General features: G+C 41.9%; 6 non-coding genes across 6 annotated transcripts; all 6 read left to right on the top strand.

Moving 5' to 3' along the window:
* Window positions 1–37244: 37244 nt before the first annotated feature.
* On the top strand, window positions 37245–37326 carry Trnal-aag. Its single transcript has one exon. It is a non-coding gene; the product is annotated as a tRNA-Leu (tRNA).
* A 4184-nt stretch (window positions 37327–41510) lies between these two features.
* Trnaw-cca lies at window positions 41511–41582 on the top strand. Its single transcript has one exon. It is a non-coding gene; the product is annotated as a tRNA-Trp (tRNA).
* A 1308-nt stretch (window positions 41583–42890) lies between these two features.
* Window positions 42891–42962, top strand: Trnaw-cca. The gene has a single exon. It is a non-coding gene; the product is annotated as a tRNA-Trp (tRNA).
* Window positions 42963–44241: 1279 nt separating this feature from the next.
* Trnaw-cca lies at window positions 44242–44313 on the top strand. Its single transcript has one exon. It is a non-coding gene; the product is annotated as a tRNA-Trp (tRNA).
* A 2385-nt stretch (window positions 44314–46698) lies between these two features.
* Trnar-ccu lies at window positions 46699–46770 on the top strand. The gene has a single exon. It is a non-coding gene; the product is annotated as a tRNA-Arg (tRNA).
* Window positions 46771–49728: 2958 nt separating this feature from the next.
* On the top strand, window positions 49729–49800 carry Trnaw-cca. Its single transcript has one exon. It is a non-coding gene; the product is annotated as a tRNA-Trp (tRNA).
* The last annotated feature ends 22289 nt before the right edge of the window (window positions 49801–72089 follow it).

The following is a 72089-nucleotide window of genomic DNA, read 5'->3' as shown; positions in this document are numbered from 1 at the left end:
AACACAACACCCCGCCCCCCCTATATAATAAGTTACAACACACCACCTCGCTGTTACAACACCAAAACTTGCCACCTACAGACCTACTGGGATACGGACGGTTGTTTCGTCATCAATATCAGTCCCATTGAATATTCATAGCATATAGCGACAGACTGAAGGAATAACTAACATATTTTTGAGTAAGGATTACTGAAATATTTCTTGGCCTAATTTACTGTGGATACCAAGCGAAAGGTCATTGTGTTTTGATGTAAGGTTAATAGTGTTAGGAGGAATGTGTGTGTGTGTGTGTGTGTGTGTGTGTGTGTGTGTGTGTGTGTGTGTGTGTGTGTGTGCTGCTGCTTCCTCTCGCTTTCACCTACTGCCCTGGCTAACCCTCGTGGCAGGGAAGCATATGGCCCCCACTGGATGCAGAGAATGACATTAAGGAGTATTAACCTTACAGAGGAAACAGTAAAAAATTATGGAGACTTCAGTGTGTGTCGAGGACCGTATAGTAAGATTGCTCGTGCTGATGTTCTCCAGTATATGGCCTTAACCCTCTCACGCCACATCACTACCTCAAGACACGCTGTCACTTTTTACGTTTGAGTTAATTTGCTGTCTTAATAACCTCTGGTAGTAACAAGGAAAAAAAAATAAGGGTGTAGTAATTTTTCTTGTGTCACCGTTGGCGTTGAGTGAGGTTGATTAAGGAAAGGATTCTCAGGTGACGGCTGCTGGAGACTTTCAGGTAAAAAATTCCGCTGACGTGGGCAGTCGGAAGGAAAAGTCACGAGGATATTGCTATGAGTCTTGATAATACCCTCAGGTTGTTGGTTTTGGTGTGCATGTGAAGAACGTGTGTGTGGAGGAGGGTTTGGCTGAATTTTTAACCATCATGTTTACAGTTTGTTATTACAAAAGATTAAAATACAACAAAAGAATATTAATGTATAGTTTCGTTCAGGCAATCATCAGCTCAAGGTCACCAGAAGCATTTAATCCCACCCTCCCATGCTCTTTTGTGCTCGTCAGATAAACAAGAACTCCACCACACACACACACACACACAAGATGCGAGGGTAGTTCGTCTTATAGGCTGTTTCCTTCAATGTGCCTTAACGGAATGTATAGGGTAACGCTAGGCTCTGTTGACTGCTGGAACTGGAATGTAGTGTGTTTAGTTATCAGACTATGACGGTGGTAATATTTTGACAAAGGGAGGTGTGTGTGTGTGTGTGTGTGTGTGTGTGTGTTTATCCTTGTGCGTGTACGTGGCTGTCTGGAATGTGGTTTACAGTTTTGATGACAAAGAAACTGTACAACAATTGTCATATAATAAAACCACTATTTAACGGACTCATGGAGGTGAAAGTCCGTTATATCAAGGGTGCATTATTTGTTAAAACACCCCATCTAATGTATTTTTATGATGAGAAGTCCGTTATATGGAGGTTTCACTGTCGTGGCTAAAATAAATAAAAAATTGTAAAGTGAAGTCAGGAAAAACCGAATGACCCAATGATCGATCCAAATCTACATTGTAAAAATAAAATAAAAGATTTATTCATTCCATGTTTTTTATTCGACTTTGTACCGCATGATCTACACTGAAAGAAAAAAATATAATTTGACTTGAATCTCTAATTTATTTCCTTTCTGCATTAAAAGATGAACTGGCACGTAATGTAATCGTGAATATATGAATGTTTGTGTGTCAGTTCGTGATGCCTGATGGTGAGGTTTTGTAAATAGTGCCTCCAGTCACACCACACACATGATACACTAACACCATCGATCCCAAGACAATCACACTCACTGACAATCACACACACACACACACACACACACACACACACACACACACACACACACACACACCGTTCCCCCCTGTACCACTGCAACCATCCCTGTGTTTTTGAGGTAGAAAATTTCTAATATTTATTCGGGAGCCACAAAGCATCCAGGGTAAAAAAAAAGAATTAACCGAGGGTTTGAATAAGACTTAAAGGGCAGAGAACAGCAAAATCATGAATGTGATTGTGTTCGGGAGAGAGAGAGGAGAGGAGGAGAAAGTGGGGAGAGAGAGGAGGGAGAAAGTGGGGAGAGGAGAGGAGGGAGAAAGTGGGGGAGAGAGGGAGAGAGAAAGAAGAAGGAGGGAGGGAGAGAAGGAGAGAGGAAGAGAGAAAGGAGAGGGAGGGAGAGAGAGAGGGAGGCTGGTGGGTAATGTATGCGTTTTCAACAACAGATTGTGCTCTGCATTTTAAACACGACTCCACCTTACTGAGGAAAGTGAAAGTATAACAAGAGGAGAGAGAGAAAAAAAAAGAGATGTAGAAGAAATAAGATCACAGGAGAAGAACAAAGAACAAAGGAGAAGAACAAAGAAAACAGGAGAAGAAAGAACAATAAAAATAAGAAGAAAGAATAAAGAAACACACACACACACACACACACACAAAAGCTGCTCCAGTGAAAAATACTTTTACTCCGTCAATGAACAAGTCAAGTAGACACACACTAGCACAGTCCATGTAAATTATCTTAGCTCAGTAATTCTTAGTTGAAATAAATCTATAGAGAAAATGTAATTTTTTTTCCTTCAGCGCGTAGTTAAGATGTTTGTCAGTTAGTGTTTCAGTAGTGTCAGTCACTCAATCAGTTACAGTGTGTCGTACAGTGCTGCTAGAGCAAAACAAATATAATTAACCTAGACGACAAATTTAAAGCTAAAAAAGTCAATAAATTACTCTCACACACACACACACACACACACACACACACACACACACGTACGTTCCATCGTATTTAACATTTCATAATGATGGTAATCCTGCTTGGTGGAAAGTAACAGGTGGCGCAGACAATCCCATTAAAATCATCGGTGTTTTATTTGGAACCTGTGTCATAAGGCGAGGACCACACGTAATACAGTACTTCACTATTCCATAAAACTGCTTTTAATAGCGCGGAAAACACAATGCTGATGCGTCAATTATGGTCGAGAGAATTATCTGTACCTTAACCCTGGCAACATTTAACCCTTTGGCGACGATGGCTTAAACCTTTGAGGAAAGTGGTTTATTTGTGGGAGGACGATGGTTTAACCCTCCAGAAATAAAAGGGTTAAACATCGACCTATTGGTAATTAGTCTTCCAAACTCAGTGTGTTCTCTGGTCAGGACTCACCTCCCGAACCTTGTTTTACCCAGATCATATCCCCCTTGTTTAACACACACACACACACACACACACACACACACACACACGAATATGATCTTAAATTATTGTAAGAAATATAACAGTTTTGCAGTTTCTTTTCATATTTCTCATCAAGAGAAAATTAAGAAGTTCTACAAACTGGAGTAGAAAAAATATTTCAAGGAATAACTTCTTCTTATATATAGAGAGAGAATCTATGTTTTTTTTCACACCCAAGAACCACGTTTTTTCCTCCTGGAAATACACTGTCACTATTTCTGTAAAATATAACACACAACAACACTACTCACACAGCGATACATATTCCAACTGCTAACACATACACCACACACACACACTTACCTGTCAGGCCGCTAGCGTATCTTCATGTATGAATATTTGCAAGTAGACACTTTCATACACACGTATGTTTTTATGTACAACTTTTTTGTTAGTATACTTTTTTATTCTTATATTATTGCTATATAGTTTTACTGTGCCAATAAGTTATTTAATGTCTACAAGATGACCCAAGCTACAACACGTGATTTTATTTTTCAATTACGCGCTCAAGAAGGAAGACCTTTGTTGAAGTGACAGCTGGGTTCAGCACGATGAACAAGATTTTGGAATTCCCCATACACACACACACACACACACACACACACACACAAAGCAGGTGGCTACTAAGCTTGAGGTTATTTAATAAAGCTGTAACGACCGGGTTAATTTTCTTAAGTTTAGGTTAACTCTCTTAAGAACATAAGAAACATAAGAAAATAAGGATTCTGCAATAGGCCGGTTGGCCTGTGCATGGCAGCTCCTGTCGAGAGTTACTACTACTCTCTATCATCCATGAATCTATCCAGCATCCTTTTGAAACTTTCCAGAGTTCCCGCACATACTACAAAGTTGCTAAGCTTGTTCCACTCGTCCACCACCCTATTTGTGAACCAGTTTCTTCCTATCTCCCTCCTAAACCTAAACTTATCCAACTTGAACCGTTGCTCCGAGTCCTATCCTGCTCAGATATTATAAGAACTTTATCTATATCCCCTTTATTGATTCCTTTCACCCACTTAAATACTTCTATCATATCTCCCCGCACTCTTCGTCTTTCTAGGGAATGCAAGTTAAGTTTCTTAACCTATCCTGACATGGAAGGTTTCTAAGTCCCGGAATCATTTTTGTCATTCTTCGCTGCAACGACTCCAGTGAATTGATATCCATTCTGTAATAAGGGCACCAGAACTGAACCGCATAATCGAGGTGCGGCCTGACTTACGCAAGATATAGTTGCCATTAAGCAGAACACTCTCTTACTTACGGTACCTACTGCTGGTAGATATACACATAGTAATTATATTTGGATAAAATATACATACATAGTACCCGTATGTGGATAACGTATACATAATATTCATACTTGGATAATACATACATAATATCCGTACGTGGATAATGCTCCGATAATACTAAAACAGGAATATTATTTTCATAAGCGCTTCACTGATGGACTTAAGTGCAGAAACTAAGACCCCCTTTCACACCAGACTCCCTCTACCTCCATAACACAGGAAAGTTATATACGCAAAAGTTAATCCACATTCAGTTCTTCTCCTGCTTATCATAACACTCCTTTCAACGATAACGCCACACAAGATTAGGTTACATACATAGATGACACACCCTCATAACGCTAATTGAGGAGGTGATTAACGCAACACACCTCAGCTCTGTAAACTGTTCCATTGTTGACCACCGTGATCTACAAGTGTGTGTATTCCTTTCACCTGAGCCACACCCAGCCAGCTTCTCTTTATTCATGATCCAAACAAATCCGAGGTAATACTGAAACATGGTAACTGATTTGGTGTATGACCTACGTGTAATAAATAATAATAATAATAATTAATAATAATAATAATAATTAACGGTTTATTGAAAGAGCTTGGCAGCCAGAAGGCTGAAAATATACAGTTACATATTTGGGGAATGGGTTACGAATTACAAATAATATACAAGTAACATAAGTGACACAAATAAGACATATAATAACTTAGATGGGGATCAGCTCAAACTACAGTTCATTTCAACATAGTGACAGTGTAGGGAGCAGTGTTTACTGGGAGTGAATACACTGATTTATTACATGTTATTGATAATTTTTACAATGGTTGGGACTGGGCTGTTCTTATAGCGATCAGTTCGTGCACGTATGGGCTGGATGCGGTTGTGTGTGTGCGTGTGTGTGTGTGTGTGTGTGTATAACTTAACAGTTCTCATGGCAATACATGTATCTATAATTCACAATGGACTGGTTTTAAGATGAAGAATTTCCGATATTTTTTAGCCTTCGAAATAAAACATTCTTCGCCGAGTTGATCAGCTGACTCTTATTTGAAAGGAAAACAAGAACATCAAAAACTACAAAAGTTGTTGATGTTTCAAACTGATCACACCTTTCCTTCATTACGAGCTCCAAGAAAATAAATCTTTTGTCAAACTTTCCATACAGCCCGTTCAAAAGTTTGCTTATAAAATAGAAAAGGGAGTTTATTTGTTTTCATTTGTTAAAAGCATCGACAAAAGTTTCATTATTATTCTTATATTTTTTTGGTAAAGGCAGGAGTTATTATCTCTCTTCACTAATACAGGAGGGGTTTGTGTTTTCGTTATCTAATGAAAAATATCGTTTTCTCTTTTTATTTCAGTATAAACAAGGTTCTCTGTCAAGTGTTATTCCTGTATGAAAAATGGTGGAGTATAACTCACATTCTTTATGAAAAACGGGATGTTTCCCTTATATTTATTTTACTAATTAAAGAGAGTATATTTTTTTTTCATTAATATAATATAAACAAGAATTACAGCAGGGATTTTTTCGTCAAAAATAAATATTTTTTTTTTGATAAGGTAAATGTGTCTGTTTTAATAATAATAAAAATAATAATAATAGTAAAAATAATAATAATAATAATAATAATAATAATAATAATAAATAACAATAACAATAACAACTTTACATCATGAAAGCTCACATGTTAACCTCCCGTTGACTTACGTTCACTAAAATCTGTGCTGGCTTGTAATTAGCTTCTGCATTTTACTCGTATTTTAAATTACCTCATTAATCTCATATTCACAGCATTTTACTACACGAAATTTAATGGATTTATATTCTGCCCTTTAATTATATATTATCTAGAAGGTTTCTAATGAGAGTCAATACCTGAAAATGAAAACACACACACACACACACACACACACACACACACACACACACACACACACACACACACACACGTACGTTGAGAAATATACTTTGTTAACTAGGAAAAGAAGAGAGGAGGGTTACTGTGTCAGGAGAGTAAGAGGAGAAATGGTAAGGGAGGGAGAGAAGAGGAGGAGGAAGGAGGAGGAGGAGGAGGAGGAGGAGGAGGAGGAGGAAGAAGGAGGAGGAGGAAGGTGGAAGGAGGAAGAGTAGAACGAAGAGGAGGAGGAAGAGAGATAAAAGAAAGAGATGGAGGGGTATGAGAAGAAGGACGTGAAGACTTAAAGGATAAAGGGAAAGAGATAGAAAATAGTGGAGAGTACAAACAGGGCGACACAAAGAGAGAGACATAAAAAGAAATTGAAGAAAAGGGATAAGAGTAATGAGAAGGATAACGGACAAGGTATAATTGAAGGAGAAAATGACCGGCTATTGGCGTCGGCGTTGACAGGTGAGGTCAACTAATTAACTCTTAGAAAACAGGTAAACATGAATGATGGTCACGGTAATGCATCACTCTATCCTATAGCTCTACAAACACCCGGAGTCTTGTTTCAGAGGTAATTTTGTTTTTCACACAGATTTAAGCATTCAACACAGGTAAAATGCACCGTCAACCTTTCTACACCTGGTCATTAATTAAGACACTATAATGGAATCAACATGTGCCATAATCATCTCCACAACAAAGGTAATAAAGTGTAGCCCTGATCCAGTTAATAAACCCTGACACGAATATGGAACCAACATTTTGGAGTTATATTGGACAGGTTAAGTGTTAGGTAAGCAAATCACCAGAACGGGGACGGCCCAGGTGTGACATTACAGCATTACAGTATTACAGCATTACAGGGTATTATTCTCACAATTACAAAACTAAGGCAAACAAGAAGGGAATGAATTTGGTAGTTACGAAGCCAAACAACAGGGTAGGATTTTTTTTATACACGGAGTCAACACGTATCGTGGATGGGAGGAAGAGAGGGCATGGCAGGGATAAAGTGGATGGCGGAGGTGTAGGATAGAAGGAGAGAGAGAGGCCAAGACAGGGAGGATACATACATACATACATACATACATACATACATACATACATACATATGTGTCACTTATGTTACTTGTATATTATTTGTAATTCGAAACCCATTCCCCAAATATGTAACTGTATATTTTCAGCCTTCTGGCTGCTCTTCAATAAACCGTTAATTATTATTATTATTATTATTATTATTGCATTGAAAAGATACCTGTAAAGGGAGGAGGAGGATAATGGAAAATGAATAACACAAAATGAAACAAATGTAATGGAAATTGAAAAACAGCTCTCCCTCTTCTCTCCTCTCTCTCTCCCCTCTCTCTCTCTCACCCTACAGTAACAAGGTCTGACTATTGACTATATTTCTACTGTCCACAGGATGAAAATATCAATACCTTATTTATCTGTACAACACACACAGGATTTAGCATTGTAAACTTCGGCTGACCTTTGTTAGTGAAGAGGCTCAGCAAGTTTTAAATATATGTTTCTACCTATGGATATAACCTCACCTGTGCTTCAGAACATGGACAAATACCTGTGTTAATGGACCCCTTGTGTACGGTTCTCTGAGCTGAATAAAATCACCTGGTGTTAGCTAAATAGTACATTAAAAGTAGCGTGAAGGGATTAATACTTTTCAAATAAACCAAAGAGCTTAAAAGGAAAGTAACTAAATCTAATCTCTATCACCAGTTCGGGGAAAAGTAACAAAACAAACGGGCAGCTTTTAGCGAGCCAAGTTAAATACAGTTCTCGAGTCACCAGAGTTAGGGAGGAGGGAAAAAAATATATAAGGAAGGAATCTTTTGAGAATCGTGGCCAGACTGTGAGGCAGGAGGTATAGCTAACACCTCTTTCATGTTTCTACAGGGAGGTTGGGGAGGTTTGGTGGGGTGGGGAGGGGGGTGTGGTGTGAGGGTGTGGTGGGGTGTTGGGAGGGTGTGGGAGTGGTGGGTGGGAGGTGTGGTGGGGTGTTGGGTTGAGGTCAGGAGGGATACACACACACACACACACACACACACACCAGACCGATTTACTCTCTTATGGTCTTTAAACCTTTACAGCTCTCTCTCTCTCTCTCTCTCTCTCTCTCTCTCTCTCTCTCTCTCTCTCTCTCTCTCTCTCTCTCTCTCTCACACACACACACACAATAACCCCGAACTCTTTAAAATCATCAGATGGATTAAGAAAATATAACATTACAACAATTTCCCACACTCTCCTTCACCCACCCTTCAACACCTAAGGCTTTATTTTTCACTATTATAATTCACGAACATGGTCAATGTGTATCAACCAGTTTACATACCGCCTTCTAAGCACTACTCTGTAACGCGGTAATCTGTGAACTTACATCAACATCAAATTTGAATGTGACACTCCAAATAACTAACACACACTATTATGGTCTAATAAGTAACTGTATGTGTATCCTTTCGTTCCCTATAATGTAGTAACGTGGTGTAATATAGACACAAGATTAGGAGAGACGTGTGTGTGTGTGTGTGTGTGTGTGTGTGTGTGTGTGTGTGTGTGTGTGTGTGTGTGTCTCTGACCTCCTTAAACATGTCCTCTGTCCTCATCGATGAAATATATTTGAGTGTTTGTTAAAAGTGAAAGAATAATAATTCCCATCTCAAGTTCACAGGTGTTTGAAAAATAGCTTCCATCCAGATTGGTGTAGATGTCGAATTACTGATTGATAAAATAATCAAACAAAAGAACGAACATAAAACATTCTCTTTACATGTGAGTCACCCGAACTGTCTTGTTTGGGAAAATGATGATGATGATAATCTTGATGTGAATAATAGGATCGTCTGTAATTAAACAAACCTATAATTACCTCTTGCAGTAAACAACAACATCTATCACCTGACCACTGACAGGTAATTAACATAACCTATAATTATATGTATTTATCCTCTAAACGAACCTGTCAACAAACTCGGCTTAGACTTATATATATATATATATATATATATATATATATATATATATATATATATATATATATATATATATATATATATATATATATATATATATATCTATAAGGAAAGAAGAAAAAACACGAACTTCGTGTTTTTTTCTTTCCTGTTATAGTATATACCTAGATCACGCGCACCTACAGTGATTTACTTGCATATATATATATATATATATATATATATATATATTATATATATATATATATATATATATTATATATATATCACCGTCATCTACGGCTCACCCAAGGAGAATATTCCCGACACCGTTTTAGCGAGATTGATTCAAAATAAACACGACTGGAAAGGGCTAACATCTTTATCTAAAAAAATGGGAGCAATTATAACCTTACTTGTTGACGAAGCTGCCTCCAAACGGCAACAGAATGTGTGTAAAAATATATCTTTAAAAAATCCAATTAAATGAAGTGTTATTAAGCCATAAATAAAAAAATAAACCTTATTTACAACAGTTTGGATAATTTAACACCACTTTACTTAATGAAATCTTAAAAGTTCAGGATATAAGAGCAAGGATTTGGGGATATGTTTACACTTGTCTTAGCTGTTACCCTACATCCTCCCTCTTCCACTCAGGTCTCTGTTCCCTTTGATCCATCTCACATAAAAGTGGAAGAGGAGTAAAACAGCTGCACACATTTATAACAGAAAGACGTCAAACCTTTGTTCGGACAATTTAAAAGGTGACATCTGAGCAAGATAAAGGCTTATTTGTGTTAAAAGCTCAGTGTCATATATAGTTTTCCAGAAATATACTGTATAATTCTTTTCCATGCCAGGAATAAGAGCTTTCCTGAAGAATAGAATCATCTTCAATCAAAATCCCTTTGTAAACGTAAATATTGTACCGTTTCCCAGTACTGTACACTCGGGGTCAAATGTTCACCTCCTTAAGTGAAGCAGTATCGACCCCAAATGAGATAAAACAACACACCCACACCAGATGGCAGTCAGGGTATAAATCAGTTCGGTGACTCATTCCTGTGACTCATTTTGACCCTGAGTGTAGCACTTACAATTAGGCGCCACATTTATGGTGTTAAGTTGCCATAGTTCACTCCTTCGGCAGTTAATTATTGTCAAGCTTCACCTGCAACAATCACAACTTTGGTGAAAATTAGCATATCTCATCAACGGACTAATGAGTTCTGTCAGCAATGACTTCACAGTCTAATTACTCACCCTATTGTCGGGGCAAATTAGGTGCCTAGATATTAGGTGTAATTAATGTACAGCTGTTGATCCCAGTTGATAAATAACTTTATTGTCAATTCATCAGTAGAACAGTCACGCCTAGTAAGTACTGGTGAAGGATAAAGTGTTTTTCATAAATTTATTATAATTCTTCTGGCGGTTCTGAAAACTCTGTATGAAGTTGTTATTTTGTGTATTACGTTACGGTGAAGAAAGACTTTAACTTTAGTAATATTTGGCTGAGTTAAGTCACTCCCGAGACGTGGCTGTCCTGACTTGTCATGGGAGCGAGAAGTAGTAGTATTTGCTTCGAACGTGTGGCTTAACGTAACAACAACAACAATGACAATAACAACAAAAACAATAGTAACCATAACAATAAAAAACAACCACAATAATAACAATCGTAATAAAAATAATATCAAAAATAATAACATTAACAATAACGATGATAATACTGAAAAAATGTGTTTGTATGTTGAGAACTCTTTGATATGATAAAAATAACTGGTCACTAAACAAGATCAACACACAGACACCAGGCACCACACTAAACCACACCCAGGCACCACACTAAACCACACCCAGACACCACACTAAACCACACCCAGACACCACACTAAACCACACCCAGACACCACACACTAACCACACCCAGGCACCACACTAAACCACACCCAGGCACCACACTAAACCACACCCAGACACCACACTAAACCACATCCAGGCACCACACTAAACCACACCCAGACACCACACTAAACCACACCCAGACACCACACTAAACCACATCCAGGCACCACACTAAACCACACCCAGACACCACACTAAACTACACCCAGGCACCACACTAAACCACACCCAGACACCACACTAAACCACACCCAGACACCACACTAAACCACACCCAAACACCACACTAAACCACACCCAGGCACCACACTAAACCACACCCAGGCACCACACTAAACCACTCCAGGCACCACCCTAAACCACACCCAGACACCACACTAAACCACACCCAGACACCACACTAAACCACACCCAGACACCACACTAAACCACATCCAGGCACCACACTAAACCACACCTAGGCACCACACTAAACCACACCCAGACACCACACTAAACCACACCCAGACACCACACTAAACCACACCCAGACACCACACTAAACCACACCCAGGCACCACACTAAACCACACCCAGACACCACACTAAACCACACCCAGACACCACACTAAACCACACCCAGACACCACACTAAACCACACCCAGACACCACACTAAACCACACCCAGACACCACACTAAACCACATCCAGGCACCACACTAAGCCACACCCCGATACCACACTATTCTCCACCAATAATAGGGGTTGGGTGTAAATGGGATTGCCCAGTATGGCCCAATAGGCCCGCTGCAGTTTCCTCCATTCTTATATTCTAAATAAAAGAGATGATAAACACAGGAAAATGCACCATTCCTCGCTGGCCATGTGAGCGCTGTGGACTAGACTTCATCAGGGGCAAGACAGTTGTTTGTGAAAGTAATATTCTTTGGATGAGGAAAGATTTTTTTTTTAATAACATAGTCAATGGTTATGTCTCTTGCGGTTATGCAATGAACAAGTCAATATAACGACTTTCAAATATAATTAATGGTGAGCGGCAGAAATATAATATCGACGGTGAGAAATAAAACGGACACCAATTATAAGCTAAGGAAAGAAATAATATCAAACACACATTAACAAGAGGGAGAAAACTTGTATTAATAACAAATAGAATTTCGATGCCCCACTGACGTCGTCTTACGCTTCAAGTACTAAAGATGAGGCTCAGCTGAAGTGTGTGCCGGCAGCCCTCAAGTGTGTGTGTATCTTATTTAAGTCTGTGTTTTCAAGTAGGTTTGATTTCATAAGTAGATAATTACGCTATTGTGAATTGTTGGCAATATTACGGTGTTATTTGGTTACTATTCAGCCAATCAGTGCGAGCGTTAAACAAAGAGGGAACAAGCACATTGTCGAGGCACTTGTCAGTACTAGATAGTGTTAACGCCTCTGTTGCAAAGCGAGGAAAATTGCTTCATTAGTGAGGAGAAAAATTGGTAGAGAAAGATGTTGGTGGTATCTCTCCCTTAACCTCACCTCACCTTTCTCTGCAACTTGTATTCCATGCAATACTGGCAGGCGGGAGAGGCGCCGCTTTCTTTCCTCGTCCAAACCAATCTGTGTGGTTTTAAACTTGTTCCACCCCGCAAAAGACTTCAGGAAAAGAATTCTGACTCCGCGTACAACACCATATTGAGTTTCCAGACAAGCCCTGATTTAGCCTTGCCTTGTCTGGTGACTGCAGAAAACTGTGAAACAAAGGGTGAGTGGGTACGGTCTTTTTCTCTTCTCTGTCACACACACACACACACACACACACTATATATATATATATATATATATATATATATATATATATATATATATATATATATATATATATATATATATATATATATATATATATATATATATATATATATAGACATGCACCAGCCTTGCAACACATACTGAATTTATCTATTAACTACATAAACTTCTTTTCTGGTTGGATCAAAGTAACTCTGTGTAATACAAAACAACAAATTCAGGTATACATTCAACCTGTGAACTATTAACACTTTCTTTGTCACGAATGTAAATATGTTCCTGGAGCCACACGCTGCTACCCTGGGGTCAAGGAGCCTCCCACGTGTACCTCGTGCTGAGGCTCCCTGTACGGTACCGTCTTAGTTGACCCAGCCAACTGACCTATCCTATCCTCTGAACTCCACCTTTGTCTGTCTCTGCCGTGATAGCTCACACGTTGGATCAGTTTCTTCGAAAATAATGACGCAGAATATCCACAACAGCGTCAGGAGGCGTCCGTGGCTGTTGTTTTGCCGAGTGAAGCTTACAATAAACCTATGACAGTCAAAATAATCAAAGGGCATAATACTTAGCTTAGTTGTGCCTTCACACAACATTACTAAAAATGTCCTCGCACCTTCAACATACACACTCCTAGGGAATATTTCTTCAATGTTAGTCAATATTCTTAAAATGTTCACAGAATAATCCCATTCCACAAAATATATTAAATGTGTCGCTGTATAACATCTCACAGTGATACACAAACAAACGTAGTGATCAGTTTTCAACTCTTAATAGCTATAGCGCTTGACAGAGGGAGGCAGAACCAAGTGATAATAGTTGGCAGATAAGTCTTACCACACACAGTAAATAATCAAATAAATATTAACAATGACCTAACGTACATATCATCTGTGTAACAATAACATTAAACACATACATCTGCCCAGCATGTTTGTTTATTTTGTTATATTTTCTCGATTTTCTCCAGCATTCATATTGGCTCCCAGCGTGTGAGTAATGTATAGCCAGGAAGCTGCCTCAAGTTACCGTCATTCCACGTAAATAAAACACACACACACACACACACACACACACACACACACACACACACACACACACACACACACGAAATCAGATAATTTCTATAAGAATTTCAGCACCATGACAACACCGACAAGCGACCACAGACTAAATTTTTTTTAGAGGAGTAGGGGAGAAGGGGAGAAGGGGAGAGGGAGGGAGAAGGGGGAGAGGGTGGAGAGAAGGGGGAGAGGGTGGAGACGGGGGAGACGGGGAAGGTGGGGAGGGGGTTATTCTTGCCCTTCTGAAACTTGCATGATGGTGATGGTGGTGGTGATGGTGGTAGTAGAGCTCTCACAAGCCAACCCGTTTTTATTGTGACTTTTTTTTCTGTTGCAGGTGTTATAAAGTCTGCTTCTTCACTGATGACTTTTACAGTGGCGGCTGATGGTACTGAAGTATTGATAATGTGGTAGTGGTGCAGAGGATAGCCATGGTGTTTTGTTGTTATTACTGTTGATGTTATTACTATTTTTATTAGTTATTATTATTATTATTATTATTATATTTATTATTATTATTATTATTATTATTATTATTATTATTATCATTATTTTATCCTTTTCGTCAATATTCTGTCTGTCTCCCCTACTACTCAACAGGATACTAATTTTTAACTCAAACATCTGATAACAACATTACATTCTGCCTCACAGATAAACAACAAAATAGGAATATCAAACAACATTACTCCACACCAGCGACCGAAGGCTTATTAAAAATGGATTCGAAGTTCAAAGATGCAAGAGTGAGTGTGTGTACTGGGGTAGTGTTTCTCATCAGCCACCTGAGGGAGTGTTCTATAATACACAGTCCTAATGTGGGCTAAGTCACACACACACACACACACACACACACACACACACACACACACACACACACACACACACAGTCAAGGCAGCCTCGTACCGTCTCTACATGCTACGAAGACTTAGGTCACTTGGGACACCCACGCCAGAGCTGAGGACAACGCCTTTATTCTCCCCAAACTAACGTATGCGTCACCAGCCTGGTCGTCTTTCAACTCCACCCAACAACGTCGGCTAGAGAAGGTACAGAAAAGGGCCTGCAGAATCATGCTCGGCGCAGAATACTCCGGCTACACCAACGCCTCTCTCCACCCTGGAAATGCCATCCCTCAGTGACCTCCACCACCAAGCACTGGAAAGGTTTGGCCGTGACTACTGCACCACCCTCGCCATCGCCACCTCCTGCCACCTGCAACCCCCACCCAACTCGCGCAGTCCGCCACTACAACAAAATACAGCCCATAAGAGCCCGCACCGATAGATATAAGAACAGCACCATCCCATCTATTGTTAAAATAATAAACAACTCCTGATTTATGTACTGTACAGCCCTGTAAATGTATTCAATGCATATTATATCATTATGTCTAAATCAAATGTAAGTCTGTATATTTTCAGCCACCGGCTGCAACTCTTATTAATAAACCGTTTATTATTATTATTATTATTATTATTATTATTATTATTATTATTATTATTACACACTAATGTAATATTCCCAGCCAGCGGCGTCGGAGACAAGTGTGATAAAATGGACTTGTATAAGAGTACTGGATACATAATGTACACAGTGTATAATTGGATCTCATATTACTCTGTATAAGATAATGTAAAAGACTTTAATCTCGTCAAAAATAAATATATAATAATCACCTCAGACATCACATGTTACAACAAAACTCTCTCTGTTAAATTAGTCTGTCTGTGTCTGTCCATCACATGTCTAACACAAACCAGGTGAAAGATTGACTGTCTACCCTTGAGGTTCTTCTTGGTGGAATATCACTAATGGAAATGTCTGTATTTTCTCACTGACGAAGAATTGACGCGTGTGATGGAAGTGTCTATATGCCAAATGTACTCGACGTGAGGCCTAGACCCTGGATGGTAGAGGAACAAGGACCTAAGGGAAGGATGACGTGTGGGCTTTACTCCTCAGTTGTTAAGGACACACTGAGGAGGAAAAATGAAAGATTAATAAAGTATTTCATATATTTCAGAGTTTGGTTGTAGGAGGAAGAGTAATGACGCACAAGGTTGAGGTAGAGGAAGTGAGGGTGAGAGATGTACTGTACAAGAAGCAACATATGGTGACGTGGAGACAAACCTTGCTAAAACCTCACAGGAAAAGGAAACGAGTTTTTAACAATATATATACACACTTGGGTAAGTATTAACTCTACAGGACCGTACACGACCTTCCCTCATGCTTACCTCAACTAGCCAGTGTCAGTTTGAGAGAGTTGTTGAGTAGCAAAGTTTTAATGAATGGGGTGAGGAGACAGGTAGGCCGCTTATCAAGTTGCCGGGAGCGAGGAAGCAGCACAAATCAGCTTATTACCCCGAGGCACCGAACATGTTGGGTGATGGAGACAGAGCGACTTATGTCAACCTCTCCAATCTACACATTTTTGGTGTTTTTTACTTCCTGTCTATAACATTTTGAAGACATTCCAAAAGACGCGTGAACAGTTTAACATACAGTACAGTGATAAAACAAGCTCCTGTCCCCGGACCTTCTAACACTCATGAATATTTTCACCGTCAGCTGGGAGGGAATCCGGAGTTGCCAATATCTATCTACATCTTGGGATAGAGGTCTTTTGGCTTCTAGATCATCACACGATTAACTTATAAACACGTTTGTTTTAAACATTCCCTCATATAGTTCGTTAACCGGAGGACTCACTGTATTTTGAAGTTAAACTGTTCAATTCCCGCCTTGTAAAAATTCTGAGAGAAAAGAGCGCCATCCCATACGATCATCAACGACTGCTACACACACTACTTGACCTCACTATAACCCCTGGAAAGTAGCCCATAAATTTGCAACAAAAGAAGATTAAGTTGTAAAAGTTTTATGACTTCCGCGTTGATGTCCTCAAGGGCTCGGGCGTGCTCTGGAGGGCTCAGGCGTGGCTCTCGGGGCGCCTCTGGGATTAAACCTCCTGCAGGTCTTGTCCCTGATCTTGAGAGAGCTGGGAGTGTACACCGAGGTAGTGACAAATTTATACACTTAGGGATTATGTTGAAGGCTTATTTAACACTAACAGAGGAACGCCATCGATATTTTAACCCATTGACGACGATGAAGTTTAAACACTTTGACGACGATGATTTAAGCCTTAAGGACTCAAAGGATTAAGTAACATGCTAGATTTTACTATTTGTATCCGAAAATTGCTTCAATTACATAAGTTTTCAGCTGTTTTTTTACAAGATACAGTATACGAAACCTTATCACAATTGCAATGTTTACCCAATGTTTCAAATAAAAAAAGTTTCGTCCACGCCCAATTATTTCTAACAGTAGTGATGGAACTTTAACCTAAAATGGATAAGAAAATTGAGATATGATAAAGTTCTGGTGGGATAAAACGTCAAACAGCCATATGTGTGTCTCGTAATTCTGACTATATTCTCGTTTCAGGAGTCTTAAACCATTGTTTTCGAAATGGATTAAACCACCGTCGTCAAAAGGTTATATAATCATCAAAAGGTTAAAACATCGTCACCAAAGGGTTAAACCATCATCGTCAAAGGGCTAAACCATCGTATATAAAGGTTAAGAATATTTTGTTACTATATTAGCAGTCAGGTCTTCGGAGTACCATACATGGGATAAAATAAATATCATACTAAACTTTCCTTTGCTTGAGGTGGAGGCGTTCCAGCTCACTGTACAGTACAAGTATAACTCTGGACGTCCATTGCGTGGAATGATTATATCAACAATCGACTTCGTGGATGGAGCGCTTTCCATGAGCCATTACCCCGACACACCAGCGAGCAGTGTGGCGTGTGTGGGTCTCGGTAACTATCAAAACACCAACTTAATCGGGGTTCGATCCTATGACCTTATCTACTGCCTCAGCCACGACGACGTCCAAACTGGGGGGGAAGTCTAATGAAATTAAATGGGGAATATATAATTCTTATATGTAAAGAACCACGTGAAGAAACACTCAATAGATCCAGAGAATTTCCGAAATATTTTTTTTTTATTTACCGCCATGGTGGAGTGAGATACTGAGTATTTCAGCAAAGAAAAACATGCAAGTTTCTGGCCACAATATAACCAGCGCTGAGGAACAAGTCTTTGTTGTCTTCTGGTGGCCGTAAAGTGATCACTCATCTAAAGTAGTACAAAAAAATATTACAAGTTTATGTGAAGGCGGAGTGTGAGAGAAAAATAGTCAACGGGAGGAAGTGAAGAGGAGGAGGAGCGGAAACGAGACGGGAAATTTGAGAGAAGACGGGAAGAACTTCGGATGGAGGACTCGTCAAAAACAAAAGAGTATTAGCATGGAGTCACATGAAGCAACCCTGGCCAGCTTCACCCTGGATAAATGGTTTTGTTACTGCTGGGGCTGTCAATAAGTGTACAGTCACCCACAAAAGTCCTGTCGCCTCTCCTGCTGTCCATAAATGCTTCAGATTCACGAGTCTGAATCTTAGGGTTCGTGGTTCAGGATAGGCGACAGGACTATTGTGTGTGGCTGTGCTGTGCTAAGACGTACAGCATTCGACGGGAGTTACTAACAAAGTTCATATAGTCATGTACTGTACTGTACACCCTCTGAAGACACACATAACTAAACTCTAACGCATCACTACACAATAAATATCTACGTCATCAACGACTCGAACAGAACGTCACATCAAAACTTACATATACAGAAGAGGTGTTGCAGAATTTATTACTGCGTGAAACAAAGTGTCCAATTTTTATTAGAGCGTATTTTAATACTTTCATCATTTCACTGTTCTTGGTATTATAGCCTATAATTTCATATTTTATGGCGAAAATATATGAGAAATTTATATTTTAGAGTTTTACTGTGCAGCTTATTGCGGGCGTGGCGACGTGTTATGTGGGTGAGCGGAGTCCTGCCTCACGCCCACTCGCCTCCTGCTCCTCACTTTGGGAAGTATGACGTTTAAGACTATCGGACTATCCTTGTACCATTTCTGTTGTCTGCCGGCGTTGTTTACTATTCGTTAAATGACTGTAAAGTAGCTGCTTTGCCAGTCTACTGGCGTCCATGCAGGGTACCATTGCCGGTCAGACTTAGTTGTTCATGGATAAGGTAGCCTTGATGCTCCTACAGTTGGTGTCAGCGAGAATACTGGCATTTGTTCTCGTGTCTTCCCAGCGAAAACGGAGGATGGAACGTAGACTACCTTGCTGAAAGTTTTCAAGTGTCTTGGGGTGCTTCCTGTATGTGACCCATGTCTCGCTGCCACACAGCAGGGAAAGGAGTACCACTGGTCGATATATACGCAGTTTTGTAGAAAATTCAGCTCCCAACAGCTGAAGAAACGGGTACAGAGTTTGCGAAACTCTGAGGCATACATCTGATCCGATGTGTCAATGCTATGAAAGAAACTCTAAATATACTGTACTGTATAACATCTATTTACAATTCAATATTGTATCACAAATACCAAACATTTTTATCATCTTCATCAACTACTGTAATACCCTAAGTATTTTTTAATGCCTTATTGTTTAACAGTTGAATTTTTGGTAATATAGTCTCAAGGAAATGTCGTCTTTGTTGAATTCCACCTGACGGGATCAGGAAAAAATATTAATTACGTAGAGACTGGCTCCCACCACCGGCACAGAATGAAATGAAAATACAAAGACTTTTTTTTCATTTTTAAGCTTTGAAAAGATTATAGCTCTAGTGTTACTTCCTGGGGACCTCAGTGAAGCCTTCCTCCTCCACACTTAATTTCCTCTCACTCGTCTTGTCGTTCTTTTGATGACGTAATAAATAAACTTAGCGGAAAAAAATATACATCTAATTATTATCTAGGCCAGCAGTTACTATCACCACTCTGTGTAGCCCTCATCACTCACCACCACCCCATACAACACTCACCACCACTCCATACAACACCTACCCCCACCCCATACAACACTCACCCCCACCCCATACAACACTCACCACCACTCCATACAACACTCACCCCCACCCCATACAACACTCACCCCACCCCATACAACACTCACCACCACTCCAACAACAACACTCACCCCACCCCATACAATACCTCACCCCCACCCATACAACACTCACCCCCACTCCATACAACACTCACCCCCACCCCATACAACACACCTCACCACCACTCCATACAACACTCACCCCCACCCCATAAACACTCACCCCCACCCCATACAACACCCACCCCACTCCATACAACACTCACCACCACCCCATACAACACTCACCACCACTCCATACAACACCTCACCCCCACCCCATACAACACTCACCCCCCACCCCAACACTCACCCCCACCCATACAACACTCACCCCCACCCCATACAACACTCACACACACTCCATACAACACTCACCCCACCCCATACAACACTCCACCCCACCCCATACAACACTCACCACCACTCCATACAACACTCACCACCACCCCATACAACTCACCACCACTCCAACAACACCTCACCCCCACCCCATACAACACTCACCCCCACCCCATACAACACTCCACCCCACCCCATACAACACTCACCACCACTCCATACAACACTCACCCCCACCCCAACAACACTCACCCCCACCCCATACAACACTCACCACCACTCCATACAAATACCACCACCACTCCATACAACACTCACCACCCCATACAACACTCACCCCACCCCATACAACACTCCACCCCCACCCCATACAACACCTACCACCACTCCATACAACACTCACCCCCACCCCATACAACACTCTACCCCACCCCATACAACTCCACCCCACCTCCATACAACACTCACCACCACTCCAAACAACACTCAACCCCACCCCATCCAACACCTCACCACCACACCCATACAACACTCCACCACCACTCCATACAACACTCACCCCCACCCCATACAACACCTCACCCCACCCCATACAACAACACTCACCCCCACCCCATACAACACTCACCCCCACTCCATACAACACCCACCACCACTCCATACAACACTCCCACCACCACTCCATACAACACTCACCACCACTCCATACAACACTCACCCCCACTCCATACAACACTCCACACCACCCATACAAACACCACCCCACCCCATACAACACCACCACACCAACAAACCACCACCACACAACACCACCACCACACAACACTCACACCACTCCATACAACACTCACCACCACCCATACAACACTCACCACCACAACACTCACCCACCCACCCCCATACAACACTCACCACCACCAAAACACTCACCCCACAACAACACCACCCACCCCTAAAAACCACCCCCACCCCACCCCCAACCCCACCCCACCCCATACAACACTCCACCACCACCCCATACAACACTCACCCCCACCCCATACAACACTCACCCCCACCCCCAACTCCCATACAACACCCACCACCACCCCATAAACGACTCTACTATCTAGTTGAACTTAAGACCACTCCAAAGCTACCTCCAACAGTGCCACCTGTGCCACCTGTGCCACCTCTACCTATACAGAAGTCGGTTTGATATCCCAAACTTATATCGATGGTTAATGCTTATTGGTTAAATCAAAGTGGCTATAATTTTAAGTACTGATAATGCCCAAGTAAGCAAGTGTACACCTATGAACTTTTTACACGTAAGAAAGTGGCAAGTGTTACGTGTGTCATATATTACTTGAAACATACTGAGGATTTCACAGATTATTCCACATACCTCAATACTCATACACCTTCTCAGTCCTCTTTCTACACCCACAACACCTGTCTCCCCACACCCACGCACTCTTTTCCTCCAACAACCCTCCCACTCCCTCCCTCCTCACGTCACCATGCTGAACCTGCACTCTCAAGAAATGCGATTTAGTTAACCACATTTCTCATTATCCTCAATGTTGCAGGAAGCTGTAATGGCCCGCTCACTCACAGCTTAAGGACGATAAAACCGGTACAGCACAACTCTTAAGCCATTTTTTCTTCTGTAATTGGTAATCTATAATGGATATTCCACACACACACACACACACACGTAATATTACTACAAGGAATGAGTGACTAATTTAAAGTGGTACCGTAATACGTAAACAGCATAGTATAGATATTTGTGTGTTTATTACAGCTTCCATTAATTATTCAGCGTAAGTATTTTGCGTGATGTTTAATACACTTAAATATGCTCTACAGAAACTGCTTCAAGTACTCGCTTCACCGCTTCACACGTTATGGTTCTGCTGTTAACGGTAAGATACAGTAAGTCTTATGGGGCAGCGTCACGTTGGTGGTAACAAAAAGCCATGTAATATATAAGATTTGGAGTAGGAGCGAGGGAGAGAAGACCGTGAGGTAAAGTGACAAAGGCGAGGGGAGAGAGAGAAAATAAATGAGAGAAGACAGAAATATCCGCAAACATCCATGACGGGAGGAATTTAATCAACCGTGTAATGAAAAACACTGGAGATAAATTTTCGTTTTATTCTACGAGAAAATATAAATATATAATGTATGTTTACGGGGATGGTATTTACGTCCTGTACACAGTGAAACATTCCATACACCATCCATTCACTCTATACGATTGAACAGTAAGTCACAGCTGAGCTTTAAAGCAATACAAACCTTTTCTAGCCAATACAAAGGCAACACTACCCACGTATCTTATATAAAGGAAGAACGTCATCAACTTTACTCATCATAAATATTACAACAATCGACCCTACATCAAAAGCTCAATTAACTATAAATCAACAACAAAATTACCAATATATGACTAGTGAAAAAACAAACTACATAATCACATTAAAAATTAAATTCCCTCAGTTAACATTAGACTGTGTAGAGAGGAGGAGTTAGTGGCACTGAAATCAATTATACCTGTCCACACTACTACCTGTCTGTCAGAGGGGTTAAAGTTCTCAACACGGGATACAGCTCACGCCACTGTAGAGGTAAATGAACCAGTGATCAGATGAATGAAATGAAATGCAGAGAGAGAGAGAGAGAGAGAGAGAGAGAGAGAGAGAGAAAGAAAGAGATGTGGAAAGTACTAAAGGGTGTGTGGGGTGGGGGTGTGTGTGGGTGGGGTGTTGGGTGTGGGTGGGTGTTGGGTGAAGAGGGAGTGGGGGGTAGGATAGGTCAGCAACTCTCCTTGTGATGAATTAAACAGAGACTTCATTGTGTTGTTTCTCGCCCAATATGATAATGTATGTATGTATGTATGTGTATGTATGTGTGTGTGTGTGTGTGTGTATTTGTTTTGCCAACCCCTTTCTTGCCTGTACTTTCGTCTCAACTCTTCTTGTTACTTTTTCTTTCTCCCTCCTTCCTTCTCCTCCTCCTCCTCTCTCTCTTCCTCTTTATTTCTAATCCGCTACATATTTCTTTTTATATCTCTTTTTCATCCTCCACGCTCTCCTCTTCCTTCCCTTTAACTGCCTTTCTTTTCTTCTTCATCCTCTTCTCTCCTCTCACCTCTTCCCAATCACATATCTCTCTCTCCCCTTCTTCCCAAATTCGTTTTCGTTTTCTTTTCTTCTCTTTCTTCATTTCTATTCTCCCCTTCATTCGCCTCGATCTTTTACTCTCCCTTTTCTTTTGTCTATTTCTCTCTCTACCATTTTCTCCAATTCATTTTTTGTCGCCCCACTTTCTCTCTTCCTTCCGCTGTCCCGGTTCTTCCCTTCTACTTCCCTCACCACCCCATTCATCCCCTCACCGCCCCCATTTTCCCCTCACCACCCCCCATCTTCCCCACCACTCCATCTTCTCACCACCCCCACTTCCCCACCACCCCCATCTTCCCTCAAAACCCCATCCCCTCACCACCTCCATCTTCCCTCACCACCCCATCTCCCCACCACCCCCACCTCCCCCACCACCCCCATTCACCCTCACCGCCCCATTTCCTCACCACCCCATCTTCCCCACCACCCCCATCTTCCCTCACCACCCCCATCTTCCCCACCAACCCTATCTTCCCCCACCACCCCCATCTTCCCCTCACCACCCCCATCTTCCCCTACACACCTGCATCTTCCCTCACCACCCCCATCTTCCCTCACCACCCCATCTTCCCCTCACCACCCCATCTTCTCCCTCACCAATTCCATCTTTCCCCACCACCATCTTCTCACCACTCCCATCTTCCCCACCACCCCCATCTTCCCCACCACTCCCATCTTCCCTCACCACTCCATCTTCCCCTCACCACCCCTATCTTCCCTCACCACTCATCTTCCCTCACCACTCCCATCTTCCCCCATCACCCCCATCTTCCCTCACCACTCCCATCTTCCCCTCACCACCCCCCACCACCTCCATCTTCCCCTCACCACCCCATCTTCCCCCACCACCCCCATCTTCCCTCACCACTCCCATCTTCCCTCACCCCCATCCCCTCACCACTCCCATCTTCCCCTCACCACCTCCATCTTCCCCTCCACCACTCCCCATCTTCCCCTCACCACCCCCATCTTCCCCTCCCACCACCCCCATCTTCCCCTCACCACCCCCATCTTCCCCTCCACCACCCCATCTTCCCCTCACCCTCCCATCTTCCCCTCACCACCCCTATCTTCCCCTCCACCACCCCATCTTCCCCTCCCCACCCCCATCTTCCCCTCACCACCCCACCTTCCCCTCACCACTCCCATCTTCCTCACCACCCCCCATCTTCCCCTCCCACCCCTATCTTCCCCTCACCACACCTCCATCTTCCCCTCACCACTCCCATCTTCCCCTCCCACCCACCCATCTTCCCCTCACCACCCCATCTTCCCCCACCACTCCCATCTTCCTCTACCCCTGTCTTCCTCTACCCCATCTTCCCCTCCACCCCATCTTCCCCTCCACCCCCATCTTCCCTCACCACCCACTCTTCCCTCACCACCCCCATCTTCCCTCACCCTCCATCTTCCCTCTGCCCCATCTTCCCTCCTACACCCCTATCTTCCCTCCACCACCTCCATCTTCCCTCACCCTCCCATCTTCCCTCACCACCCCCCATCTTCCCCTCCACCACCCCATCTTCCCTCACCACCCCCCATCTTCCCTCACCACTCCCATCTTCCCTCACCACCCCCATCTTCCCTCCCCTCCCATCTTCCCTCACCACCCCATCTTCCCCTCACCACCTCCATCTTCCCCCACCCCCATCTTCCCTCCACCACCCCCATCTTCCCCTCCCCTGCTCCATCATCCCCTCCACCACTCCCATCTTCCCTCACCCCACCCCATCTTTCCCTCACCACCCCATCTTCCTCACCACCTCCCCATCTTCCCTCCCCACCACCATCTTCCCTCATCACCCCCATCTTCCCTCATCACCCCCATCTTCCCCCTCCCACCACTCCATCTTCCCCTCACCACCCCCCCCATCTCCCTCACCACCTCATCTTCCCCTCACCACCCCCATCTTCCCCTCCCCCCCATCTTCCCCTCACCACCCCCATCTTCCCCTCACCACCCCCACCTTCCCTCACCCCCCCATCTTCCCTCACCGCCCCCATTTCCCCTCACCACCCCCATCTTCCCCTCACCCCCTATCTTCCCTCACCCACCCCATCTTCCCCTCACCACCCTCCACCTTCCTCACCACTCCATCTTCCCTCCCTTACCCCCATCTTCCCCTCCACCCCTATCTTCCCCTCACCACTGCCTTCCCTCACCACCACAATCTTCCCCTCACCACCCCCATCTTCCCTCACCACCCCATCTTCCCCTCACCATCCCCATCTTCCCTCACCACCCCTATCTTCCCTCACCACCCCTATCTTCCCCTCACCACCCCCATCTTCCCCTCCACCACCCCCATCTTCCCTCACCACCCCCATCTTCCCCTCACCCTCCCCATCTTCCCTCCCCCCCACCCTCCCCCTATCTTCCCCCCTCACCACCTCCATCTTCCCCTCACCACTCCCATCTTCCCTCACCACCCCCATCTTCCCCCCACCACCCCCATCTCCCTCACCCACCCCCATCTTCCCTCACCACTCCCCATCTTCCCTCACCACCCCATCTTCCCCCCACCACTCCCATCTTCCCCCCCACCTCCATCTTCCCTCACCACCCCATCTTCCCCCACCACTCCCATCTTCCCCTCCACCCCCATCTTCCCCTCCACTCCCATCTTCCCCTCCACCACCCCATCTTCCCTCACCACCCCTATCTTCCCCTCACCACCTCCATCTTCCCTCACCCTCCCATCTTCCCCTCACCACCCCCATCTCCCCACCCCCCCATCTTCCCCACCACCCCCATCTTCCTCACCACTCCCATCTTCCCTCCCACCCCCCATCTTCCCTCACCACTCCCATCTTCCCCTCACCACCTCCATCTTCCCCTCACCACCCCATCTTCCCCTCACCCACTCCATCTTCCCCTCACCACCCCCATCTTCCCCCACCACCCCCATCTTCCCCTCACCACTCCCATCTTCCCTCACCACCCCATCTTCCCCTCACCACCCTATCTTCCCCTCACCACCCCATCTTCCCTCACCACCCCATCTTCCCCTCATCACCCCCATCTTCCCCTCATCACCCCCATCTTCCCCCACCACCCCCATCTTCCCCCACACCCCATCGTCCCCTCACCACCTCCATCTTCCCCTCACCACCCCATCTTCCCTCACCACCCCCATCTTCCCCTCCCACCCCCATCTTCCCCTCACCACCTCCACCTTCCCTCACCACCTCCCCATCTTCCCCTCACCACCCCCATTTTCCCCTCACCACCCCCATCTTCCCCTCACCACCCCTATCTTCCCCTCACCACCCCATCTTCCCCTCACCACCTCCACCTTCCCCCCACCTCCCATCTTCCCTCACCACCCCATCTTCCCCTCACCACCCCTATCTTCCCCTCACCACCCCATCTTCCCTCACCACCGCCATCTTCCCCACCACCCCATCTTCCCTCATCACCCCATCTTCCCTCACCACCCCATCTTCCCCTCCCACCACCCCATCTTCCCCTCACCACTCTCGTCTTCCCCTCACCATCTTCACCTCAGCCCCTGCGGGTTACAACGGCCGGGAGTTAACTTAGTAGAGGCGATTTCCCCGGACGCATGGACAATGAGGGAGGGAAGCTGACGCCGCCTCTCTCACGGTCTACATCTGTGTAAATTATGGGATCTTGACGGACACGACACTTCTCTCCCAAGGATGCAGGAATTATATCGAAAATGCACACACGCTTTTACATTCGCACGCATACACGCATACACAAAAAACACATATTGAGAGAAATACACTCCACACATAATACTTCGACTTACACATTACACTACACTCATACATACACACATCATTAATACACCAACTACACAGAATGAGGACATAAAGTACAGCTACATCAACACTACTCAGAGAATATACTTGCCTACATTGTAATTATTATCTCAATACCAAACACCACGAAAACAAAAACACCCTCAGAAATCTACCAGCGCAACACAACTACACCCACACACTACACACCCACACAACACACACACACACACTACACACCTACACAACACACACATGTACCATAAAACTCAGGAAACACTCTGCCAGACTCGACTAACGAGTATAAAAACAATATTGTATTCATTATGTATTATCCAGTAGCCCGGCGGTCACCTCATTCCACTGTAAGTATCTGAATAATGAAAAAAAATAATAATAATAATTAAAAAATCAAAATAAAATAATAATAATAATAATAATAATAATAATAATAATAATAATAATAATAAAAATGAACAATAATAATAATGAATAATAATAATAATAATAATAATAATAATAATAATAATAATAATACAGTAATAATAATACAGTAATAATAAGGGAAATATAAAACTCTTACTTAATCTAGGCGTTCATAAATCTATATACAATTAATTATTTTCCTTCCTAGTTGTATAATCGTAACGTAACCTAACGTAACCAAACCCACCAATCATATAGCAGAGTTCCTCATACTTCCCATTATTAACAGCGGACTATATTAACCATTACCTACTAACCACTACACACTTGACAATCTACGGAACTATAATTAAATATAATCAAATTCAACATAAAAAATCAAAACTAATTCTAATATAAAACTACAAATCGATTTTTCCATTTTCTAATTGGACCAAATTCATCGTCTCCAAAACTTTCTATTCACACTTTCAGACGTTCTCTTTCCTCCTCCTCCTCCTCCTCCTTCTCCGGCTCTTGCACCTGAAAGAACCTGGAGAATAATGGAGCCACGTACTACATTATTCCCCCATTATGCTGTTGCTTGGCTATTATTATCAGAATATATTTGTAAGCACTTAGATATCGTTCCCTCTTAGACTGCCCAGAGGAGAAATATGCAATCACTTTCTACGTAGTGCGACTCTTTAAACAAATTTACGGTATCTATCAGATTGAATTAATGGCAGGAGAGGGTGAGGAGTGAGGAGAAGAATGAAAGTGTGAGGGTGAGGGTAGAGTGAGGGAAGGATGAAAGGGTGTGAGGGTGAGGGGGTAGGGGGTGAGGGGGTGCTTTTAGTGAGGGTGGGTAAGTGAGGTAAACATTAGCCAATGTATATAAACATTTAAAGGTTAAATATTTACACTTCTCATTATAGAAGTAATTGCACTAATCAAGGGAACAATTACTATGTAATGATGGTGTAATCTACTTCCCTCTGTGTGTGTGTGTGTGTATATCGTTATATTTCGTGACCATGAGAGAGAGAGAGAGAGAGAGAGAGAGAGAGAGAGAGAGAGAGAGAGAGACGAACCCTTGCTTCCCCCTGGTCCAGTTTTCCACTTTTTACTCCTTCCTTCCTCTACCCTCAGCACCCAGGTCCATTATCCAAAGAGTCAGTCCAGCACACACACCACATGCAACACAGCAACACCACACGCAACACAGCAACAACAACACCACCACACACAACACAGCAACACCACACGCAACACCACCACCATCAAACGAAACAAAGCAACACCATAGCTAATACTACAACCACCACTACTATCACCACCACCACAACACGCAACACCACCACCACATGCAACACCACAGATAGTACTACTACCACCACTACTATCACCACCATAACTGCACCTAGCTGTATCCCCTCACCTGAAGGAAACAACACTAGACTCAAAACAGCTGTAACCCTCGCAAAATGAAGTTGATCCACGACAAACTTTACCGAGAACAGCAGTGATATGTAAGTTATTCCCTGGGACCAAGACAACGTCGGGTACATAATACACATATTACTGTATGTGCTAGATCTGCCTTACTCTGAACTCAACCCTTTGATTATGATGATTTAACCCTTTGATAATGATGATTTAACCCTTTGATGACGATGATTTAACCCTTTGATGACTGTGATCGGGTATTCAGCAGGAATATAAACATAAACTCAAGACTGTGAAGGGAAGAGAGAACAGGAGTAAAGACGATGTTATATATTGAAGGAATGTTCAATAATAATCTATGTAAAGGACTTCAGGTTAAATGGAGCTTAAAGTCACGTTAGACACACGTTCTCAAAACCCCCACACACACACCTTAAACTAAGCTAAATATAAGGACCTGTAATTATTAGGATTGGAGCCGATTAAGTCTGTGGTGTATTATAGGTTTGGTCAGGTTAATTTAGGTTAGGTTGGACGTTATTATTACTGTGGGCATATTGAGACTTCTTTGACCAGTAACTTGTAAAGAATAACTAACATTACAGCATGATGATATACAACTACCTCATACAGAGCCAACAGAGGCCCCATGAACTGAGCAAAACTACAGGAATTACGCTACGTTGGGAGAAGCTGGATAAGAGGAACCCACAATACGATCCTGAGATAACATATCATGATCTAATTCCGTGAAGCATAACCCGCATTTGTTTCTTTATGGCATGTGTCAGGAGAGAGGTCAGTGCACTTATATTAGTATCATGGATGTGTGGCGCCTCTCTGTTTGGTGGGGGATTTACCGACCACGATCAGGATTCCACTAAACAGCCTCTGTCGAGTTAAGAGAACACAGAAGATCACGACAGAAACCTAACGAAATCCAGGTTATTTTTTTCTCCAGATATTCGTTGGTTATAACTTCAGTGAATAAGTTACATACACATCTTAAGGAATCCGAGAAGCTGCCAAACATTCCCTCTATTTTATCACTTTCTTCCCCCGCCAGGAGACCTTTGTTAGGCTTGCTTTATCCTCTACTTCAGTACACACGCTGACTCTATATGACTTACGACCTAAGCATTATGCCCCCTCTATCTTGTGTTGGTTCGCCTCCTGAAGGTATACTGTACTGCCATTGTCTTAAGGTTATCATAATGCATTATTAATTTCCTCACATCTTCAAAATGATTTTTATTATGTATTTCAAACCGAATTTTCCTGATGCACGGAGTAAATATATATATTTTTTAATGAATATCAATGTGTAGTGTATAGCGCGTATAACGAGGTATGTATGTTTCCTGTTAACTCTTATGATTGAATACAGTTTCTATTTTTAGGTGTATTATGTATATGTATTCTCTTAATGTATACTGTTCGTTTCTGAATAACACTTCGGGGAATCCGTCTCCAGATGCCTCCAGTCCTTATGGTACAACATTATATTTTTTCCCCTGGTGAGGATTTTGTTACATTGTGTGTTACTTAATGACGTTAATACACGACCCACTTTTACTTTCCTTTTATAGTTATATCTTTTACTCTTCCACTTCCTATCTTTCACTTTGTTTCCACATCTCTGGAGGAAGGGGTGGGGAGAGTCAGAATCCTCTCTCTCTCTCTCTCTCTCTCTCTCTCTCTCTCTCTCTCTCTCTCTCTCTCTCTCTCTCTCTCTCTCTCTCTCCTGAATTTCCATAATCTAATTCACTCTATATCCACCACCGTACCACGTGTAATTAACTTAATGATTCTATACAGTAAACAGCTATATGCTTCTTAATTACGTATCGGCCAACACATTCGAGTATTTATGGCGTACTGTACGAGCGATGAATAAACATTAAAAGTGTTTTCTACCGTCGGTCTTATGGCAACCCAGGTACTTCAAATTCTTTCAGGTGACTCAATGAAAAGTTGTAAATATATCACATAGCCTCACTCTCTCTCACTCTTCCTCACTCTCTCTCGTCTCCCTCCCTCCCTTATCCCTCTCACACTCTTTCTCATTCTCCCCCAGTCTCTCTCAGTCTTTCTCTCTCCCTCACCTCTCTCAGTCTCCCTCCCTCCCTCACTTCCCTCCCTCCCTCACTTCTCACCCTCCCTCACTACTCTCCCTCACTGTAGCCACACTTATACCCTCTTGCTACCTCGGCCTAACACTCGAACCACTTTCCCCGTCTCCTCCTGACCTCATTTTAATCCTCTATTCGACCACCTTCAACTTAACCTAACATAACCTAATGAAGGACAAACATCACGAGGCTATGAAAACGCCACCTCAATAGAAAGGCTCATTAGTAAACATTAAGGAATTATTTTTTTTTGTCCGCGAAACCAAATTACTTCATGTGAATTTCTACAAGCATAAATATTCCTCTGACTAGTGATGACGCGGGGATTAAAAAGGCTTATTAATCATAGTGTAACATTTTAAGTAATATTATTTGAAATTCACATAATTATTACACATAAACAAGGTGTTGCTAGTGATCGAATAATTATTTTTTTGAGTGTTTTTAGGGTGTACGGATAACCAAGGAGAATTATATATAAAATAATCGATTAAAATTATGAAGACTTGGGAGAAAAGAAAAGGAGTGAGAAATATAATGAAAAAAAAAGAAGAAAAATTATGTTATCCAAAAAGCTGACACACAAAACCCTGATAAGAGGAAATATTGACATATCAAGACGTAACGCGGAATATGGAGGGAAAGAGAGAGGTTAGTGGAGACGATGGTATAGTGACACCTCCATATAAAGGAGTTCTATTTCTATATATTCCGTTAGATGGAGGAGGAGGAGGAGGTTCACATCTAACGGAACCACGATATAACGAACTTTTCTCTCTATACAGTCCGTTAAATAGAGGTTTCACTGTATGGACCAAGTATAGAGTTACAGACACAGACGCTGAGAGATGAACTAAACTCAAAAACTAAACACAGCCAGAAAGAAGGCGAGTTCGTTATCGTGGATAAATTCAGAATATCATTGACCTTTCACAAACAAAAATTCTCATATTTACCCACACTATACACCATCCCTTCCGACAACTAGTAGCTTCAAGTTTACACCGAAAAGGAAAACAAAACATTCATTTATTAATATCAAGAGTATGAGTGCAATCAGAAGCGAGCAATCCCTCCAAGGCATAACAACACGCATTCACTGAAACAGGAGTGAGTGAGTTTTGTTTTCGACGATTTAATGCTTTCACAGGAGTAAGGGCGAGGGTTGGAGAAGGGGAAGGGGGAGGAAGGAGAGGGAGGGGGAGGAGAGGGAAGAAAGGGGGAGGAGGAGGGGAATGAGAGGGTCTGGCTGGAAACAGTTCTATGTATTTGAGACTGAATTGTATATAGAGAGAATAGATGATAGGGGTTTCTGTAATGGAAATTGGGGGCTGTTATAGAAATTGGGACTGTTGTGGAAATTGGGTCTGTTGTAATAATAATTGAGATTTTGTTACTGATCTGCACCCCCCCCTCCCCGACCCCCTTTTCGACAGCAAGACGATACCGAACCTCAAAAAAATATTGATCAACACGCAGCAGATACAATATTGCCTCCCCCAAAAAAAAGCCGATACAACACTGAATACAGAAACAATACCTCGATTCTTCCTTCCCTAATCTATCAATCCGCTTCTGTTCGTTATTACTTTATTTTATTTCTTTGTTATCTCTGTTTACAATGGGTGGTGTTGTCTTGAGGTTAAATTCATATCCTTTGTTTCTTCACACGATCCAAACTCTCTATCCATTCACAGCGTCAATGTCTTTTTAGGTATGATTTTTTTCTTCATATTTTCTTCTCTCCATACAAAAAAGAAAAACCCACACACGGGTAAGAGAATATAACCGCAAGAATTCTCAACATCGACGACGGTGAAAGTGAGTTACGTGCGCTTACCGTCACATTAGGGCACTGTACTCGTCTACCTCCACGTCACTAAAACCTAAATTGTAAAGTTGGGTATCCATTCACAGCTGGGGACCTGTGAGTGACTCTCAAAACAGCAGGTAAGTTCTGTATCCACACACACCTACTGCACTTCTTAGTCAAAACTCTAATGAAATCTGTGTACAGAAGGAAACCAGACTCATCAATGAACAACTACACATTGAACTATCTGTCTCCCTCAGTGTAGGTGTCACTACCCTAGAGAGTTTCACCAACACTGACTTCGTATCCTCATTAATTACTCTTAGCGCCCTCGGCCTAGCGCACAACACACCTTATCTGTACACCCAGACCCACATATGGATGCCTAACTGAAGAGAGGACTAAGAGTCTTGTTGATTCTTTCTCCTGCGGCTTCTCACAGCACGGTAGAGTTGATGCCCTAACTAGCGTGCTGTATAATATAACTATGGCTCATCAAACACAACTCTCAAGTCCGTCATCATTAAAGAACTAACATATGTGTCAGACGAAAAAAAAACCAAGCAAATAGACACTGGTTAATTGTTTATCAACCACGATGAAGTGTAAGAAATCTAAGAATATCACTGATGAAATTATTTTATCTTTGGTGAAGCTCAGAGAAATATGGTTTAATTAGGTTAGATTTGATAAGTAGAAATATTGTCACATCCTCCTTTACTAATAAATAGAGCATCTACCATCCCCCCCCCCCACAAGATAATTACATTGAATTTTTACCAGTTTTACTAATATATAAATACTGCGAAAAGAAAACTATCGGGAATTAATCTTTGTTAAATGTAGACGCACAAGAGTTCCTATACATTGATTGAGAGTTTTGTTAATAATGTAATAGAAAACTTATCACCATGGTATACAAGGAACAAAAAATGGCTACAGATCGCTTAGCTACAGAACTTTCTCTCATGATTTATGTAAACGAGTTCCTTGTCCATAATTTCACTGCGTTAAGCCCAAGATTCCCCCAGTGAGCTTTATTACACTACTTTATTTGTCCCAGATTTTCCTAACCTACTGTACATTAATTACACTACTTACTTGAATGTAATACGCTTAAGATTTTTTATGAAAAAAAGTAAATTACCTTGTGTTATGTACTGTAATGGATTTGTTGTAATATTTTTACTATGAGGCGCAAGTAATCTCGAATTTTATTGCATTATTTTACTAGGATAAACCTGCGGGATCTCTCTCTCTCTCTGAAAAGTAATATCGCGAAATGTTGTTTAAAAAGAAGGAAGAAAATGAGTAAAGGGGAGCTGGGTAAAACAGGAGGAGGAGGGAGGAGGAGGAGGAGGAGGAGGAGGAGGAGGGAGGAGGAGGAGGAGGAGGAGGAGGAGGAGGAGGAGAAGAAGAACAAGAAGAAGAACAAGAAGAACAAGAAGAACAAGAAGAAGAAAATCCAGTGGGAAGTAAAAAAAAAAAGAAAAAAAGAAAAATTTATAACTTGAGGAAAAAAGAAAAGAGCAATCAGGGGAAACTTAACTAAATTTCACCTCATTGGGAAATTTAAAACACTGAAAATCCGCCTCGTATATGTACTTCCCCCTCAAATGCGTATGAACTCGTAAGCAAGCTCTTCTCCTCTAACTTTAGCTATAAAGAACTCCTATGCACCCGGGAAACTGAGCTGCTTATAGACTCAACACAGCCGTAAGGGGGTGAACTAAAGCCATGAATTAACCAATATTAGATGAGACTTTGATATGTAAATGCCCCCAGCCAGCCGGTAGTAGGAGGACGGATAAGGTGGCAGACAAGTCCCTTTGAGCCTGACATCTGCATTTCCGAGTCAAGTTAATTCGTGGAAGAGGGAAATATGTTAATCAAGGAGGGAGGGATGGGGGGCTAAGGTCAGGTAAGAGGGAAGGAGGCAGTATGGAATAAGGGGTGAGGCTTGGTAGTTAAGGGTAGTTAGGATAGAGACAGGTGCTACGTATGACAGAGGAGGGATAGTTAGGAGCGTGACCTGACAACAGCTGGGTGGTCACCATGTTGCGAGGCTCTGAGGGAAAATGTTTGTTGCTAGAGAGTTGTTTGGTGTGTAATCCCCGCTGGAGTACAGAAGCATAATTGGATAATTCTCTCTGGTGGAGGTAAGGTAAGGTAATGCTCCTTATTTATATATATATACTGTATGTCAAACCCTTCCCCTTCCCCTATTCTTTATTCTCCCTCCTACTCCCCTCTCCCCTTTCCACTCTTTCTCATCAGCTCTCTTCCCTGCTGCCCTTCTCCCCCTCCTTTCGTTCTCTTCGCTCCTTATCTCTCCCGTCCTTACCTTGTCTACTCTCCTTCCCTCCCTTCCTCCTATTCACTCTTCCTCCTTCTCACTCACTCTCCCTCTCTCCCTCCTTACCACCCATTCTCCCTCCCTCCCTCTCTACTTCCCTACCACCCACTCTCCCCTCCCCCTCGCCAAGGTCTACCTGAAGAGCACGTTCCTGTAATAGTATTAAAAACGAGTCAAAACTTTCCTAATTTGTATTCGACCTCCAAACTTCCTAATTAATAGCACCTCTCGACCATCCCCCCCCCACTCTCCTAAACTTCGGACACAACAAGTTCTTCATGAAAGGCCAAGTCCACTCAAACAAAATCAAGTCCCTTACACACAAAAAAGACCAAGTTTCCTAATACTGTGTTGTTGTGAACGTCCAATGATATATAGCGATAATACTGTCCAAAGTGAAACACATATTATATTAGTAATATAAGAGGCAAGTATAGCGCTAGTAGTTTATAGTGAAGAACAACTAGTGTGTTAGTTATGTACCGGACTATATATCGTATACTCCCGGACATGCAGTATATACGGTGCTCGACCCATACAAGACGTGGGGTTCAAATACTAAAGCTGTCAGACTACTTCCTCCTTCCTTTACCAAATTATATCGTTTGTTGTATAATCCTTCTCTCTGGTTCGTCCAGTATATTGCAGTACTTCAGAAATCAACAAGTAAGGTAATATTCTGTGTAAGTTTATTTGTGTGCAACTTCTGCAATGGAAATTATAGTTTGGAGTAATACAAGTTAAATTACGTGGCAACAATTTTTTTTTCTCTTGTTGACCTCGGAACTATAATCAACACCCAGCGCACACGAAACAAGGGTTAAAACATCGTCATCAAAAGGGCTAAATCATCGTCCTCAAAACACGAACCAATAAAACCTACGAAAAAGGGGAACCCAAACTACCCTGGGATCATTAGGTTAGGTTAGGCTTGGTTAGATTAGGGTTAGGTTAGTTTAGGTTTGGTTAGGTTAATTAAGGTAAGTTAGGTTTGTGTTAGGCTTGGTTTGATTAAGGCTAGGTTAGACTTTGTTAGATTAAAGTTTGGTTAGGTTAGGTTTTGATCGAACTGTCCCTGCCCAGTATATTTTTCAGCACGGTACACCGAACACTCAACACTAATGGGAAAAGTAAGTCAGGATGGGATTTTGCAACGAATGCATTTGGTGGGAAGACGAGAGTACTAAGTGCAACATAAATATTCATATGTTTTCTTAAGGACATCGGATATATTTAAGACTGTAAAATCAACCACTAAAAATTTACTGATAATACTACAGTATAACATGACCGCTACAGGTACAGTGAAACTTCCATATAACGGGATTTTTCTCTCCGTTTAATCCGTTAGATGGGGGTTTCACATTTAACGGACCCTCGATATAATGGACTTTCCTTTGTATATACTGTAGTCTATTAAATAGGGGTTTCACTAAATGAGTAAATGCTCATCTGTTGAAAGCTACTGAACTGAACTGAATACCCGATGGTGACGACGCCTGAGCAATGATCATGGCAATAAATCTTCATTTTCTGGAGACATACTCTTCCTAGTGTAATATTTCCAAACATTATCTCAATAATTTACAAGGTAGCGTGGCCGAGCGGTCTAAGGCGCTGGTTTAAGGCACCAGTCTCTTCGGAGGCGTGGGTTCGAATCCCACCGCTGCCAGGAAAATTTTACATCGTCCCTCTACAGTAGGTAGGAGCATGTGGTGGAGCATATCTTACATACTACGTAATCAAAACGTCTATAGATGCTCTTTTTCCCTCCAGCATAATCCAGCGTCTGAAATCATCTAACACTACAACCTGGTGTGTACTTTATGATTATATTACATGTGGTGAAAATCATAATGGGAACTGTAACACTATATGCTGAACTGTACAGCATTTAATATACTTTTTTTGGGGGGTGAGTGTTTATACAACCTGGACAACGTGTGACAGACCTTAGGTTGTAGTCAATAGTTCGGTCTTAATCAACAGGTCCGGCCCCGAGTCAACAAATAAGACCAAACCAAGACACAGTCACCAGTTGAGTCCTGACACAGAACCCGCATTCATAAACAATTGCGGTCTAAGAACAAAGAAAAGTATCTCAACTCTCTTTATAACTACTAAAACAGCACAAACTTACTTCACATCATCAATGAGGACACAGTTACCAATCCAAGAGACGACACCAAGCACCCATCCCATCCCCGACCCCACCAGAGGAGCCAACATCACCATCACCGGTCTTACGTGAGGAACTTGAAGCCACTGCCAATTTAGTCAGAGGGATCCAACAGAGGCTTGGCTACATATACCTCATGTATCTGCATAACCAAACTTCCCCGTGATGATCATGCCAGATTTCAATCCAGATATTACCAAATGACGCCGTTGGCTTTCACGGGATAATATTCAGATAAGACCTGGCAGAGTGGAGCGCTCCGGAATCTCTTCGCTTAGCCGCCAGCCAACCCGACCTTCTTTTGGGGAAGAAAAAATATAAGCGTAATTTTTCCCCCTTCGATCTACACAACCGTCTGCTAACTCGTTAAATATTCATAAGAAAACTTGAAATTGTTTCTGTAGAGTGAAAGAAACTTGGTGGGGTGGAATGAAGAAGATACTGAACTGGTTTACCCCACAACTTGCGTAAACTCTAACGAATTTTTATCATTTCTCAAAGTCTAAGAAAAAATATGTATACGAAAACCTCTGGAGAGCGAGGGACAGTTTGGAATAGGATGTGCGATGTCACAATCATCAGTAGGAGTAATTCTTTCATGTGTAGTGATCAAGAGCCACACAGTTCATAATATACCACGTTAAGTGTTATTCAGAGGTAGTCGTCAAGCTGTTGCAGAATTCACTTACCAGGAAGATGCAAAGAGGTGAGGTAGGGGGCGACATTGCCCGAGTACCTGATCACATTCTATATCTATACGTCAAGTAACTATCTATAGTTTCTGAGTTACTGGCCTCGTCCAGGAGGAAGGACAGCCTGTCTACCCGCACCTCCCTACCAAGTTTCACCTGTCTATTTTCAAAACTGCGCACACACACACACACACACACACACACACACACACACACACACACACACACACACAAACAATATATAGGGTCACTCACTCACACACTACCTGCTCAACATCCCCGCTACACATGTCCATCAACATATTGCTCAGCGTCATGATGTAACACAAACCTGACTCCAAAAATATCTCGGTTCCTCACACCACCTGACACCAGCTCATTATTGTATAATATGGACACAAAGTAGTACCTTAAGCTGTGTATTCTTATATTACTCTATTAATTATGTATAGTAAAGTATTACAGAACATGTATTAATCCTATGTAATATTTCCATTTATTATGCACCATGTTATGTATGTGAATTATCATATTTACATACGTATTATGTATTCAGCTTGTGAATGCTGACATCTGTACATGCCAGCGCGGAGTGATACAGAGAGTTGAGATCGCTAGTCCTTATGGTGTGGAAGCCGACTGTCTATTAGTTCCTCTGTATATCTCCCGTACGAGAATAAGAACCTATTTTCAAGATAACAAGTGTTTGTGTATACCCTCAGTAGTGTAGAACATTCTGGGGGTATCAAAGACAAACATAGAATTATTATTTTCAATTAATAAACTTTAGTAATATATACAGCGAGGTAGCGTCTCACACTACAGTATTAATCATCTAATATTATTTATTTTGGATGTTGGATAAATTCACTCACACGTCCTTAAGTTACAATCTCGGGACACATATCAGGTTCACTCCTCCCTCTCTCCCCAGCAGACTATTTCGTGATCCTAGAAAGTATTTCACATAAACATCGCAATCAATAATCACTTTAGTGATTAAAACATCCAAAAGCAAACCCTCCTTGTAATACCTCACGCCTGCACATTAAGATCTCTTTCTATAATACTGTACAGTAGATAAAAAACTCTTCCACTACGCGACACGATATTATCAACTTTGATCCTAAAATGGTACACATGAATATCGACGTAAAAATATATCTTGAAAAATATAATGAAAACGACTCGTATATACTCAGTGTATGAGAGTGAAGAGTTTCATGATGCAATATTATTTCCGGTTTGTATCACATTAAAGTTGAATCACCATTCTATATTTAACTCCGGTAAATACAACGACTCAGCCTTGCACGCACAGTCAGAGGATACACTGAGTCAATAGAGACTGCTCTGTCAGGGTCTCTTGTTAAAAAAAGGTCTTTCCAGGAACGAGGGGAAAGAAAGAGAGCGAGAAAGAAAGTAAACCATAAAAAAAGTTAAAGGTCTTTGTGCTGGCTGCCGGGACCATATTCCTTTAAGTATGTTTTACAATGTTAAAGTTTAACAAAGATGACGAGAAAGTTCCGTTGTTGTGCGTATAGTATGTGATTTTTAGCCCACCCGGGCAGAGGTCATCGACCCACACCGGGGTCTGGGGGTATGAGAGTAAAAATATATTAAAAATAAAAGATGCCGGAAAACCAGCTTTTTGAAGTGACACAGATTATACGAGTATGGAAACACAGAGGGAGGCAGATCATTCCACAGTTTGGCTGTGTGAGGAAAGAAGGATTTACTATAACGGGTTATTCTAGTGTGACCGACATCCACAGAGAAACGGTGGGCACCGCAGGCGGGCACGACGAGTGTTACGAGCCCACGGCCTTGCCGGCTGTACACAGGATGTCAAATCCACCGACCATTGCCCGTTAAAGTACTTGTAAAAGAGAGAGAGTGAAGCACCATTGTTGGGACAGAAGAGCCACCCTAGATATGAGAACAGTACTCCAAGTTAGGACGAATGAACCCCTTATATACTTGAAGCAACTGCTCAGGAGTGAAGTAGCTACGGCATCTGTACAGCATTCCCAGCTTTCGGGAGGCAGCTTTAGCAATGTTGAGGATGTGTGGCTTCCATGACATATTAGAAGAAATGGTGAGGCCTAGCAAATCTATTTTAGAATTTGGCAGAATGATTGCGTCCTTAAATGCGATTGGTGGGAGATCTTCTATTTTGGAAAGTGTAATTGGTAAACACAGTGTTTTATTACTCTTGAATTTAACCAAATTTTTACCTCCCCATTCGGAGATGCTGCACAGATCCGTATTGACCGATGAAACGATATCAGCTCTAGAAACAGAACTAATTTGAGAGTTTGGGGGAAGGGAAAAATGTGATGAGTGAAAAGTAGAATAATCAGCGTAAAAATGGATAAAATTAGTAGTAGTGTGAAGTAAATCATTGATAAAAAGACGGAAGAGAGTAGGTGAAAGAACAGAACCCTGTGGAACTCCACCATTGGTAGAGAAAGAGCGAGAGATAGAACACTCGAGAACAGCTGCCATGCTCGGTTCTCAAGGTAGCTAGAAATAAGAGAGAAACCATAAGAGGGAAGTTTAGAGAGTAAAGACTTGTTCCATACCCTGTTAGATCTCGAGGGCCACGACAAAAGTTTCCCCATAATCCCTAAGAGAGGATGACCAAAGATGGGTGCAGTAGGAGAGCAGATCACCAGTAGATCTTGCCTAGCGAAAGCCATACTGGTATGAATATTCAACGGGACTGAAATTATTGATGAAACAACCGTTCGTATCCCAGTAGGTGGCATGTTTAGGTGTTGTAACAGCGAGGTGGTGTGTTGTAACTTATTATATAAGGGGGGCGGCGGCGGGGTGTTGTGTTGTGATAGTGCAGAGGGAGCCGAGTTTTACCTCTGGTAACAACATCTAACCAACTCACCCACGACCATGAGCATCACACCGGGTGCCCAAGTAAACCTTCTACCTGTGTTATCAATTAAGGTACAATTTAATGTAATAACCGGCCTCGTGGCGCAATGGTAGCGCGTCTGACTCCAGATCAGAAGGCTGGGTGTTCGAGTCACTCCGAGGTCAATATATGACATTTTCTACTTTAATGAACCTTGACCCAGGTGGAGGAGACTCGACGGGGCGAGAGTGTGTTGTAATGGACACTCGCCACCACCTGGGAAAGGTCTTGCACCAAGGAGTGTCTTGGGAATACTCTTGTAAGATGTGTTTTTCAACTATTACTTTCATACATACATTTTTCAGACTTTGTTAAAATACTAAAATTAAAACGATGTTAGAAAACAAGTAACAGTATTACATCATAAATATATTAGCAACAATAAAGGCTGTTTCTGAAGAGTTAGTGGTGCTTTATTGTCATTGGCAGCTGATAGCGGGACCCCTAGTCAGATGGCTCGTCAGAGGCAGTGCGGATACAGCACACTACACAAGGAGGCAGTGTGACCGCCACTGTAACAGATCGCAATGACTCCCCAAACTATAAAGTTAGGTGATTGAAAAGGGGATGCGTTTAATAATAGTATTTCCTTTAAATAAATGATGAATCAATTCGCTATTACATCTCATCCTGTTAAGTGTGTTTTTGTGTTCGGCTGGCTTGATGCAGGTTTATGGTGATCCTTTAATTTATGCACTACATAAATTGTGCCAATGTGTTTGTTTGTGTTCTCTCATAATGACTGTTCAACAGTCAAATATGGTAACACCTGTTGTGGAGATGTTGACGTGTGTGTAATGAAGGTAGGCAGGTGTATGTAGGTAAGTGGGATATACGAGTATATATATGTGTGTGTGTGTGTGTGTGTTGGTAGTTCTGCGAGTGTGTGGATGGTTCTTGGTTATCTGGATGAGGGTGGGTGTGTGCTCGTAATTGGATGGGTGGACTTGCATGTGTCTGTGTGAGTGTAATAAAGCGTATGTCTGTGTCTGTCTGTGTGTCTGTCTGCATTGTCTGTGTATAAACCAAAGTTTGAAAACATGTATAATACCGTAAATATTAAGATCATCATCAATATCATTCTCATGAACCACCGAAAATAAAACAAGGATTTAAAAAAATATAATCCTACAGATGTATAGTGATCATTATACTCTCATTATCACACTCTGTGTTTCTAGGCGTGTGGTGGCAACTTAAATTTTCTCAACAATGTAGAAAGTTCTAATTCACAGCAGGAGAAGTTTATTATATCTCCCCAGAGCTATGATTTCCAACCCCGGCAGGAACGTCAAACTGAGTCATCCAGTGTCGTGTTTACATTATACACTGTGGGCCGAATGATATCTAGTACCGGTAATATTTACTGAAGCACCAAGCAAGGATTATGTAAGATTTAGTACGGCATGGATTAACGCCTACCAAATTTTATTGGCCTCGTGGCGCAATGGTAGCGCGTCTGACTCCAGATCAGAAGGCTGGGTGTTCAAGTCACTCCGAGGTCAAATATTGAGTTTTGCTGCCTAAATAAGAAGTGGGAAGATAGATGTGTTCATGAGTTTTGGAGAAAAAAATATTTGGATGAAATTATCTAGTTTTTAGGATTCAATTGATATCGATGCATTTCATTCCACAGAGAACTGTAAAGTGTCACATTACATAAGAATAATCATCACAGATAATGTACACCAATCATTCATAGCCTTTCAAAAACTCGGGACTTTACTCCCCTCACCTGTCCCTTGCTCAGATCTCTCTTTATTTTTCATTTTTGCTTTCCACAGAACCAAGACATTTAGGTTCCTTCATTCTTTACAACTTCAATATTTTTGTCTTACTATCAACTAAAATTTTTACATTAACCATTAACTTTATAATTATGATAGTCTTTAATTAGACAATATCAAATATTTTTGTAACTAGTCAAAATATTTACAATCATGACATTATCTGAATACCCATCAAACTATAGTAAAATTTAACAGATTACCTTGAAAAATAATTTCTGGGTGATGCTCTCACTATATACAAATACTGTAGTTTCGTTTCATCATCGCTATGCCACAAACTTACATTAATGTATTTTTTGGTTCAGTGTATACATAACATTCTATAAAGTGCATATCTACAGTGTACACTACATTTGCTGCATTATTGAAATCAACATATTTATTTGTGATTTATCTTATTGACCTTCCAGCAATGGCAATCATAAATAATAATACATGCTGTGAATGTGTAAATGTTTGTGTGTGTTTGTGTACATTTAAAAATTATCTGTATACAAATAAAGTGGACTGTATCAAAAATTAGCAACAGAGTAAAAATAAAGTGAAGTGGGGCAGCAGAGTCCAAGGAGTTGCTGGTTTGTTCCCAGGCCACCCCTAGTCCACCCAGCTGTAGGTGTGTACCTAACATGACAACTGGGGAAGTGAAGGCGGCCATGCTGTCTCCTGTGTATCATACTATATAATATAACATTGTTCCTGATGGAAATTTTCGTACATGATAATCAAGAGAACTGTCGTAAGGAAAAACAGAAACCACGTGAAGTAAAGGATGTATCATGAGAAGGAGACATTCTCTAGAAAATGAAAATCTGTTGACAATATAATTTACGTCTTCTCAATAACGTGGCCAACTCATGTATACCTGGTGAAAATATCCTGCAGTATTATATCTTCCCTACAGGTCACAATGAACAATTCAAACTCATGAGTAACTTTCCATCTTATCCGATTTCATTTAGAGATTATTTAAGCAAATGAATACATAACATTTATCGGCCTCGTGGCGCAATGGTAGCGCGTCTGACTCCAGATCAGAAGGCTGGGTGTTCGAGTCACTCCGAGGTCAAATTTAACTATCCACGCTTATAATGTCTATCGGAGAGTTTGACATGTGGTGGTCAGCATTTAGCAAAAAAAAATCTTGTGATGAAAGAGTTTTGTCTAGGTTTAAAGGAGAGTAATAGATGTCATTACACAAACGTCCACACCTTTTACTCATGCCCCTTGTGACAATATGGACTTTACACCACTCACTTTCCCCGAGCCAAGGCCACCCTGCATCCTTCAAATTTATTTCACACAAAACAAGTATCAATGTTAATTTTATTTACCATGATTTAAATAAGTATTCTAATCATTATTCATGCATAATTAGTAATATTTTGTTTGTTGTGGAAGTAATAACAATAAGTAGAAGTAATAGTAATAACAGTAGAAGTATAATTACTATCATTATCCACCTTACCTAACTCCCTAGCCGCCCCCCCCCCCGGACTCCCACCATATTAAACAGAAGTACTTTTGTTATCTGGTACCAATAAAAGCAACTTTATTGAAGCGTCATGGTATAATTTTACATTCTATGTGGAATGAGAGTTCGCTTGGACCCAGTCGGTCGTAAACCAACAGACAACACGCGCTGACTCCGCAGATTATGGGCAACTCGCAAAAAAAATACCACAAGATTAAATAATTTACGGTCCGACTAATTACCCAAATGTACCCAAATGTACCCAAATGTAGTCGCAATGAAGTCAAATGATGGTCCTACAAGCGTAAATCGGGCTGTGAATCACTTCTCGATTATTATTTGGTGTCAAAAGTCACAAAAAATTGGTAAACTTAATTTAATCTGAGTTGTGTTAGGTTAGGTTAGGTTAGGTTAGGTTAGATCAGGTACATGCACTCGATCTATTAACTCAGATTAAATTAAATTTACCAATTTTTTGTGACTTCGTGACACCAAATACCAGTCGAGAAGTGATTGGCAGTCCGATTTATTCACGTAGGACCATCATTTGACTTCATTGCGGCTACATTTGGGTTCATTTGGGTAATTACTCGCTCCCTCGGTACATGCACGCGATCTATTAACTCAGATTAAATTACGTTTTCCAATTTTTTTTTTACTTTGTGACACCAAATACTAGTCGAGAAGTGATTGGCAGTCCGATTTATTCACGTAGGACCATTATTTGACTTCATTGCGGCTACATTTGGGTACATTTGGGTACATTTGGGTAATTAGTCGGACCCCAAGATTTATGCTTTGTACAATAGTACAGTATATATGATAATTATTTATTCAGTATATAATTATTTGATTTTTATTGCCAACAACTAACAGTAATTGTGATCAGCTGTTCGCGTACGGCATACCAATATTACCTTTTTTCCTATGTTGGCAGAGCTGGAGCAAGTCTGACTTGGACAAAGCTCACCGTCAGGATTCATCAAGAGGAAAGCCCGCGTAAAACGATCTTGAATACGGCCCGAAAATTCAAGTTATCAACTTCAACTTTACTGGAAACTTTCTCGCTATATTAATAGAGTTCAATAAGCATTTCACTAATTGGTAAAATAATACGTTATTTAAATATTAGAACAGCAGTCATACCATGACAAAATTTCTCATTAGTATAAATATAACAGTTTCCTAAGAGCGATTTTCATGCCCATTTAAAAATAGAGTAATTATTATTGCTTCTCTGGTATCATACAACCTTGAAAATAGTTGAGCCTCGTCAGCAGTACGCCAAAAGTAATCTAGTGTTAAATGTGTTTATGTGGTGGAGCAGATTAATTCTCTTTTATAATGTCTGCGTTAACATCACGTCCGATGAATAAATTAAGTCACAGTCAGTCGGCGTGTTTGTTTGTGTGCTCGCATAATGAGAGTCAACACTGATGAAGAGTGACACCAATTCAGAATGTTAATATTTAATGTGTGTGTGTGTGTGTGTGTGTGTGTGTGTGTGTGTGTGTGTGTGTGTGTGTGTGTGTGTGTACCGTTTGCTATCTTTATCTTCATGTACGTGTACAGTCAAATAGGATCCCCTAAATTGCAGTGTTTATAAGAGGTACAAGGGGTAAGGGGTTCTGGGGTAGGGGTCAGTTCCTGCACTGCTCACAACCTCCCCAGTGGATCCCTTATGTCAAGGTCCATAATGGTCCAAGTCTGACGTTTATTATATTTAATTTTACTTTTTGATTATAGCTGAAATATTTTCCCTAGCTTCAGTCATTCAATCGTGGTGATTTGTCTTCAGCTAACGAGTCAAATACCTATCAAAGGAAAGGGCTAAAACAAATCTGCCCCTTTTAAATTAATAAACAAAATCTACAATGACTTAATCTTTTAATCTTAAACCCTTAATCTCCCTAGATATCATGTATTTTGAGCCTTTGTGTTTGAAATATTAGTTAAGGAATATTATAATATTGTTGCATCGGCCTCGTGGCGCAATGGTATCGCGTCTGACTCCTGATTAGAAGACTGGGTGTTCGAGTCACTCCGAGGTCAATTTTAACATTTCACATTAATATATCCAGTGAACAGAAATGTGTGGTGGTCAGTATTGAGAAAAAATCTTTTTAAGTTTGAAGGAGAAGCAATGGATTATATTATAACAATTTGTCTAATGATAACAGATTATGTAAACAAATGTCTATTAACCACAAGCCTTTATATTTCACTCGTGTCCCCTAAGACACCCCGTATTTTACGCCCCTCACTTGTCCCGAGCCAAGCGTCTCTATTATCATTCAACTTGATTTCACACAAAACAAAAAAATCAACGTTCCTTTTACTTATCATGATTTGTATCACTTGTCTAATCATTATTGAGAACATTATTAGTATCATTATTAATAGTAGTAGAAGAAGTTGTAATAAAAGCAGTAATCGTAAAATAAGTAATAGAAATAGTAATAGTATATTATTATTAATAGTATCTACAAATATAGTTGAATTGATAATTTTCACTATTGTATTTATTGGAAATTTTCTCTCTCTACACGAATATAGATCAATATTTAGTTTACTAATTAGAAAACAGGGTAACTCAGAAAAAATATAAACGGAATGTATTTCAGATTTTCGGAGTTTGCGGGAATACTTATGGGAGACAACGCATATCAACACGCGAGGACAATGTTACTGTTATGATTCAAGCATTCACGCGATCCCCACGAAAATTAATAATGGCAGTCTGTATACATATCTCTGAGACATCCTGTATAATAAAAGAACAGTCATACTATCACAAAATGTTACATTAATTTAAATATACAAAGTTACCAGTATTTTATTTTCACGTCATTTCCAACTAGTATTGTTTCTTTGGCTTTATAATACGTAAGCTTAAATATAGTTTAGCCACGCCTGCATTATGTCACATGTAATCTAGTGTTAAATATGTTGTATGTGGTGGAAGAGATTAATTCTGTGTTTTTTTTTTAATTAAGTCACAGCCAGTCGGCGTGTTTGTTTGTGTACTCGCATAATGAGAGTCAACACCCCATTATGCGTGACACCTATTTTGAATATGTTAATGTAGTGTGTGTGTGTGTGTGTGTGTGTGTGTGTGTGTGTGTGTGTGTAGACGGCATTGTGCGCTTCAGTCCTTTATGAGTGTGAGTGAATTGAATCCCATTAATTCTGTGTGTATAAGTACAAGAGTGGGGGAGGGTTTCTGGGGTGTGTTCTGAAGTGGGGGTTATAGGGTGGTGGGTCGTGGGCTAGGGTTCTGTGGTAGGGGTCATAGGGTGGTGGATCGTGGGCGAGGGTTCTGTAGTAGGGGTCATAGGGTGGTGGATCGTGGGCGGGTTCTGTAGTAGGGGTCATAGGGGTTTTGTGTAGGTTATAGGGTGGGTCGTTCTGTGATAGGGGTCATAGGGTGGTGGGTCGTGGGCAGGGTTCTGTGGTAGGGGTATAGGGTGGGTCGTGGGCGAGGGTTCTGTGTGGGTGGGTGGTGGGTCGGGGCGAGGGTTCTGTGGTAGGGGTTATAGGGTGGTGGGTCGTGGGCGAGGGTTCTGAAGGGGGGTTATAGGGTGGTGGGTCGTGGGCGGGGTTCTGTGGTAGGGGTCAAGGTGGGGAGGGTTCTGAAGATAGGTGGTGGGTCGTGGGCGAGGGTTCTGTGGTAGGGGTCATAGGGTGGTGGGTCGTGGGAGGTCTGATAGGGTGGTGGGTCGTGGGCAGGGTTCTGAAGTGGGGTTATAAATTGGTGGGTCGTGGGCAGGGTTCTGTGGTAGGGGTCATAGGGTGGTGGGTCGTGGGCGAGGGTTCTGGTAGGGGGTCATAGGGTGGTGGGTCGTGGGAGGGTTCTGTGGTAGGGGTTATAGGGTGGTGGGTCGTGGCAGGGTTCTGTAGGGTTATAGGTTCTGGGGGGTTATAGGGTGGTGGGTGTGGGCGAGGGTTCTGTGATGGGGTCAGGGTGGGTCGTGGGCAAGGGGTCATAGGGTGGTGGGTCGTGGGCGAGGGTTCTGTGGGGTTATAGGGTGGGTCATAGGGTTCTGTGGTCGTAGGGTTGGGTCGTGGGCGGGGTTCTGTGGTAGGGGTTATAGGATGGGTGTGGGCGAGGTTCTGTGATAGGGGTCATAGGGTGGTGGGTCGTGGGCGAGGGTTCTGTGATAGGGGCTCATAGGGTGGTGGGTCGTGGGAGGGTTCTGTGATAGGGGTCATGGGGGTGGTCGTGGGCGAGGAGTTCTGTGTAAGGTTATAGGGTGGTGGGTCGTGGGCGAGGTTCTGTGGTAGGGGGTTGGGTAGTGGGCGAGGGTTCTGTGATAGGGGTCATAGGGTGGTGGGTCGGGCGAGGGTTCTGTGGTAGGGGTCATAGGGTGGTGGGTCGTGGGCGAGGGTTCTGTGGAAGGGTCATGGTGGGGTCGTGGGCGAGGGTCTGTGGGCATAGGGGGTGGGTCGTGGCGAGGGTTCTGTGATAGGGGGTCATAGGGTGGTGGGTCGGGCGAGGGTTCTGTGGTAGGGATTATAGGGTGATGGGTAGGGGCGAGGTTCTGTGATAGGGGTCATAGGGTGGTGGGTCGTGGGCAGGGTTCTGTGATAGGGGTCATGGGTGGTGGGTCGTGGGCGAGGGTTCTGAAGTGGGGGTTAGGGTGGTGGGTCGTGGTTCTATCATGGGTGGGTCGTGGGCGAGGTAGGGGTTATAGGGTGGGGGTCAATTCAACCTTCTACTTCTATCATGGGTGGTGGGTCGTGGGCGAGGGTTCTGTGATAATGGGTGGTGGGTCGTGGGCGAGGGTTCATAGGGCATGGGTGGTGGGTCGTGGGCGGGTTCTGTGATAGGGCTGCGGTGGTGGGTCGTGGGCGAGGGTTCTATGATAGGGTTGGGTAAGGGTTCTGTGATAGGGGTTAGGACAAAAGAAAATTCTTAAAGAACCTTAAACATGATACATAAACCTATATATTATCTTCTTTGGACCCCCCGAAAAGAAGATTAGTTAACGAGGACAATTGGTTTCCATCGGCCTCGTGGCGCAATGGTAGCGCGTCTGACTCCAGATCAGAAGGCTGGGTGTTCGAGTCACTCCGGGGTCAATTGTAAACTTTTCCCACTTTAGAATACTTGGCGAGGAAACAAAGGAGTTGTCTTTAGTCTTTGAAAATTCTCAAGACCAGGATTTTTATTTCTTTGGGATGGAAAGGCATAGATATGTTATATCAAATCAACCCTTCTCACTGGTTTACGTTATACAAAACACCCATCGCACGTAATGTACAATAACACTTACATGACTACAAAATACGTCATCAAAACACACACCCATACACAAACAGGTAGCTCTTAACAAACTATAGTTCCACACAAGAGACACCAAGCAACACGTCTTCACAATACAAAGGGGACGATACGCGAAATGTTTAATATAACACTGCTCAGTTGTAGCCATATATAATAATAACAAATACACCACGAAATCATAGCAGACAGGCAACAACAGCACACGAGTAGACTTGACAAATTTACTTAGCATTGTATGTGTACTGCCAATACCTCCAGGTACTTAAGGATAATATGTGTGTGTACTGCCACCACTTAAGACACTAAGATAACACCTGAGGCACATATGATACCTGTGAATATGAGCACCTGTACACATTGACGCACGTGATAACACATTGTGAAGCACCACATCGAGGGAGACGACGAATGTGTGAGGATATATTTCCAATTACAGTATTAAAGAGAACCTGAGAGAGAGAGAGAGAGAGAGAGAGAGAGAGAGATAAACAATTACAAGCAGAGGCACTTGATCAGACAGACATAGAAAATTAAAAGTAGAATTTAACAGAGTGAGAAAAGAGTGACAGAAAGGCAGACTGAGGACTGGCTAATGCTAACTGCACAACAGACACATAAGTCAAGATCAAGCACAACAACAGACTCGCCAGTAGCCGTACAAAAAGGTTCATCCATAAGAGCTAAACGCTGGAAAAACTTTCGCTAAGGACTTAGAACTTGAAGTGAGAAAAGTTAAGAGATCAGATCCAGGAGGAGAGAGAGAGAGAGAGAGACTCAGTTTTGTTAAATAAATGTAAAGAGTAATAATAGCTGGAGTAAATAATGCTGTTGTTTTTGTAGAATGATCAACCTCAAACATAAGAAGTGTACTGAACTGAATACCTTACTTGATCCAGTTTGCCTCAAGTTAAATAAAAAAAAATTCTGAAGTGTCTGAGTGATAAATGTCATTCTCGAAAAAAAACTAGATGGTTGTTATGTGGGATGTAAATGCCAGGCACTGTTGTCTCTAGATTAAAGAAACAGATAGGATGTTAAGTCGAGACAGTGTTGATGCTTTTCCTCCACGCCCTTCAGCGTACATACAATTATTTCCCAAGGAGCTACCGTGTTTACTCAGGATAAACGTCGTGTGTTTGTCGTGGGTGTCGGGACAAAGTCGGCCGCTGCCTCAGTAATGGTCTACATCAACCAGGTGAGGTGTAACACACCCCCAGGGCACCGTACAGCGCAAAGAGATTTACTCCTTTTTACGAATACTTGAGGAAAGTTCTTGAGGCTCTCAAGCAGAAGACTACAGTCCTCGGTGGAGTCTATATATAACAAGCAATTTTGTTTCAACTTTATGGGTCGGTGAATTCAGGACAGGTGTTCGTGCTGGCTTGTGTACGTACAGTACATGTATCAAGTTAAATATGTGTAACTTAGCGGTGAATAAGTGTTATATTTTGATCCTACGACAGATGAACCAGCTGCCAAGTATTGATCTCGCCAGTTTCAGCTGGCTTAGCAAAGGGTAGTCTAACACTCGTCGTTCTGATTGGAAAACCGAAACAAGACGAGGGTACCCATGAAGCCTTCTTTTGTGTGACTGAAACACTGCCTGAGCCTAAGACAGCTAGCTAAGTCCACCTCACGCTGACCATGCTAGCGAGGGACTTGTCCTGTTATGGACCTTCTACTTAACAATCTTCCATCACACACACATACTGACGGAGCTCAACACTCCTCAGATAATATAAACAATTAGGTAACTAAAACTATTGCAATGACACGTAAAAACATTTTAACGGAAGAGGTAGTCAGAGATCTAAAGTACAGAGGCACAGTAATTGGGTACTAATGTCCATTGAGGAGAGACAAATGTACAGTACAATGACGAGGCACGTGTTCCTGCTGACTGGGCAAATGCGCACTGAATGGACACAAATACACTCTGAATGGTCACAGATGCACACTGATGGAGCATATATTTGCACTGACTGAGCACAAATACGCATTAATTGGGCACAACAGCTTTCTGGCCTGCCACCGATGTTCTCTGATCTCGCAGATCTTGTAGTCTAGCAGAGAGCAAATGCACAAGAGCGAGCATTTAGTCAGCACAGGTCGTTGGCGTTGTGGGGTTGGCTGACCCAGCTCTAAACCAGGCAGGACCCTCGCGTATACGTAATCGACCTGACGGGTCGTAATGGTTGGGAAGTGAGTGATCACAAGCGTGGCTGGAGATACGTCTGGCAGTGGAGTGGATATTCAGTTCCTGGAAATGTTGATGTCCAGGAGTGATAGTTGATTATTGCTAATTGGATGAGACTCGGTGTGTGAGCTACGCTAGTTAATTCACCAATTACGGACGTTCATCCTGTAGACTTGCCTTATGACTTATTTTTAATACTCCGTTATAAAAATCAATGACACATTTATCACAGAATTTATCCTCAGTTATGTGCACGTTAATGTGTGAGAGAAATAAATAAATATATATATATATATATATATATATATATATATATATATATATATATATATATATATATGTAAATCCATAATAAAGGTGATAAGATATCTTGATAGGTCATTGTCAAGTATTGTTTTATTCAAGACATCTTCAGTTGCTCTGAAGATGTCTTGAATAAAGACGAAAGCTAAACCTTGTTTCCATTTTCGTGTATATCATGGTTCTTATATTTAAACCACAATGTCTCCATGGTAAAATGTCAGATTCTGGATAGTTTCCATGTTACAATACATTTAAGATGTTGTATTTAATGACTGAATTTGAAGTGAAGCTCCCCCCCCCCCTGTAACTGTATTTATCTCATTCGGTCGTACACGGTCCCTGTCTCATTGCACCTGTGTCAGCCATCTGTACCACGCTGTACTGCTGTACATAAGACATATGTGAATAAATGATGACAAAAACCTACGAGGGTTTCACTTCAAATTCACTGTCATTAATACAACATTTTAAATGTATTGTAACATGGAAACTATGCAGAATCTGACATTTTACCATAGAGACATTGTGGTTTAGAATTATCCAAGGATTTCATCCTCCAATTTAATGTACTCTTTGCTGAATCACCCTGTATATACATAGGAGTACCACCTCTGGTAGTAATTAAAGGACCCACAGCATCAGAGAAGATAATACTGAACAAACAAGGATGACAATAAGCTCCCCTGCCTGCATATACACACTCTCCAAAAAGTATTGGTCCCTCTCCTCATCGATACACTGTGTCACAATGGACGAATATTTCCGATCACTAAATGTGATTCCTGCATTATGTTGGTAGGTCTGCCTTCCTAGTATCTGTGAGGTAACCAGTTATTATATCTGTTCCATCTTCAGTAGAATAAAATAATGATATTAATGTAGCGAAACGCCAGTCAAATAGTGAATGTTTTTTGCTGTAAATCCATGACCAACACTAGTACAGTACCTGAGACTCATTGGGAACACAGCTTGCACCGACAGACATCGTCTCGTAGTGTGCATCAGATAATGTTCTGTTGCCAGCACGAATCATGAGATGATACATTATATTCATAATTGTTACCTCATCAATTGAAGTAGGAATAATAACGAAATGCAGTAAATCATAATGTCATTGTAACTGGATAAGGCATCATAATACACCTGTAATTACTATATTTGCAAATGAATGTAATATCGGATCATAGTGTTTCATATTTCGTTCGAAGCGATTCCATTGTAACCTCGGTTCATGAAAACATAGCAACGTTATATTCCTATCTGGCTGAAATAGTGTCTAAGATGTATAAATCAGCAGAGTTACTCATGACGTTATACGTTTTGCATAAGGTATCACAATTCATCTTATTTCGTTACATTATGTATAGAATAGGTGATATACTGTAGATATCACGTGACAGAAGAAAGAACGAAAGGTGCAACTCACAATCGGTAATACCAAGACTGCTGTGCTCGTCTTACTGTGTTCATTCCCAAATACATCAGCCAGGAGGACCGGTACTTTTTGGGGAGAGTGTACATATTTCCTTCACCTACCAACCCTCATGTTATGTAATGTATGTGTGTGTTTCCTCCCCTCCCTCCATCCACCTCACCGTTCACTACTTTCACTTGAAAATCATTTTCCTCTTGAAAAATTCCTAATACTTTCTTCACTCTCGCTATAAAAATGTTAAACATCATTTTATCATTTGTCACATACATTTTCAACATTCCCTACATTACCTCTGTACCTGCTCAACCATATGTTTTGTCAATACATAAAAGCGTTACACATTATTCACATTTCCCAGGACCATTTTACTCCGGTACACCACAACAAACGCTTAACACACGGATCCTCGTTCAGAGTTCATATCATTTGTGTTCTTTAATGAGTTTAATATAATCTACTTTTTGTACAGTTTTCTTTACCTCTACCAAACAATTTTTCTGGTAAACTCGAACTTATTGCTCTAAATCTTTTGCATTCATTCTTACTGACTTTCATTTTACCTGAGTGTGTGTGTGTGTGTGTGTGTGTGTGTAAGATAGAACTACGAGATACAGTAAAGAAGAGGAACTAATGATACATAATACAAATATCTTCTAAACACAACATCCTGTTTTGTTAAATATTTTACGCGGTGGATCAGAACTAACCATTAAACATTTACTGTGATATAAACTTTTCACATTCTCTCTTCCTGGCTGAAATGTTAACCTAACTTTTTGTCAACTTTCATATTACAAGCAGGGCTTTAAGTCAAATCTAATTAATCATATCATATACTTATTATACTATTTAACTAAGCAATGCCATCAAACAGTTATCTCTTAAAGCATTAATGAAACTCGTATGCAGAAATATAAATTACCATTATAATAAAAGTACCTCAAGTCTCTCTTTCAAGTTTAAATCATAAAATTGTTTACATCACATTCAACATTTTACTTTCACGCTGATAACTTGTGTCTACTAAAACTGGATTCTGCCGAGGCTGACCCAGAGATAAACTTCAGTCTGTGACTTTGAGTTTAGTTGAACAAATACGGAAACTGGGAAATCCTGGCCCGCCTGCCCGCCCGCCTCTTGTGTCAAAATGTAACCTAGAATTCCTGACACAGGTTACACTCGGACCTTGATGAAGCCCAGGAGTTATATCATTCCTCACTTTAAGTTTAATTCCTGCTTTTAGAGGATTAAACTGTTATTCATTTGTCTACTAAAACTCATTATTACCTAGGTAAGGACATAAGCTCGAGTGTGTGAGACTTTTTTAGGACGTAAATATCCAAGGAAAGGTATATATTCACGCCACATAAGGCTAACATATGAAAGAAAACGCCTATAAAAAAAGACGATCACTTTAAAGGAAAAACCGTACAAGCAGGTAAATCAGTGAGGGCGAGAGAGGCGGCCGGCACCAGCGCCAACAATAGGATGTCGACAGTGATGTATGGTGGGGATTGTTGCCTGATAACGTGAAGCAGCGCGGGACATCTCAGTTATTCCGTGTACCTCTCCTCCACCATGTATATAACGACTTTGTCTAAGGGTTATCTCTCCTCCTACACTATCATACCATGTATAAAATCTTGATATAAAATACAATCTTTTGTGATGGTAAGGATGAAATATTATCCCGCTGGTAATTGTCTTACCTCCGAGAAATAAAAACTGATATATAATAAAATTCTAAAGAAAGGTCACATAAACCATATTACACTTGACTTCCTCCCCGAAATGATATCATAGAGACGTACAGTGAAGAGTCTTGCCTTGCCTATATTACAAATTGCCTCAGATCTAGGACCGGGGAACATAAGAACATAAGAATGGAGGAAACTGCAGCGGGCCTATTGGCCCATACTGGGCAGTCCCGTTTACACCCAACCCCTATTGCTCATATAAGCATCCAACCTATGTTTGAAGCAATTCAGCGTATTCGAGTTAATGATGATATTTGGTAACTTGTTCCATTCATCCACTACTCTGTTTCCAAACCAGTGTTTACCTATTTCACGCCTAAATCTAAATTTGTCTAATTTGAAACCATTGTTACGAGTTCGCTCCTGGTTGGATAATTTGAGTACCTTTGTGATGTCCCCTTTGTTTAGCCCTGCCTTCCACTTATACACCTCTATCAGGTCGCCCCTCGCTCTACGTCTCTCGAGGGAGTGCAAATTAAGATGCTTTAACCTGTCTCTATACTCAAGGTTCCTAATGCCCGGGATTAGTCTTGTCATTCTCCTCTGAATTCTTTCCAAGGATTCTATATCCATTCTGTAATGCGGTGACCAGAACTGAACTGCAATCCAGGTGTGTCCACAAGAGCAAGATACAGTTTTAGGATGAGGTAACTAACACTCCTTTGTATGAACAAGTACTTTATTACCTTGTTACGAGCAAAAACACATTGTTTACTTAGCTTAAGGTTCCTACTTATCATTACTCCTAAATCTCTCTCGCAGTCGGATTTCTCTATGGCATCGTTGTTCATCTGGTATCTGGTTTCCCTGTTTACATCTCCTATACTGAGTACTTTACATTTGTCGACGTTGAATTTCATCTGCCATTTTTCAGACCATTCGAAAAATTTGTTTACTACCCACCATCCTGTAGGACTCACTAGACTGTGTTAATATCCCTACTTGTTTCATTTGTCATCTCAGTATTGCGTAAACACAAATACAATCTCTACAACCCCTCACACAGATGCAAGTAAATAAATACAAATATAGAGGAGGCATTTTACAACTACTCTACAACAATATGTACAATTTCGGATAAAATGTTAACCCACCCACCCACACCCACACACCCACGAGCTATTCACCCTCCCTTTAAATATGCGGGTGATAGTGCCATTGTCAGTGTCAACAACAAACCTACTCCAAACTTTAGCAAGGATGGTCAGTAAAAGTCCCTGTTGAACTTGTGCCCCGAGATCAGTGTAGTCATTACTTTACCCCACTCAGAAATGTCCAAGTTAAGGTTCTTCTTCCTGTTAAAGAGACCAATAGATTCAGCCTTCTCAACCTCGTTAATTATTACTATTATTCCTATATATTGCCTTCAAACTGAACCACAGATTTTCAATAAGACATTTCAATTGTTCATAGTCTCAAAAATCATAAAAAGCCTTAAGACATATTTATTAAATCGCAAAAGTACTCCAAAATAATGGAGTCTTAAAACGGGGTCCAACCTGAGGTCCCACAGAAGGGTCTTACAAATATTTACTTGGAATACAACAAAAGTGGACTCCTCCTCTTCCTCCTCCTATTTTATTTCATTTCCTCCTGCGTGAAGAAATTTGCGGAAAAGTTTTTAAAAAATGTCATATTTGAGCAGACAATTTGTGCGAAGTCCCTCTGATTTTCCCCTGTAAATTTTGTATTTGTGAAGCGTCATAAAGGTTAACTATGTTATTGATTTGACTCGTCTTTATTGTTATTATTATTATTATTATTACAGTCTCGGTAACAACCAATGGGATTCCTCTCCTCTGTAGGTTATTACAACAATCTCACCTCAATGGTCCCATAGTTCATAAACATGGCCTGACGATACCCGACCTGTATGACCTTATACAATGATGGTAGAAGGCGGTGCTAGGGCCGGTCCCTTGTGTTTGTTGAGTAAAATAATAATTATTTTTTTAATGATAATAGAGATCTTGTGTAAGTAACATGTACAATACAATAATCTCATTCATGTACAAAATATTAGTAAAATGGTTTATGTATAACAATGATTTATACATAAATTACCACCAACGTTATCGATAAAATTTGTAAATATCATTGAAAACGTAAACATATCAAGATTATAAATAATATAAATAATAACGGACGCACGGACGGACTACCCCATCACGTAGACTCATGCATTAAATACTGTTACTACCTGTCCTTATATACTGTACAGCCAAGATCCACCGGCGGCAATATTCAATTAAGGACGTACTGTATATTTTATTAATGCACCCTGGCAGCAAAAGATTCTTCTGTACAGCGACGTATTGTATCAACAGACCCCTCCCCCACCCCCACCCACTCACCCGGGCTGCCAGAGAAGGAACTTACTCAACAAAAAAGGAAAAATGTCACTTTGAAGACCTTTATCAGAAGTGACTCGGGTAATGGATGGCCAGAGGGGACACGTGGACCTTCTGCCTCCTCTGGATTTACGTAAAAAATCCATAGAAGTAAAGTCAGGTTAGGTTAGGTTAGGTTAGGTTAGGTTAGGTTAGGTTATGGAATTCCGTCAAAAATCAGCACGGGGGAGAAATATACTTGGTGGAAATCGAGCAGTAACAGAGTCGTACAGAAGCTAGTGATAGTACACAGTCTCTTCGGCTTTATCCATACTTCTATACCCACCACCACCACCATTATCCCTCTCCCTCCTACTTCTCACCCTCTATTCTTCACTCCCCTACTCTTCACCACACTACTTTTCACCCCCTCACCTCCTCACCCCACTACTCTTCACCTCACTACTCTTCACTCCCCACTCTCCTCACCCCACCCCCACCACCCCCACCCTCACCCCACTCCCCACCCCCACTCCCCACGCCCCCCACCTCACCCACCACCCACTCACCCCACACCTCACCCCACCCACTACTCCTCACCCCCACTCCCTCACTCCCCCACTCCTCATCCCCCACGCCTCAACTCCCCACCTCACCCCTACACCTCACCACCTCACCCCCACACCCCCACCCCCACTCCCACCCCCACACCCCATCCCCACCCCAACCCCCCACTCTTCAACCCCCACGCCCCACCCCACTCCCCCAACCCCCACCCCCAACCCACCCCCCACCCCCACCTTCACCCCAGCCCCACAACCCCCACCCCCCAACCCCCACCACCCCCACTGTCACCCCCACTCCCCCCACCCCACCTCAACCCCACACCCCACACCCCCACTCCTCACCCCCACTTCACCCCCACCTGGGCCACCCCACCCTCACCCCACCACCCCACACCTCACACCTACTCCTCACCCCCCACCCTCACCCCAAGACCACCCCCCATTCCTCACTCCCCCACACCTCACCCCCCTACCTCACTCCCTACACCTCATCCCCCCACCTCACCCTCTACTCTTCACCCCCCTACTCCTCACTCTACACCTCACCCCCCTACTCCTCACCCCCTACTCCTCACTCCCCTACTCGGAACAGGTGACAGGAATATAGGCAGCAGAACAGTGGCCCTTTAGTCCAGTGACAGGTGGACTAAAACGCATTTCTCGTCAGGATGAACCATTAGCCCAGAGATCCATTCTTAACTCAAGGTCCCAAACTCCACCAAAATCTCCTCTTCGTAATAGTGTGATAGAGACTGACAGAAGTTATATTCGTTAACTTTAAACAAAGAAACGTGAAAAACAAAACTGTTGTACAAGTCGTTACATCTTTAAAGGTTGTGTCAATGTTGTAAAAAAAAATTAAATAAAAGATCGGGATTTTTTTTTTGAGATCAACGAAGAAAAAGTTTAGAATATATAAATAAAATTTGCATCAGATACAAGTCCTTTAAAAAGATGTCATAGAATAAATAATTTATCTGCATATACCAAAATCACAAGTCTTTCAGAAATTCATAGTTGAAAAGATCTTAATTGATACTGTTATTCCACGTCCTCCGTACAGGTAACTCAGACCAGGTGAGGAGGAGGAGGAGGAGGAGGAGGAGGAGGAGGAGGAGAGGAGGAGGAGGAGGAGAGGAGGAGGAGGAGGAAGAGGAGAGGAGGAGGAGGAGGAGGAGGAAGAGGAGGAGGAGAGGGAAGTGGGGTTGGGGGAGTGAGGAAGGTTTAACGTCCAGCCAAGATAGTTGTGACGGCAGTAGAGAGAAGAGTGTCCTACTTTTAATACCTGGAAGATCTCAGTTCGCTCCCCAGTCGCTCTCTATAGATACCACCACCACCATCGATTTTCGTTACAGATGTAGTACCACCAACCCTCCTGAAGGGGTGAGAAGTAGGGGTGAGGAGAAGGGGGTGAGGAGGGGAAGGAGGAGGGGGTGGAGGAGGGGGTGGGAGGAGAGGGGGATGAGGAGTAGAAGGAGGATAGGGGTGAGGGGAGTAGGGGTGGGAGATAAAGGAGGAGGGAGGGGGGGTGGAGGAGTAGGGGGTGGAGGAGGGGGGTGAGGATAGGGTGAGATAAAGAGGGAGTAAGGGTGAGGAAGGAGGAGTAGGGGGGTGAGGAGTAGGGAAGAGTATGGGGAGGAGTAGGGGTGAGAGTAGGGGAGGAGAAGGGTGAGGAGTAAGGGGTGAGGAGTAGGGTGAGGAGTAGAAGGAAGAATAGGCGAAGTGAAGAGTAGAGGGTGAGGAGTAAGGGATGAAGAGTAGGGGATGAAGAGTAGGGGAGTGAAGAGTAAGGGATAGAGTAGGGGGTTGGGAGTAGGGGGGGGGCTACCTATTCTTACAAGCAATGAACAGAACTGTGTTGATGTGCGAGATGGTGACGATGAATATAGAAGCTGGAATGTCGAAAGATACACTATAAAAGTTTATGTATTTAGTACTAATGAATATTTTTCTATTTACAGTAATACGTTTATACCCGGAGGTGGTCAAGTGGCAGGTAAGAGTGTATGATTGTCTTCAGGTATTGTGTGTTAAAGAGCCTGGACAGAAAGAGGGTTGAACACCATACAACTTCACGAATTTATTCATTGTATTTCTGTACACAGGTAAACGAATTAAAAGAGTTTAACTCCTTGTGTACATGTCACCTCTGTGCTGAATAAAACCGTCTGCCCTTAGCCAAATAAAACATTAAAAGTGGCGTCCCGTAGTAAAGGGGTTAAGACCTGCAGGTAGATTAATTAACTTAATGAGGGAGGTGAATTAATGGGACAATTAAATAGATCCTCCTTCGCAAGACTGGCTGTGATATATGCAACAATCTTGTGTAGTTACTTCATTTTGTGATAAACATGAACACCTGTAGGCAAACATCGTCTTTCTCTCTTATACACTACCAGCACAGAGCTGCCTCATAAAGGACACATATCATTTATTATCATCTTATCTCTTCGACAGACTCAGGAAATTCTCGTGTTTACGAAAAATAATGGACATCTATAATTAATACACAAATCATACTTACAAATGCAATTTATAATCGTAGACTTAAGATAACTTTAATCAACCTCTACAAATTTAATCCTGGCGTTTTCAGTTTTCATGTAATACCCGGAACACTCAGTAAACCCGACACGGCCTGCCTTCCAGCTAATCCTAAGGCAAAGCAGATAAATTGTGCTCGTTGGGTGGTTCACGATTTCTCGCATCGTCAACTTGTGCAGGTGGCGGATTTTTCACGAGAGTTTTATACCATTTTTCGAGTGGATAAATTGTATAGAGGTGTGTGTATCGCGGGCCTGTGATCCATTGTGTCGTGACGTACTCTACCTGACATTTTATTTTCATTTTTGTTTCTTTATCCATCCATTGATATAACAAATAAACTAGTATTCCAGTTAAGGATATGTTTTATACAAGACATACAAATTATGTCTCAGTTATCTTTCTTTTTATGAAATTGGGTAATAATGGTCTTATATAATACAGTATTTTAACCCTTTATGGTAATATTTATGTGTTTACACTATGACTTATTTACCAGATATTAACGAGGAATGTGAAGTTGGTAATATTAAGAGATTTATTCACCTCCACACGCTAAGACATAAGTGGTCTCTACATTGTAAAACTCTATAGAGAAAAATAAAATATAGTTGCCCTCAAGATTTGTATACGCGTATGACTAAACAAGGACAGGACAGTGTTATAAATTAGCCCTAGAAGCACAACACAATGCAACTTCTCTTGGTACAACACACACCATACACCACAATCACACACCATACACCACCACCACAGAACACCACCGCCACACAATACACGTCGCCGTCAGTGATGGAAGGTACGGGTGCTGGGCTAAACACACCCCTGAACATAAACAAGTACATCCTCCCTCCCCCTGACTGAACCTTTTATTACGGTGAGACAGACTGGCCGACCCACTACAGCAAACGGTCCATACACCACTTTATGTTGGGCTCCCACATATCTATTTTTATGTATTTAGCCACGCAAGTGTGTGTGTGTGTGTGTGTGTGTGTGTGTGTGTGTGTATGTGTGTGTTTTATAACGATTTTGCTGTACACTCATATATCTTTACCATCTCAGGTATACGAAATTATAAGAATATTTCCATTAAGAAACACAGATTCACGAATATATTTCAGATGATAAAATTATGAGAAAAAAAAGTATCAAATTATAAAGTACACGTACAAACACACACACACACACACACACACACACACACACACACACACACACACACACACACACACACACACACACACACACACACACACACACACACCATCTTAGCAATGCCGGGAAATACCGCCCCATGGTCCACGTACATCACGCCTCTGTCCCGTCACACTCTCGCCATATACGTCGGCTGTATATGGCGTGTGTACAAGTGAGAACGGCCGGAATGGTGGTAAAGGAGGGAGGAGGAGGGCTAGTATGGGCAGCGGAAGGAGAAGTGAAAGGAGAGGAGAGAAAAAACGAAAAAAAGATTGAGTAGGAAATTCTCAATAATTCTCAATGTAAACTGCACACAAAAATGCTAAAGAATGTGAAGAAGATCTAGGATGAACAGAATAAAAAAAAGAGGAGGAATTGAGAGAAATTGATGAGAGCTGCATGTGTCAAGGAGACTGAGCGGGAGGAATGATGACACTGAAAGAAAATAACTAGGAAAGGTAAAGAAAGGAAGAGAACTGTGAGCAAAATTTTCAGTTTCATCTGGACTCATTTTTTTTACCCTCTTCGGGTGACCTCTGACCTCCAGAACCCAATAAACGCCACGTGCAATATCTGTTGCATAAACATAAGTCAATATCCAATTATTCAATCTTCAGATATGAACTTTCAGGTACCCGTGATCTCTAACCTTTATAGGCAAGGTTTGATCTCCAAAACTAATTAGGCCTAGAACGTCATGTGTGATATAATGCACAGTCGCCTGCATTTATACCTAGTACGGTGACTGGCACGTTTTGTGAGATGTGGACACTGCATGTTCGTTTACATCGTATTTAAACTCCCGGAACAGCCCTAAGTAGTCAGACTAATGATGCTAGATAAACATTCCTGGACAGAGTTGCCACATCTCTCAAAATGCTCCAGCCACTGTACCAGGTATAAGTGCAGGCGACTGTACATTTGGTCAACATCTACCCATTCAGTCACCTCGAGATAGTAAACACGAGACCAGAAGGGTGAACGATTGACTGAACGGATACATTAACTAACAGAAGAAACAGTTAGACATCTCCTTTCCTTATCCCAGAGAGAGAGAGGGGGAGGATAGAAGGTAAAACACAGATCCACTAGTTAAAAATCTCTGTTAGCACGACCAGAATTTTACAATCTCGTATTTTGTACAAATATATCCATGTATGAGCGAAATAAAACCCTCATGAACACCCTCAGACTAAGACCAACAACTCTCGACACGTTCAAGGAAAAAATACCAGCTTACACACACACACACACTGAAGACTGTAATGTGTAAAGGAACGGATCATTTGCAGTTCAGGAGTTCCACTACATTCACTGAGACAGACAGACAGACACAAAAAGAAAGGACGAATGGAGTAAAGAGCAGAATATGTCAAGAGTGGTTGAAGACATGGGAAATGAGAAAACGAAGAGGGAAACGGAAAAAAAACAGAGAGAGAAAGAACGGAGGAGAGGAGGCGAATAGAGAGGAAAGGAGTGGGTGATGAATTAAGTACGTGTGTGTGTGGTGGTGTAGAGTATATGAGTACAGTATTTATGTGTTAGGGGTATACAGGTTTGTGATTACGAGGGAAGGTGTACGAGTGTTCGTGTCTGTAGGTGTGCAGGTTAACAAAATGGAACGGTGAATTACGTGTCAGAATCCATTTATTTTTACGATTTATTTTAACGGGAGTGTAGGTGTCATGTTATAGGTGTGAGGATGTGTAGGTGTGTGTGTGTGGATGTGAGGGTGTGTATGTGTGTGGATGTGAGGGTGTGTATGTGTGTGGATGTGAGGGTGTGTATGTGTGAAATGTTTATCAAAAAGTATGTATTGATGCACAGACGTGTATGTAAGAGCACGGACAAATTAATAATAATAATAATAATAATAATAATAATAATAATAATAATAATAATAATAATAATAATAATAATAATAATAATAATAATAATAATAATAATAAGGAACAGACGACCCTCCTCACAGATCCCAGAGACACACAACACAAACTGCCAGTCGACTGATTCTCCCCCACAGCCCTGGAATGTGAGTGGGTGGTGGTGGTCGTGTCGTGTTTGTGATGGCGGGCGAGGACACCCGACCCAACCAGCTTCACTTCAAACCATTATCCTTCTTGTTGAACCTCGACCAGCAGACGAGGGCGTGCACCAAACCTGGGTATTCCGTATAATTTAGGGAAGGCAACAGGCTATTTTAGACGGTGGACGAGGAAGCAACGACCACGTTTGGGAGAGAGAGTGTGAATATGGTGTAGTTCATGGAATCCCTTTAACGTGATACCTCCAGCACTGCACGACGCTCCCACAGATTTCACCACTCTGCTTATACGTTCCTCTTTGATGCTGCAGTGTAGCCAATGTGCTCACCTCTGGCCGCTCATATTGGGATAACCCAAGGGCGGATCCAGAGGGGTCTTGGGGGTCCGGATCCCCCTATTCATCAGAAAATTCCAATACTTTTCTTTAATACAGTATTGTACTCAGGTGTTTTTGTATGGTAAAAAGTAATTACTATTGACTTCAGAACATCTCCTAATATAAAGTGCACAAGGCTTCAAATTGCCCATGATACTGCTGGGCGGGCTCACTGTGCTCACCATGTTCCCCCACCCACAACGTCTTGGACCCCTCCCCCCCCCCTTTGATATTCCTGGATCCGCCCCTGTAACCTTTTGCTATGTGTCTACTTATTTTTCTCGGGTTTAATGTCATCTAATGGAGAATTCTTGGCTGTACTCACAGAAAATTGCAAGACAAATTACTAACATGGGTTAAGCCAGAGTATATTTTATTTACTTCTTATGTTAACACGATCAAACGGAGACGTAACCCACGATACTATATACAAATTTATGTTGGCCTACATTAATGGAGATAAGTCTACTAACCCCTGGTGTACGGGGTCCCCTCTGAGCTGAATAAAATCATCTGACGCGAGTAATTTAAAAATATTAAAAGCAGCGTCCCAATATACTAAAGCGATTGGTGGAGATAGTCTAATAAACAACGCTCTTTACGACACATGGAGTAGGTCAACCAGCAAACTGTTTCATTGGTACGTATGTGAGTGTGGGTGGACTACCAGCCAATTTCTTATATCACCCATTACCTACCTAGCAACCATAAGTTACACCTAATAAGTAAACTTAATACCTTATGATCCACGACTTCTTGACCTGACTTGTCGCCTGCCCTGAAGTGAGTACATCCCGATTCTCGTAATAAAGTATGGTTTCAAGTGCCTTAAAAACTCACATGGCCGCGTTACCACCAGACCCGCTCTGACACAAGTGCCTGACTCAAAAATCAAGTCAGGATATAAAAGTAAACAATTGTTTACATTGATTTACCTGTGTATATTACAGGTTCTCAGAGCATGACGGAAATTGTTTCCACCAGAAAAGGAGAGTTCCTTCAGTCTGGAACTATGAGTACAACACACTGTATACTATGAGTACAATACACTGTATACTATGAGTACAACACACTGTATACTATGAGTACAACACACTGTATACTATGAGTACACCACACTATATACTATGAGTACAACACACTGTATACTATGAGTACACCACACTATATACTATGAGTACACCACACTGTATACTATGAGTACAATACACTGTATACTACGAATACAACACACTGTATACTATGAGTACAATACACTGTATACTATGAGTACAACACACTGTATACTATGAGTACAACACACTGTATACTATGAGTACAACACACTGTATACTATGAGTACAACACACTGTATACTATGAGTACAACACACTGTATACTACGAGTACAACACACTGTATACTACTACTGAGTACAACACACTGTATACTACGAGTACAACACACTGTATACTATGAGCACAACACACTGTATACTATGAGTACAACACACTGCATACTATGAGTACAACACACTGTATACTATGAGTACAACACACTGTATACTATGAGTACAACACACTGTATACTATGAGTACACCACACTGTATACTATGAGTACAACACACTGTACACTATGAGTACAACACACTGTATACTATGAGTACACCACACTGTATACTATGAGTACAACACACTGTATACTATGAGTACAACACACTGTATACTATGAGTACAACACACTGTATACTATGAGTACAACACACTGTATACTATGAGTACAACACACTGTATACTACGAGTACAACACACTGTATACTATGAGTACACCACACTGTATACTATGAGTACAACACACTGTATACTATGAGTACAACACACTGTATACTATGAGTACAACACACTGTATACTATGAGTACAACACACTGTATACTACGAGTACAACACACTGTATACTATGAGTACAACACACTGTATACTATGAGTACAACACACTGTATACTATGAGTACAACACACTGTATACTATGAGACTGTATACTATGAGTACAACACACTGTATACTATGAGTACAACACACTGTATACTATGAGTACAACACACTGTATACTATGAGTACAACACACTGCATACTATGAGTACAACACACTGTATACTATGAGTACACCACACTGTATACTATGAGTACAACACACTGTATACTATGAGTACAACACACTGTATACTATGAGTATAACACACTGTATACTATGAGTATAATACTATATACTAAACCTTTCAGTACACAAGGAGGCAGTATGACCAGCACTGCTTCGCCCGCCTTCATTTCTCTTACTCTAAAGTTGGGGATTAAAAGGTGGGTGGGGGGGGGGCTAGGGGTTCCCTGAATCCACACAGCACCCACACCCCGTAAGTCAGGTATGAACACCTGCAAAAACCTGGCCCGCCCTAATCAGTGCAGGTTTGTGTCTCAAGTCCACACTGGACACCGCGAGTGATGTTTACAACCAACGAAAAACTAATAAAAAATAACACATTTACCAAAGTAAACAGTGGCTGGGACGTACCCAAGTGAGGTGAAGTGTGTTACGTTCTCTCGATGAACTGTAAATTCAAACTTACCTGGAGAAAAAAAAATTGTCTGTCCCTCGAACTTGCACCCACATATTTTTTTTAACATTCAGCTTAAAAGAATGCAACCACCGTAGAGAAATATCTCCTTGTTAATACCAAATCACACTAGTAGAGCGGTATTTACCTTGTACTGTTGGCAGAGGAAGCCTTGGCGCCATACGTGGTCCCTGCTCTCTGAAATAACAAAATCACAATAGATTCTCAGAGTTGGTTTCACTGCCTTTAAACATACACAGCATTACTAATCTTTAATATGTCATGATGAGCAGCGAAGACAATAAGACTGACGTTTCCATCACTTAAACTATGTCATTAGAGCAGTTCTTCGACACAACACAGTATAAAAGTTTAGGTGTAGAATAAGAGCCACACTACTAGCAATTTGTTGAGGGGAGCTTTACAAATAAGTTCGTTTGTCTACATTGCAAATCCGGTTGGAGAGCTGGAGGAAAAAGCGAATTTAAATGAATATAAAGAACAATATGGGCCAGACACAATGGGCAAACAATTTCTAACAACACAATACGTACACCTACCAAACCTAACCTAACCAAACTAAACCTATCGTGATTTAACCTGATCTAACCTAACCAAACCTACTTTGTTTAGTTGTAGTTAATTGGGTTTATTTGCTGCTAGAAATTATCTCGTCCCGCGCCCTCCACTACCATAGTTAATAGAAGAGAATGATCGAGGTGAACACGACAGAAAATTTCCAATCACTTTCGTAAATTCATGGTCGATTTGTCCTCAATTACCCACCGGAGTATACGCCTTAAAATAAACATACCCGTAAATATCCTTTTGAAGTAATGAAGCAGTGACCTTCCATGCCTTTACTGGAGATGGTATATTAACAGTACCGGTACATTACACACACACACGGTAACATCAGCGTCCCTTAGGTCCCCATCCGCTCCTCAGGTGATGGGAACAAGTCCAAGATGATTATATGACGTGACACTTTGATAATAATTCTCGATTTTGGTGTAATTTATTCAACATTTCTAATAAACTATTTCCATCTGCACCAAATTTTCAACATTACGTTCCTATGCAACTTATTCGTTATGGTAACTTCATTCCTCGAACTACAAAAACTTTTTATATAAAGTTAAATTATTAGTATAGAACATCTTAACTTTTGAATGTTGAAACAAGTCTAAAGTTAATGTGCACTTAGTTGTAGCCTGCACGTTGATACTAACACCCCAGTTATTTTGACATCGGAATGAATTATCAGCACAGTATTTAACCTAGAGTACAGTAATAAAAGACCAACGACTACAATCACCACTGCAGCCATTTCAAACCAAAATTACAAATTAAATTGCCTTCACTGCACCGCAAATTATTAAAATCTCTGAACTTACTGCGCGGCACTTTCATTTGTGGTAAATCATGATTTTTTCTTCCTTAAGGACTAAACTTCTCACATTACTCTTTATCACCGTGTACCATTACAATATTGGGTACAGGTTACATAATGGTTACTACTTTATTTCCTAAAATGTTTTTTATTTAATTTTCGCTGACTTTTTTGAATATATAGACCACTGAATATATATGCACTTCGAAAAAAATATATACAGTACAATTTACATTTCAGAAGGTCTTGGCAATGCGTTGTACCCTGTGTTAGGTTGGGTTGGTGATCCTGGTGAGGACTGTGGCGCCAAGAATCAAGGACCCCCTCACCCCTTCCTCACCCTCTCACCCCTCCCTCACCCTCTCACCCCTCCCTCATACCCATCATCCTCTCACATATTGGCTTGATCCCTGTCTGAGTTCCCTAAACAATCCAACGTTACGTTATATCTTGACTCAGTATGTTATCAGATCACACCATACCCAATGATGTACAGATTGTTACTTTAAGCTTGGTTTGTTAGTGTGGGCTTTTTTTCTAACTGAGTACTAGTCCCTCTGCTTCTGTAACTGCCGTAAACAAACAAGCCTCCCCCCCCCCCAACTGATCTACGTTCTATGCTTTAAAACTAATTTATTCATCAACTTCCCGACAAATCAGAATAACGTATCTTCACCTTATTATGAAGATTTACATGTACACTAACTTCACTTAACCTTACCTTGCGTAGTTTCGTGAAAATTTGTTTTTATCTTGACAATGACAGTCTGCACACACATTGAACACTTTACATTAGTTTGTAGAGCAACATTGGCCTTGAAAATATCAATTGCAGCGGCGATATTTAGAAAAACACGTTGAATGATTTGCCAATCCGAGAAATATCACACCTTCGCACAGAGAAGCTATCTTACGACTAACAGTATTCAACAGCACATCACGTACTATTGTTGACAAAAGTTCGCTCCCTCCCAAACTGAAGCAGTTTCGACCCCAAATGAGATAAAACAACACACCCACACCAGATGACAGTCAGGGTAAATCAGTTCGGAGACTCATTCCCGTGACTCAGTTTTATCACAGGGATCGAACTTTTGTCCATAATAGTACCGTAGAGACTTCCACAAAGACTACAATTATACGAAACATAGGAGAGCTCGAACTTTTGGATGTGCGTAGTAAAAGCCTCTGAGGCAGATGGCGTTGGTAGCGGTGAGAACGTCGTCTGTTTGTTTACCAAATACGTCAACTTCGGTGGCGTCAAGTTTGTACACAGCAGCCAGGCCTCACCACCTCACTCACTCACCACCTCATTATCACCACCTCACTCACTCACCACCTCATTATCACCACCTCCACTCACCACCTCACTCACTCACCACCTCATTATCACCACCTCACTCACTCACCATCACCATCATCACACCACCCTCATTATCTCACCACACCTCATTATCACCACCTCACTCACTCACCACCTCATTATCACTACCTCACTCACTCACCATCTCATTATCACCACCTCACTCACTCACCACCACCACTACCTCACTCACCACCATTATCACCACCTCACTCACTCACTCACCACCTCACACTCACTCACCACTCACTCACCACCTCACCACCACCTCACACCACCTCACACCTCATTATCACCACCTCACTCACTCACCACCTCATTATCACCACCTCACTCCTCACCACCTCACACCACCTCACACCTCACTCACCACCTCCTCACTCACTCACACACCTCACCACCTCACCTCACCACTCACCACCTCACCACTCACCACCTCACCACTCACTCACCCACCTCACTCACCACCCACTCACTCACCACCTCACCCACTCACACCACCTCACTCACTCACCCACCTCACTCACCACCTCACACCCACCTCACTCACTCACCACCTCATTATCACCACCACCTCACACTCACCACCTCACTCACCACCTCACCACCTCACTCACTCACCACCTCACCACCACCTCACTCATCACCACCTCACTCACCACCATCTCATTATCACCACCTCACTCCACCTCACCACCACCTCATTATCACCACCACCACCTCACTCCTCACCATCTCATTATCATCACTCACCACACTCACTTTCTCTGCATTATCACCTCACTCACTCACCATCCTCATTATCACATCACTCTATCACCACATCACTATTATCACATCACTTACCACATCACTATCACCACTTCACTCATCACATCACTATTTTCACATCACTATCACCACATCAGTAAATTGTAGCGTTACTGTATCCTTTATCAGCACATCACCATTGCAACACATCCCTTTAATATTATACAACATAGCGGGGGGGGAGGAGTTGATATCCATCCACCAAGTCAATTCATTACTGGCATTATGGTACTCGCTGTGTCGGTCTGCCTCTGTATGAATATTCATATGTAATGTGTCAACAGGTGGATGTGCGGGCTCTCTCTCTCTCTCTCTCTCTCTCTCTCTCTCTCTCTCTCTCTCTCTCTCGTGATAACAATAACAGGGGGTGGGGGAATAGCAATGGGAAGAGAGAGAGAAAGAAAGAGTAGTAAGCAGGGAAATTAAAGGTATGAAGAATAACCAGCACATGAGGAGGGAAGTGGAAAGGGGAGAGAGAGAGAGAGAGTGAAGAGGAGGAAGAGAGGGAAGACAAAGAGTAGGAGGGGAGGAAGAGGGTTATGATAAAAGGGAAGAAGCAGCGGGGAAAGAGACATGAAATAAAAAAAAAGGAGGAATTGAAGGGAAATGAAGACGTGGAGGAAGTCACTGGAGGGGGGAGAAGAGAAGGAGTTTGGAAGGTGAGAAGAAGAATTGGAAGAGATATCTGAAGGAGGAGATGGAAGGATATGAGAAGAGTTTATCACACACACACACACACACACACACACACACACACACACACGTGAGTTTGACGTAGACAGCAATAATATTATCCCTGCCAACACTGATCCAGGTAATGAATGGTAAACAAGGCCACCTGTCACCTGGGGAGAAAAAAGACACCAAGAATTACTCCAGCGACCAGGAATTTCGGGTAAGTTTATTGTCAATATTGGATCCATATGGGAATGTTTTTTTATTTTTTTTACTTTTTTTTTGCCGGGAAGAATTCGTGGCCGCTCTGTCCGAGGTAAAATGTCGAGGGGGGACACAATGCACAGAAAAGATTAAGCAATAAATGTGCAGACAGGGAAAAAAGAAAAGAGTAGGGGTTTTTTCCTTCACTTGGCTGCGTGTGGAGTTTAATGACTTACAGTGTTGGTTAGTGTATGTCGTATTGAGGGCCTCTGGCAATGGTTCCGGAGTGTGGCATATG

Source organism: Homarus americanus, unplaced genomic scaffold (genome assembly GCF_018991925.1).
Source record: "Homarus americanus isolate GMGI-L3 unplaced genomic scaffold, GMGI_Hamer_2.0 scaffold6392, whole genome shotgun sequence".
In the NCBI taxonomy this organism is placed as follows: Eukaryota; Metazoa; Arthropoda; class Malacostraca; order Decapoda; family Nephropidae; genus Homarus; species Homarus americanus.
Note: the sequence above shows the minus strand (reverse complement) of the source record. Positions and strands in the feature narration are given on the sequence as shown.